This window comes from Jaculus jaculus, chromosome 1, assembly GCF_020740685.1.
Source record: "Jaculus jaculus isolate mJacJac1 chromosome 1, mJacJac1.mat.Y.cur, whole genome shotgun sequence".
Lineage (NCBI taxonomy): Eukaryota > Metazoa > Chordata > Mammalia > Rodentia > Dipodidae > Jaculus > Jaculus jaculus.
Genome location: NC_059102.1, coordinates 182,267,726 through 182,339,814, shown reverse-complemented (window position 1 = coordinate 182,339,814; position 72,089 = coordinate 182,267,726). Strand labels below are relative to the sequence as shown.

General features: G+C 42.9%; 1 protein-coding gene and 1 pseudogene across 1 annotated transcript; both read right to left on the bottom strand.

Annotated features, from left to right (window-relative positions):
• Positions 1-32,903: 32,903 nt before the first annotated feature.
• Positions 32,904-64,979, bottom strand: Pelp1 (proline, glutamate and leucine rich protein 1). Its single transcript, XM_004657174.2, has 17 exons — positions 64,731-64,979; positions 56,402-56,466; positions 55,761-55,866; positions 51,208-51,357; positions 50,788-50,859; positions 37,986-38,045; positions 37,557-37,707; positions 37,237-37,366; positions 37,009-37,096; positions 36,541-36,629; positions 36,346-36,462; positions 36,081-36,228; positions 35,797-35,956; positions 35,153-35,208; positions 34,779-34,988; positions 33,205-34,668; positions 32,904-33,052 (listed from the first exon to the last, which is right to left on the bottom strand). The coding sequence occupies exons 1-17, from the start codon at positions 64,977-64,979 to the stop codon at positions 32,960-32,962; spliced, it is 3,408 nt and encodes a 1,135-aa protein (XP_004657231.1). The 3' UTR covers positions 32,904-32,959.
• Positions 64,980-69,773: 4,794 nt separating this feature from the next.
• On the bottom strand, positions 69,774-71,868 carry LOC101617510 (annotated as a pseudogene).
• Between the last annotated feature and the right edge of the window lie 221 nt (positions 71,869-72,089).

Here is a 72,089-nt window from a genome sequence, read left to right as displayed (position 1 = left end):
TTGGTAAATAGATAAAAACAGAGGCCTGTGTGAGCAACTAGATCTGGAAACTACTGGAGCTCTTCCAAAACTGCAAGGAATGAACAGCACATGTGCATCTCCTGATAACCAGGTAGGAAGGATGTCCACGCAGTTCCCCAGGGCTGCTGCTCAAACTCTATGACCAAGGAGAAAGATGGTCCTGAGATTCTGAGATGGTCAAATGTCCACAAGGAATGTCAGTGTGTGAACACTATGCTGCCCTCCAGGAGATAATCCAGCCCTCACCACACTCATAAGAACATGCTAACATGTGCGTGCACATGTCTGTAATGACCTTGCAAAGCAACACAGCATGACACCCACCATGACAGAATGAGGGTAACCCATAACCCAGACAAAGGAGTATAAAGGAGCATGTCATTTCAAGGGGACAGACAGATTAGAGAAACACAAAACTTACATGAAAGATAAACACTAAAAGCCTTACTGAGGCCACAGGAGAAACGTCACTGGAAACACAGCCTTTTGAGCCCAATGAGCTTCAGACCTCAAACCACAAATCAATCTTCTGAAAAGCCTTCAATCTACAGCCTCACCTGATCTGAGGGTGGAGGAAAGGTGGCATTCTTTAAGAGGGGAGAGTAGGGGACAAGCCTTCCGTAATGCTGAGAAAACGTTGTGATGTGCACCTATAGGCCCAACTCCTTGGGAAGCTGAAATAGGAGGTTTAATGAGTCTGACAGTCTGGACCCAGGGCTGTAGAGATTGCGCATTAGTTGAGGCACTTGACTGCAATGCCTAGTGATCCAGGTTCAACTACCCAGTACCCACATAAAGCCAGACACACAAGTGGCCCATGCATTTGGAGTTTATTTGCAGTGGCTGGAGGCCCTGGTGCACCTATATTTATTCTCTCTCTTTCTCTCTCTCTCTCAGAAATATATTTTTAATTATTTATTTTTATTTGAAACAGAGAGAGAGGAAGAAAGAATGGACACACCAAGGCCTCTAGACATTGCAAACAAACTCCAGACACATGTGCACCTTGTCCATCTTGCTTATATGGGACCTGAAGAACCAAACCTGGGTCCTTAGCCTTTGTAGGCAATTACCTTAACCATTAGGCCATCTCTCCAGCCCAAATTTTAAAAAAAATTTAAAGTTTGGGTCCAGCCTGGGCAACATAGTAAAATCCTGGTTCTTTTTTGTTTGTTTGTTTTTGTTTTTCTATGTAGGGTCTCACTCTAACCCAGGTTGACCTGGAATTCACTCTGTATTCTCAGGGGGGCCTTGAACTCATGGCAATCCTCCTACCTCTGCTTCCTGATTGCTGGGATTAACAGTGTGTGGCACCACACCTGGCTCTAGAACATTTCTTGAAAGAAAGAATGTATCTCATTCCTAGGGGAAAACAAGAACAAGAAAGAACCAATAGACAGGCTGGAGAGATTTCTCAGTGGTTAAGGGACTTGCTTGCAAAGCCTAACGACCTGGGCTTTATTCCTCAGTACCCATGTAAAGCTAGATGCAGAAAGTGGCACATGTACCTGGAGTTTATTTGCAGTGGCTGGAGGCCCTGGTGTGCACATTCTCTCTCCCTTTCTTTCTCTCTCCTTGCAAATAAATCAAAAAAGAAAGTAAAAACAATAAAGAAGGCTAGGGTGATGGCTCATTGATTAAGTGTGCTTCCTGCTCAAGCATGAGGGCCTGAGGGGCCTGAGACCACCAGAGTTCAAATCATCAGATACCATGTATTTCAGTTACCTTCTCCTTCCTGGGACAAACACCCAGTCAGAAACAGTTTATGGGAGGAAGAGGTTTCAGGCTTATAGATTCCAGTGTATGCTTTACCATGGCGGAAGAAGCTGGCTTGCTTCAGCATCTGCCACAGGGAGGGTCAGAAGCCAAGCTCAGCAAGCACAAACAGCCAGAGCTCCAACTGGTCCTCCACACTTCTGGTAGGGCTAGACTCAAGACCCCACTGTACTCCTCAGTAACACACCTCTTCCAGGAGGCTTCTGGAGACATAAGTAAGCTTAATCATCATCAGAAATACCTTAGGCTTTTGGGGACATATATTCAAACCACTATCCCATGTAAAACAACTCCCACAGTAGAGCAAAGACATAGAATCTTCAGAGCCACTCAAGCTCTAAAATCATTAAAAAGAGATTTCAATTCAAAATTAAGACCAGGTGGAGGAGCAAAGGAACAGGACATGGAACAGCTCCTCTCCAGCCCCTGCAGGCAAACAAACCCCATAGGGAGCTGCTAAAGCACACACACTTTCATACATCACACATGATACTATGCTACACACACACAAGCAAAAAATCCTAATAAGGTAATTAATTAAATCCATGCAATTGGAGTTTTTAAATAGATTTGTTTGTTTTGAAACAGGGTTAAGTAGCCCAGAATGGCCTCAAATTGCAATCCTCTGCTTCAGCTTCTAACGTGAGGAAACGAGATGTGTGTGACAGCCAGGCTTGGTGAACATCTTTAATCCCAATACTCAGGAAGCGGCACAGGTTGGAAGATCACTGGAAGTTCAAGGCCAGACTGGGTTAGAGTGAGACCCTGCCTCATAAAAACAAAATAAAACAAGCCAGGCATGGTGGCACATGACTTTAATCCCAGCACTCGGGTGGCAGAGGTAGGAGGATCACCATGAGTTTGAAGCCACCCTGAGACTAGTGAATTCCAGGTCAGCCTGAGCTAGAGTGAGACTCTACCTCGAAAAACAAAAACAACAACAAAAAAAAGCATTTTATTTATTTATTTTTTTATTGGATTTTTCAAGGCAGGGTCTTACGGTAGCTCAGGCTGACCTGGAATTCACTATGTAGTTTCTCAGGGTGACCTCGAACTCGTGACAATCCTACCTCTGCCTCCCGAGTGCTGGGATTAAAGGTGTGCACCACCACGCCTGGCTTTTTAAAAAAGCATTTTAGGGCTGGAGAGATGGCTTAGTGGTTAAGCGCTTGCCTGTGAAGCCAAAGGACCCTTGTTCAAGGCTCGATTCCCCAGGACCCACGTTAGCCAGATGCACAAGGGGGCGCATGCGTATGGAGTTCGTTTGCAGTGGCTGGAAGCCCTGGCGTGCCCATTCTCTCTCTGTCTCTCTGCTTCTTTCTCTCTCTGTCTCTGTCACTCTCAAATAAATATATAAATGAAATGAAAACCAAAAAAAAAAAGCATTTTAAATAGCTGTTGGACACTGATTCCATAACAGGAATCCAGTGGCCTTCTGAGCCACACCCCTCTGTCCTGCACGACAGAGGAAGGTCACAAATGAACACCTCCAGATATTCTCAGGTGACCTGCTGACCCCATGTGATGGATGAAGTCCAAAAGTTTCTCAACACTTTTTCAGTAGAAGTGAAGTCATACTATTTTCTGTTTACTAAGTTTAAGTCATAATGCTCTTGTTTTTTGCTCTGAAGTTCTAACTAAATCCTCAATGTTCACTAAAATAAGACACAAAGAAGCTATTGTATCTTAATGTTAATCACTTCCTTATATGCCTCTTAGTAGAAGCACTGGGCTGGAGCTAAGGGCAATAACATCCTCTCCCAGCCTGACTTTCTGCTCTAAGTCTGATATGTCCTCCATGAACTGGAACAAGTTCTCTTTTTCCAGTACTGTACAAGGTAAAGTGTGCTGCCCGAGACAGTAAGTCTTTTAAAAAAAATTATTTATTTATTTATTACACAGAGAAAGAGGCAGATAGAAAGAGAGAATGGGTGGATCAGGGCCTCTAACCACTGAAAATGAACTCCAGATGCATGTGCCACCTTGTGCAACTGGCTTATGAGGGTACTGGGGAATTGAACCTGGGTACTTTAGGATTTGCAGGCCTTAACCACTAAAGAATCTCTCCAGCCCAGTAAGTCTTTTTGTTTTGTTTTGTTTGTAAAGTGAGTTAGGCAGAGTTTATTATCGGTATACATGACCACAAACTATACTAATTAAATATTCTTTAATAAGTGAATGACAAGAGTACAAAAGCCAGACGGAATGCAGGCTATTAAATAATTCACGAAATTCAAGTGATTTTTTTTCATACATGTTAGGCTATTGTATAGTACATTTCAACAACCTTGCTACTTTCTTAGGTACTTTTTTGTTTTATTTTGTTTTGTTTTTTCTTTTCCAAGTTTTTCTTTTCAGATTTTTTTATGAACAATTTCCATGATTATAAAAAATATCCCATGGTAATACCTTCCCTCCCTGCCCACTTTACCCTTTGAAACTCCATTCTTCCCATCTCAATCAGTCTCTCTTTTACTTTGAAATCATTATCTTTTCCTCCTATTATGATGATCTTATGTATGTAGTGTCAGGCACTGTGAGGTCATGGATATGCAGGCCATTTTGTGTCTAGAGGAGCACGTTGTAAGGAGTCCTACCCTTACTTTGGCTCTTACATTCTTTCCTCCACCCCTTTTACAATAGACCCTGAGCCTTGGAAGGTGTGATAGAGATATTGCAGTACTGAGCATTCTGGTCACTTCTTTCCAGCACCATGATGCCTTCTGAGTCACCCCAAAGTCACTGACATCTGAAAAGAGAAGATTGTCTACCAAAAGTGAACGTAGCATTAATATAAAGGTATGAACATTAAGAGAAGTGCTAACTAGGCAGTTTATAACCATAGTATATACATTTAGCTAGACAGCACCAGATGTTACACTCCTAGGGCTCATGACTACCCCTGTTTTAGGTTTTGAGTATCAAGGATGTATTCCCTCCTATGGAGTGGGCCTCCACTCCAATTAGAGGGCAGTTGGTTTCCACCATGACAGACGTGCCACTATTGCACCCGTTGACTCATTTGGCCTGGCTGGCCAAATATAAGGCTTGTAGTGTCCACTGTTGAGTATCTTCACTGGTGATTTCTCTTTATCCCATTGAACTGCATGTAGAATGGCTTCTTCCAGTTTTCTGTCAGCTGGTCTACATGGAGGAGGTTGTCAGCTCAGTTCCAGCAGGATTTCTCAGTGGCCTTGCAGCCCAAGTATGTGGAGTCTTCAGCAATAGGATCTTACCATCTATTTCTGGTGGGAAACCAAGGGCCTCGGCAATGGCCTATGATGTTTGGGGGGCATCAGGGACCTCCCTGGCCAGCAACTCACTGGAAGGTATCCCATCCCTGGCACTGAATATTTTCTAGCAATGATCTATGGCTCCTGGGTGTTCTATTGTCCAAAAAAGGTTTCATATAGATTTATTTATATCCTTTTAGATTTTGATTGGCCCTCCCTCCACCTTTCCTTTATTCAATCTCTTCCCCTGACCTCACTTGGGCCTTTTCACCCCCAGTAATCTATTCTTCTACTTACATATATACAAGTCTTTTAAAATATCTCTTTATTTGTTTGTTTGTTTGTTTCAAGCAGAGAGAGAGAGAGAGAATCAGTATACCAGAGCCTCTTGCTACTGCAAAGAACTCCAGATGCATGTACCACTTTATGCATCTGGCTTTACATGGGTACTAAAGAATCAAACCTGGGGTCTTGGCCTTTACAAGCAAATGCTTCTCCAGCCCCATATAGTTAAGTCTTTTAATCACTGTAGTTGTGTAGGTTTTTTCATGCTATCTAAAGTACATAATAGGCATGTATGAAAATGTCAAAATGAAACCTATTATTTTGTATAATTAATATGCACTAATAAAAAAGAATCATGAGCTTAGAAGATGGCTGTGCTACACAGCAAATTCAAGGCCAACCTGGGCACTTAGTGAGACCCTTTCTCAAAAAGTAAAGGGTAAGGGGGTATATAAATCAGTGGTAGAGTGCATGCAAAAAGAAAGAAGAAAAAAAAAACCCTCTATTATCAGGTGTGGTGGCACATACCTTTAATCCCAGTACTGGGGAGGCAAAGATAGGAGAACTGCTGTGAGTTCAGGCCCAGCCTGGGACTATATAGTGAATTCCAAGTCAGCCTAAGCTACCGTAAGCCCCTATCTCAAAAAAGAACAGAATAACAACAAAAAATAAGCCAGAGAGCCTCTACCAATGACCAAAATAAACTGTCAACAATATACAGAAATATTCAAAAGAATGTATACCAAATCATCTCTAGAGAGTAGGGAGAGATAAGGAACAAACTCATTTTCTTATACACTTTGAAATTTTTCTAAAATTTTTATTTATTCTCAAAGACAGAGACAGAGTGAGAGATTGAGAGAATGGGCACACCAGGACCTCTTGTTGCTGCAAACAAACTTCAGACTCATGTGCCACTTTGTGCATCTGGCTTTACATGGGTACTGGGGTAATCAAATCCAGGCTGTCAGCCTTTGTAAGCAAGTGCCTTAACCATTTAGCCATCTCTCCAGCCCACTTTGAAAGTTTTTAAATGTTTCTAAGAATCATGGGTTATTAACTTCAAAATCTTAATCTTGGCCTGGCATGGTGGCACACATCTTTAACCCCAGCACTGGGGAGGCAGAGGTAGGAGGATTGCCATGAGTATGAGGCCACCCTGAGACTACATAGTGAATTCCAGGTCAGCCTGGGCTAGAGTGAGACTGTACCTCAAAAACAAAACAAAACAAAAAAATTTAATCTTGGGGCTGGAGAGATGGCTTAGAGGTTAAGGTGCTTGCCTGCAAAGCCAAAAGACCTAGATTCAATTTCCCAGGACCCACGTAAGCCAGATGCACAAGGTGGTGCATGCATCTGGAGTTTGTTTACAGTAGCTGGAGGCCCTGGTGCACCATCCTCTCCCTCTCTCTCTTCATCTCTTCACTCTCTCTCTCAAATAAACATAAGATATTAAATAAAAACTTAACCTTGGACAAAATATAAGGCCATACACACTGTGTCAATCACTAACTATATTCAAGCATGAGCTATAAGGGAAACCTCAAAACTAAAGTTCAACTTTTTTATAAATGAAGTTCAGAAAAATCAAAACATCATATATAAAATTAATGATCTATGGATATGACACTATCCCAATAACTATCTGACAAATTAAATGTGTGACTAAAAATAAATAAATAAAACTCCGTTGCAGAGCTGGGTGTGGTGGCACATGCCTTTAATCCCAGCACTCGGGAGGCAGAGGTCAGGAGGATCACCGTGAGTTCGAGGCCATCCTCAGACTACATAATGAATTCCAGGTCAACCTGTGGTAGAATGAGACCCTACCTCGAAAACCCAAAAAATAAATAAAGAGCAGAGAAGAACAAAATCCTATCTTGAAAAACAAACAAAAAAAGTTGTCAAAAAATTACCATTGTATATATGTACTGCATTCTGGTTATGCATTTATCAGTTGATCAAGGCTGATTCCTTTTACTTTCTATAGTGAATAGAATATCAATAAATATGGATGTGCAAGTTAAAAAACAGAGCCAAGAAGATATCAAAAAGTCATTTACAATGACTTGCAGATAGCCTCAGTGAGATTATTATAATGTAAGTGCCACTTTGAGTAATCAAACCAAGCCATTTCCTCTTTTTTCTTCTTTTTTTTTTCTTTTTCTTTTTTCTATAGTGATTACCACATCTGTTGCATCCTTCAGATGTTGGAGAAAAGGGTGAGGATGACTTCCCTTTACAGGGCTTCAGGAAGAATTTTAGATGTAAAGCTGTAATTACCGAGCTCAAATGGAGAAGCCTTAGATGATGAAACTCTGTACTTCAAGCTGCTGGTGTATGAAATGATTAGAATCTAGGGTGCCTTGGTATGAAGGGGGGATATTTTATACATGAGAGTAACTTGACTCCTTAAGTCATGTACTGGTGGTAATTAGCCTTCAAATTGTCCCCCATCCCTGCTTCATGATAGTGTTATGTATATTATTATAGTGTAATAGTCCTTTCAATGGCCACCTCCCATTGTTTTTCTGATTAGACAAGAAAATATGGCAGAATGCTAGAAGTGACTTCCAAATATAGGTCTTATAAGATAAGGTGGCTCCTTACCGCCTCCCCATCCTCACGCTATTCGAAATGTTTGTTGTTTTATGCCATTGAGGTTTGAGTAATGGTCATGCAGTAATAGATAATATGGTCCACATATTATTTTCTGAATCTCCAACCTCATAAGCATAAGTAAGTCAAAAATATTCACAATAAATCAATCACTTATAAAATTGGTCTTCACTCAGTTATATTTCCCTAACCTTGCCCATACAATTGCCCACCAAGTAATATCTGAGTTTCCAATAGGATAGAGATGACTACTTAGGGCTAGTAAAATGGCTCAATGGTAGAACTGTGCATAGCAGGCGCAAGTCCCTGGGCTCTCTCTGTCTAGCATTGCAAAAGAAAGGGTGGGTGGGGAGACTTCACAGAGTTTATGGAAGTGCTATTAGAAAAAATGATCGGGGACTGGGGAGATGGCTTAGCAGTTAAGGCACTTGCCTGCAAAGCCTAATGAGTCTAGTTCAATTCCCCAGGACCCATGTAAAGTCAGATGCACAAAATGGTGAATACATCTGAAGTTCATTTGCAGCATCAGGAGGCCCTGCTGTGGCCATTCTCTCTCCCTCTCTGTTGCTCTATTTCTCTCCTTGCAAACAAATATTTTAAAAAAGGGTCCAGAGTTATAGGTCAGCCTGAGTGAGACCCTACCTCGAAACACCACCCCACCCCCCAAAAAAGAGGCCAGGTATGGTGGCACACACCTTCAATCTCAGTACTCAGGGGGCAGAGGTAGAAGAATCACTGTGAGTTTGAGGCCAGCCAGATACTACAAAGTGAATCCAGGTCAGCCTGGGCTAGTACAAGACCCTACCTCAAAAAAATAAATAAATAAATAAATAAAAAGAAGATAGTAATAATGATTATGTAATATTATGAGTATAATGAATGACCTGTGTTATGCACTTTAAAAAAAAAAAAGTACTCAAATACTAGTTAATACAAGAGAGCAAAGGTAAAACAGGAAAAACTACAAAAAAAAAAAGGTAAAACTACATACATACCTTTCAATAATATCTCTTAATATCAATGGCATCAATGCCCCAACCAAAAGACATAAGTTTGCAGACTGAGTTAAACAGCAGGACCCTTCAATCTGTTGCCACCAAAAAACTCACCTTTCTACAAAAAATGGACACTATCTTAGGGTGAAAGTTTGGAAAACAGTGTTTCAAACAAATGGGCCTAGAAAACAAGCAGTGGTTGCTATCCTAATATCTGACAAGGTAGACTTCAGTCCAACATTAGTAAGGAAAGATAAGGAAGGTCACTTTATATTGATTAAAGGCACACTCCAACAGGAGGACATTACAATCCTAAACATATATGTGTCTAACATGGGGGCTCCCAACTTCATCAAACAAATGCTATTAGAACTAAGGTCACAGATAACACCAAACACAGTTGTAGTGGGTGACTTCAACACCCCACTCTCATCAACTGACAGGTCATTCTGGCAAAAAAATAAACAGAGAGGCATCTGGATTAAATGAGGTCATAGAACAAATGGACCTAACAGACATATACAGGACATTTCACCCAAAAGCTGCAGAATACACATTCTTTTCAGCAGCACATGGAACATTCTCTAAAATAGACCATATATTAGGACACAAAGCAAATCTTAATACAGGAAAATTGAAATAATTCCTTGCATTCTATCTGACCACAATTCAAATTAAACTAAATTAAATTTAATTGCAAACTGCAAATTAAAAACAAAAAAAGCTGTAGAGCATACAAAAAATCATGGAAACTAAATAATACACTACTAAATGATAACTGGGTCAATGAAGAAATCAAGAAGGAAATCAAAAAATTGATAGAGTCAAATGATAATGAGAACACAACATACCAAAACCTTTGGGACACAATGAAGGCAGTCCTAAAAGGGAAATTTATAGCATTAAGTGCCTACACTAGGAAATTAGAGCAGAGCGTGGTGGCACATGCCTTTAATCCCAGCACTTGGGAGGCAGAGGTAGGAGGATTGCCATGAGTTCGAGGCCACCCTGAGACTACAGAATGATTTCCAGGTCAGGCCTGAGCTAGAGTGAGACCCCCTACCTCAGAAAAGTTAAAAAAAAATGAAAGTTAGGAAGGTCTCAAGTAAGTAGTAATATTCATTTAGAGCAAAGTAGCCTTTCTCCTGGTAGGTAGGTACTTAGGGACTGGCCCATGGAGACATGGCTACCACCTAGCCTGCTCTGGCAAGACTAAAACTTGCATCTTGTCATCCAATATGGCTACAAGCCATGACTCCAGTGTCAGCTTACTGGTTCTTGCAAAACATTTTCAGGGCTTAGCAAGTGTGGGCTGATTCTTACTGAGTCCTCTTGAGTACAACAAGCAATAAGGTCCCTTGCTTACACTCCAGAGTCTAGTGAGAAGGTTCATGCTAACTGAGTTACAGATTCATGTTACTGAACCTGAGCCAAATGTGAGCTCCTGTCTGAGCTCTCCCTGCCCCTTGCCCTACTTGCTTATGTGAAGGGATCTTTGCATTCTCCCCTGCCCCTTCCTATCCCTGCTGGCAAAGGGGAGACTTTCTTTTGCTCTGGGCCTTTTCAGTATTGTTTTCCTCTTAATGCTCCTTAAAATAAAACTTACAACTAATTAAAAAAAAAAAAGGTCTCAAGTAAACAACCTAATGCTTCACCTTAGTGCCTTGGAAAAAGAAGAATAAGACAAACCGAAAATCAGTAGATGGGAAGAAATAATAAATATTAGGGCAGAAATTAATGAAATAGAACCCCCCCAAAAAAATCCAATGAAACAATGAGTTGGTTCTTTGAAAGGATAAACAAGATTGATAAACCCTTAGCAAATCTGACCAAAAGAAAGAGAGGACACAAATTAATAAAATTAGAGATGAAAAAGGCAGCATCACAACAGATACCACAGAAACTCAAAAAACCACAGGAACATACTATAAGAACATATACTCCATGAAGTATGAAAATCTGAAATAAATGGATGATTCCCTTGATTTATATGACCTACCTATATTAAATCAAGATGTGATTAATCATTTAAATAGACCTATAGCAAGTATAGAGATTCAATCAGTTGTCAAAAATCTCCCATCTAAAAAAAGTCCAGGCCCAGATGGATTCACTGCTGAATTTTACCAGACCTTCAGGGAAGAACTAACACCATTGCTTCATAAACTTTTATATAAAATAGAAAAAGAAGGAATCCTACCAAACTCTTTCTACGAAGCTAGCATCACCCTGATACCAAAACCAGGCAAAGATACAAAAAAAAAAAAGAAAGAAAGAAAGAAAAGAAAAAGGAAAAGAAAATTACAGACCAATCTCCCTCATGAACATAGATGCAAAAATTCTCAAAAAAATATTGTCAAACAGAATACAAGAATACATCAGAAAGATCATCCACCCCCAACCAAATAGGCTTTATCCCAGAGATGCAGGGATGGTTCAACATATGCAAATCGAAAAATGTAATACATTATATAAATGGATTGAAGGACAAAAATCAAATGGTCATCTCATTAGAAGCAGAGAAAGCATTTGACAAAATCCAACATTCCTTCAAAACAAAAGTCCCAATTAAAAAATGGGCTATGGAAATAAATAAATAGTTCTCAAAAGAAGTACAGATGGCATATAAGCACCTAAAAAATGTTTTATATTCCTAGTCATCAGGGAAATGCAAATTAAGACTACACTGAGATTTATCTCACTTCTGTTAGATTGGCTACCATCATGAAAACATATAACCATAAATGCTGGTGAGGATGCAGAAAAAGAGGAACCCTTCTACACTGTTGGTGGGAATGAAATCTGATCAAGCCATTGAGGAAATCAGTGTGGAGGTTTTAAGACATCTACAAATAGATCTACCATATGGCTCAGCTATAGCATTCTAGGCATGTATCTTAAGGACTCATCTCATTACCTTAGATATACTTGCTCAACCATGTTTATTGCCATTCAATTCACAATAGCTGAGAAATGGAACCAGCCTAGATGTCCCTCAACTGATGAGTAGATAATGAAGATATGGCACATTGATACAATGGAATTCTACTCAGCAGCAAAGAAAAATGAAGTATGAAATTTGCAGGAAAATGGATGGATTTGGAAAGGATTATACTAAGTGAGGTAACCCAGGCCCAGAAAGCCAAGTGTCAAATGTCCTCTCTCATATGTGGATCCCAGCTACAGATGATTGGACTTCTGTGTAAGAAGAAAACTCAGTAGCAAAGGCCAGTAAGCTAGAAACAAGATATAAAAGGAAGAAAAATGGGGGAGAGGGGACTTAATAGAATGTTATTGCATATAAGTAAGTAGAAGAATAGTTTAATGGGGGTGAAAAGGCCCAAGTTAGCTCAGGGAAAGAGACTGAGTAAAGGAAAGGTGGAGGTAGGGCTAATCAAAATCTAAGAAGATATAAATAAATCATATGGAAACCTACTTTTTTGGACAATGGAACACTCAGGCGCCATAGATTGTTACTAGAAAATTTTCAGTGCCAGGGATGGGATACCTTCCAGTGAGTTGTTGGTCAGGGGATGGCCCCCAAAACATTACAGGCCATTGCCAAGGTCCTTGGTTTCCCACCAGGAATAGATGGTAAGACCCTATTGCTGAAGACTCCACATACTTGGGCTGCAAGGCCACTGAGAACTCCTACTGGAACTGAGCTGATAACCTCGTTGATGCTGAAAACCTACAACAAGGGTAGTCATGAGCCCTAGGGGTATAACATCTGCTGCTGTCTGGCTAAATGTATATACTATGCTCATCAAACTGCCCAGTAAGCACTTCTCTTAATGTTCACACCTATATATTAATGCTATTCTCACTTTTGGTAGAGAACCTTCTCTTTTCAGATGGCAGTGTCCTTGGGATGACTCAGAAGGCATCATTGGGCTGGAAAGAAGTGACAGGAGTGCTCAGCACTGCAATATATCACACCTTCCAAGGCTCAGGGTCCATTGCAGAAGAGGTGGCGGAAAGAATGTAAAGGCCAAAGGAAGGGTAGGACTCCTTACAACATGCTCCTCCAGATACAAAATGGCCTGCATATCCATGACCTCACAGCGCCTGACACTACCTACACAAGACTGTCACAATAGGAGGAAAAGATCATGACATCAAAATAAAAGAGAGACTGATTGAGAGGAGGAGGGGATATGATGGAGAATGGAGTTTCAAAGGGAAAAGTGGGGGGATGGAGGGCATTACCATGGGATATTTTTTACAATTATGGAAGTTGTTAATAAAAAATGATAATAAAAATAAGTAAATAAATACAGCCAAAAAAATAAGTACTTTAAGTGCTTAAAAGTTAAGGTGGTGGCCTGCCAAGCCAAAGGACCCACGTTAGACAGATGCACAAGGGGGAACATGTATCTGGAGTTCCTTTGCAGTGGCTAGAGGCCCTGGCACGCCCATTGTCTCTCTCTCTCTCCCTCCTTCTCTGTCAAATAAATAAATAAATAAATATGTTTTTAAGTACTTTAAGCTGGGCATGGTAGCTGACCCTACGTCTTCCTCTGGTTTCTAACATCTATACTTCTGACCTTAAAGCTGAAAACCAAAGTTCAAGTACAAAAGGTCCAGGTGAAATCACAAGAGTATCAGGATCATGAAACGCAAATATTCACACTGTATTTTACAAACATTCTGTCAGTAAAGGCTCAGGGATTTCATTTAACAGACTGCAGCTATTTTTCCTGACAACCTAGGAGAAGCCATCAGGGTGAGGAGGGTGAAGACCCTGCTCAGTCTTCTGTGTACACCATGCAACTCCTCTAGTAAAAACCTGAACACGCCATGGTTGTTAGGAGCTGCTGGATATTGATTGATTGATTGATTGAGGTAGGGTCTCACTCTAGCTCAGGCTGACCTGGAATTCACTATGTAGTCTCAGGGTGGCCTTGAACTCATGGTGATCCTCCTACCTCTGCCTCCCAAGTGCTAAGATTCAAGGCATTAGCCACCACACCTAGTTTGTTTATTTATTTGTTTTGTTTTTACAAGGTAGTGTCTTGCTTTACTCCAGATTGACCTGGAATTCTCTATGTAGTCTCAGGGTGGCCTTGAACTCATGGCAATTCTCCTACCTCTGCCTCCCAAATGCTGGGATTAAAGGTGTGTGCCACCAGGCTGGAGAGATGGCTTAGCGGTTAAGCGCTTGCCTGTGAAGCTTAAGGACCCCGGTTCGAGGCTCGGTTCCCCAGGTCCCACGTTTGCCAGATGCACAAGGGGGCGCACGTGTCTGGAGTTCGTTTGCAGAGGCTGGAAGCCCTGGCATGCCCTTTCTCTCTCTTCCTCTATCTGTCTTTCTCTCTGTGTCTGTCGCTCTCAAATAAATAAATAAAAATTTTTTTAAAAATCTTAAAAAAATAGAAGATATGGCCCACAAAGGCCAACATATTTAAAAAAAAAAAAAAAAAAAAAGGTGTGTGCCACCATGACTGCCTCAGGATGGGATTTTTTTTTTTAAAGTTAATTGTCACTCTAGGCCAGGCTGTCCTGGAACTCTTATCTGTAGTCCCAGGCTGACCTTGAACATACAATAATTCCCCTACCCCTGCCTCCCAAGTGCTGGGATTAAAGGCGTGTGCCACCATGCCCAGCTAGGATGAGATTTTTAATGAAATAACTGGATTTTATATCTAAGTTTACACAAGGGCCAACCAGGGATGTTGGGACTTGAGCTTAGAGGGAACAGGCATGAAATTTGGAGGAACTATTTGGGTCCATGTGAGTCATGAGAATTTGGAGAATAAGAAAAAAATCTTCCCTGGAGTACCAAAGCTAAAGATGTTCTCAGTTCACCATTATGCTACCTTTTGAGGTCCCATCGAGGATAGTTTGAGCAAAAGTGAGATAATCAACTACATATTGTCCCGAAACAGGAATGTATTCTCCTTACTATTGCTAAGTCTAGGGTGATTGATGCTAAGATATTGATTCTAAACTTATACAGGTATCTATGGTCCCAGGAAATCCTCTTTAAAGACAAACTAGGGCTGGAGAGATGGCTCAGCAGTTAAAGGTGCTTGCTACCAAGCCTGCTATGCTAGGTTTAATTTCCCAGTACCCACATAAAGCCAGGTGAACAAAGTGGCACATGCATCTGGCGAGAGACCCTGGTGTGCCCATTCTCTCTCACTCTTACTAATTGTCTCTCACTCACTCACTCACTCACTCACTCTCTCTCTCTCTTTGCAATAAATAAAAAAAAGTAAATAGAAAGTGAAGCTGTTCAACTAACATTAAAATTAAGCTTGTAGCCATTAGGGACTGAATGAATTCATAATTTGATGTTGGATGGCTCATGATCTAACAAAACATAAGCAATTCATGTGTGTATCAGGAACTTAATGGAGATACTGAGCTTAAGAAATCTCATGATGAAATAACTAGCAGAACAAACTCCAGACACATGCGCCACCTTGCGTGTCCAGCTTACATGGTTCTGGGAAATTGAACCTGGGTCCTTAGGCTTCACAGGCAAGCACCTCAAATGCTAAGCCACCTATGTAGCCCGGGGATCCATTTCTTCAAAAAGTAAAACCCTTCATAGGCTCGGGAGGTGGCACAGTCACAAAAATGCTTGCCATGTAAGCATGTACCTCAGTTTCGATCCCCAGAACCCATCTAAAGCCATACGTTATAGCATGAGCTTCTGCAATCCCAGTGTGGCTACAGTTTGAAGGGAGGCAGAGACAGGAGAATCACCCACAGGCTCCCAGGGCCAGATAACCTGGCAGTGCAGTGATAACCAATGAGACCCTGCTTCAAACACCAACACCCAAGGTTGTCCTCTGACCTTCATTTGTGCACCATGGTATCTGAACATGCACACACAGATGATAGATGATAGACAGATGAGACATAGCAGACAGATGACAGATGGAGAGAGAGAGAGAGAGATGGATGAATAAGGGCCGGAGAAATGGTTTCGACATTAGGGTGCTTGCCTGGAAAGCCAAAGGACCCAGGTTCAATTCCTCAGGACCTACATAAGCCAGATGCACAAGGTGTCACATTCATCTGGAGTTCCTTTGCAAAGGCTGAAGGCCCTGGCATGCCCATTATCTATCTGCCTCTTTCTTTTTCTTTCTCTCTCTCTCTCTGAATAAAATAAAACAAAAAGATTTTTTAAAAATATAGATGAATAAAATAGGATAGAAGAGGAGAGAAGAGTGTAAATAAAATATATACACAGGAAGCCGGGCGTGGTGGCGCACGCCTTTAATTCCAGCACTCAGGAGGCAGAGGTAGGAGGATCGCCGTGAATTCAAGGCCACCCTGAGACTCCATAGTGAATTCCAGGTCAGCCTGGGCCAGAGACCCTACTTCAAAAAACCAAAAAATAAAAATAAATTAAAATTAAAATTAAAAAATTATTTATACACACACACACACACACACATACAGTACTTAAAGTGGTCAAATCTATACATATTGGAATTGTATATTTATTTTTTAATATGTTTTTAAACAATTCAAAAAATATTTACAAACAGCAGAAAGCAGAAGTGGGTATTAAGAAAAAGTAAGACAACATAGATTCATCACTGTGGCTGTTATAGACTGAATGGGAAGAAGTATTGAAGATTAAATGATACTTTGATGATTTCTTAAACCCTTCAATGAAGCTTTCTAATTATATATACACATAAATGTAAGCTACCCATATTTAATTCATCAAGAAACAGTCACTTTTTACTTTAAGATTTATCCTCTGAAAACAGTAATGAGATGATCTGTAACAGTTCTTTGCCTTACAGGAAGGGTAAATCTGCCTATTTTGAAATGTATTTCTAAACTGTGGCTGGATGAATCTGTATAGGTAACTGAGTGTGGCCACCAGTTTGCCCAGGACCATCAAGGATGCTGCATTGTAAAATACTACCTAGACAGGGTGAACTTCCAAGCTTTGTCCTCTCAGTGCCAATTTGGTGTCTGACAATGTCATTTTGGGAAATGTGTGAAAATAAAGCCTAATTTTTTTTTTTTTTTTTTTTGTCTCTGGAAAAAAAAAAAAAAGAATCAAATCAGGCATGGTGGTGCACACCTTTAATCCCAGAACTCGGGAGGCAGAGGAAGGAGGATGGCCGTGAGTTTGAGGCCACCCTGAGAATGTAGTGAATTCCAGGTCAGCCGGGGCTACAGTAAGACCCTACCTCAAAAAAACAAAGACAAAAAGAGGAAAGAAAAATACAATCAGCAAGAGCAACATTATCCTTTATAAAGGAGAGCAAATGGGAAAACTCGGGCCTCAAAGGAGCTGGAAGAGTTTCCTGAAGTCATACAAGGACACCTGGTAGCTCGGGAAATAGGGCAAAGTGACAGGGCCAGTCCTGGAAGAACTTTCAGAAATGACACTGATATTGCTTTGGATCTGTCCTGATGGCAAATCCGGGTCAACAACCAGGATTCTAGAAAAAGGTGAGTGAGTGGGTCCCCTACTTCTGGTTAAGACATGTCAGTGGAGGTTGTTGACATGGAGAAGCTATGTGATTGATTAGGGAAGCACGTTTGGCTTTCTGTGGTTGGTCCTTCATAGAAGTAGAGACAAAAGCTAGGAAACCCGGCAGTGTCCATGCTACAGAAGCTGTGGTTTCGCTTCCTAAACTGGCTTCTGTAGAAGTGGGATTTGACTTCCCCTGCTGCTTGTCATAGTAAAGCTCTGGTTTTAGATGTGAGATATGACTTCACCCACTGCTTGTCACATAGTAAAACTCTGGTTTTAGGTGTGAGATTTGACATCCCCCACTGTTTGTAGGACATAGCTCTGGTTTTAGGTGTGATTCTAGACATGATTCTTTTACATGCTAATGTGTCACTAGTAATGTGTGGTTACAGTTGCTCTGCATCTCTGATAGCACTTGGTATTTCCAGCTTGTGGGAGAGAGTTCATTTGTGGCCCAGAGACAGTGAATATGTGGTGAGCCACTCAAATAAATCTGCAGTGGTATGCCACTGTGGTTTTAAATTTACAGTTTGCATATAACTATGAGTTACTTTCTCATTGCTGTGATGAGAAGTAGCTTGAAGGACAGAGGGAGGGAGGGATGGAGGGAGGGAGGGAGGGAGGGAGGGAGGGAGGGAAGGAAGGAAGGAAGGAAGGAAGGAAGGAAGGAAGGAAGGAAGGAAGGAAGGAAGGAAGGAAGGAAGGAAGGAAGGCTGGCTGGCTCTGGGCAGCTCAGCAGGAGGGGCGGAATTGGAACAACAAACTTCTACAGGACTCGATGTTTGCCCTGTTTCTTTAGGTTTTGTGTGGGTTCAATCTTTCCTTGCAGTGCCATCTTTTGCAGTTTGTACTCTGCCGTTATGTGTTTTTGGTTTTTCAGGCTCACATTTAAGAGACCTTAGACCTTAGGGGGCTGGAGAAATGTCTTAGCGGTTAAGGCACTTGCCGCATACTAGGGAATCAAATCTGGGTCCTTAGGCTTCACAGCCCTTTTCTGTTCTTTTGAGATAGGGTCTCACTGTAATCCAGAGTGACCTGGAATTCACTATGTACTCTCAGGGTGGCCTCAAACTTACAGCGATCCTCCTACCTCTGCCCCCCGAGTGTTGATGTGTGCCATGATGCCTGGCAGCTTGGTAACAGGGCTTTTTCTTTCAGTGTACTCTTTCTTTAGCTTTGGAACTAGGATAAGGCTGGCCTCATAAACGCAATACAGAAGTTTTCTTTTCTAGTCTAAGAGATTGTATAGACTCAGTATTATCCCTTTCCTAAAAATGTTTGGTAGCAAAACCATCTGTACCTGGGTTATCATTATTAGAAAGTTTATAACTATAATTTTCTTTACCAAATATAGAATTACTGAAGTTACATTTTTGAGTCAGTTTTACTAGTCTAACTCTTTCAAGTATTAAATTTGTTTCATCTAAGTTATCAAATACGTAAGCATAGAATTGTTCATAATAGTCCCTTATTAAACTTTTAATGAGTCTATAGTGTGTCTGCTTGTACATTTTACTTATTTGAAAGAAAGAGGCAGAGAGAGGGTGAAGGAAGGAGACACAGAAAATGGGCATGCCAGGGTCTCTAGCCACTGCAAATGTATTCCAGATGCATGTGCTATGTTGTGCATCTGGCTTACGTGGGTCCTGGAGAATTGAACCTGGGTCCTTTGGCTTTGCAGGCAGACACCTTAACTGCTAAGTTATATCTCCAGCCCTGCTTCTACATTTATACTACTGGTAATTTTTCATTTGCATTTTTTTGTTATGACATTATCAATTTTATTATGTTTTCAATGATCTGGCTATGAGTTTTATTCACTTTTTCCAACTTTTTCTGCTTTAAATTCCACAATTTCTTCTCTTTATTATTGCTCTTTCTGCTTGCTTTGGATTTACTTTGTTCTTAATTTTACTTTTCATTTTCTTAAGGTGGTAGATTAGATTTTGAGAATTTTCATGTTTTCTAAAGTAAGCATTTAATGCTATAATTTTCCAACAAGTAGTGGTGTCCTGGCACCACCTTGTGAAAACCAGTTCTCACATTTCTTCCCTTATTTTTTTTTGGGGGGGAGGGTCCTCCGAGGTAGGGTCTCACTCTAGCTCAGGCTGACCTGGTATTCACTATGTAGTCTCAGGTGGCCTCGAACTCATGGTGATCCTCTTACCTCTGTCTCCGAGTGCTGGAATTAAAGGTGTGCACCACCACACCTGGCTCATTTCTTCCCAATTTAATGACAACACATTCACAATTTAAAATCATCTGTGTATGGTACTTACCCCAAAAGATGGAAAACACAACCAATCAAGGCTATGTTTCCTCAGAAAGCTACTTGTTAAAACAATTTCTAGTAATTACTAACAACCACCAATGTTTCCCAAAAATGTTGAGATATATTGTCATTTTCATTCATTTCTCAACATTTTTCTTTGCAAATTAGACTTCTTCCTTGGCCCTTAGAAATATGTCACTTAAATTCCAAATATTTTGTTGGAGATTTCCCAGATGTTTTTCTGGTGCTGATTTCGTTTCATTCCATAATGGTCAGACATGCTTTATATGGTTTAAATTGTTTTGTCAATGATTATTAACGTTAGTGAACTTTCCATATGTACTTGAGAAGTGTACATTCTCCTACTATTTGAGTGGATTTTTTTTTTTTTTTTTCTGAAGTCAGGTCTTGCTCTAGGCCAGGCTGTCCTAGAACTCTCTGTAGTCCCAGGCTGGCCTCAAACTCACAGCGATCTTCCTACCTCTGCCTTCCAAGGGCTGGACACCTGGCCAACAGTGGAGTATTGATAAGCATTAAGGATTCAAATGATGTAATTGTTTGATCCTTTGATATTGTCCATTATTTTAAGTCCCTATTTATGTTTATCATCTTAAAAATTTCCTGACTGGGGCTGGAGGGATGGCTTAGTGGTTAAGGTGTTTGCCTGCAAAGCCAAAGGACCCAGGTTTAATTCCCCAGGACCCATGTTAGCCAGATGCACAAGGGGGCGCAAGCATCTGAAGTTCATTTACAGTGGTTGGAAGCCCTGGTGTACCCATTCTCTTCCTCCCTCCCTCCCTCTCTCTCTCTAATAAATAAATAAAAATTTAAAAATATTTGAAAATTTCCTGACTGTTCATTGACTTTTTCTGCTGTCACCTTCATTCGACTATTGAGTCATCCTAGTGAGATTTTTATTCCAGAAATTGTTTTTTAGTTCCAAAATTTCCACTTAGTTCCATTGTTCTGCTGAGAACATTTTTCATCCATTACTTTTACCTCATGAACATGATTTTATCCACTGTTTTTGTTTTGTCCAATAATTCTGTTATTTATATTTTTCTTGAGAATTGTCATTTTCCTTCCCCCCCCCCCAAGGTAGGTCTCACTCTTCCTACATGCTGGGATTAAAGGCATGCACCACCATGCCCAGCTATGTTCCAGATTTTTTAAATATCAAGTAATTTGGATTATATCTAGAACATTCTGAAAATTATGTTGGGAAGCTCCCAGTCCCATCAAATCCTCTGGAGAATGTTGTTTCTTATTTAGTTTTAGGTTAATGCTACTTAACCATTTCTCCAAATTGAAACTTTCTCTCCTGGAGGGAGGAGAGTGGCTCACAAATCTCAGAAGCCCAACAAAATGACCAAGACTTTGGACAAAGCTCCTCCCCAAAGCAATAAACAATTGCTGCGGAGACTTCAGAGGAGCTAACTGAAAGCTGGGCAGGAAAATCCAGGGATATTTTCGTGATTCATCCTCCATACCAGGGCACACTTTATGGTGATGCAGTAAATCAGGGACAGTGTCTCTTACAGTGAAGTCACTGGGATTCTTTTGTTGCAGACTTTCCAAAAGGGGTGGGGGTGACTGTGCTACCTCAGGGAAATAAGACAGGAGATTTGGGCCATTTTAAGGAAATGACAATTCATTCACAGTTGTGATGATATAAGTTAGACAGCTTTTTCCTAATAGTTAAGGACTGGCCCACAAAACCATGGAAGCCACCTTGCCTTGATCTGGCAGGACTAGAACTCACATCTGATTCATTCTCAGCCAAGATGGCTGCAAGCAACAACCTCCTCCTTCCTCAGGAGCATCAAGAGCTTCCTATTTCTTCCTTAATTTCCTGGGCTTAAGCTTTTGTGGGCTGGCCCTTTCTGCTTTAGCCTGGCACCCATCAGCCAATCAGGTTTTTCCCTAAAAACCTGCGCCTGCTGAGTAGCCTGTTCCTTAGAGAGAATACTTCCCAATGTGAGGGATATTTTCCTTGTTCCCAGTTCCCAGCCAAACTGGGAAGGAGAACTTTTGGTTTGCATACTTTCCCACTTTGCTTACTCTCTTAACTCTCCCTAAAATAAGTCCCACAATTTACCCTTCTCTGAGTCTACATTTTCAATTGTTTGCTAAAATAGACAAGAACCTGAGACTTGAGAGCTACTGGTGTGGAAGTTCTAATTCTAGCATGGCTCATTTCTGAGAACTAGAAACTCAAATGATATAAAATGGCAATCAAGAGTTCAAAAATGTTTCAAAGGGGAAAGTGTCAGGGGGGAGGGAGGGAATTACCATGGGATATTTTTTTTTATAATCATGGAAAATGTTAATAAAAATTTAAAAATTAAAAAAAAAAAAAGAGTTCAAAAATGAGGAAAGGCCTCTGTCAGCTTTTGGCATTGGCCAGCAGAAATCCGCGTGTGAATAAAGGCTCTCTCCCTCTCAAAAAAAAATTTTTTTAAAAAAAGAAGACATTCTGTAACTGACAGCCAGCTCATTTTAAAATAGATTTTATTTTTAATCGAAACACTTCATATTGAATGTGAATATGTGAAGGTGAAATTTTGAAAAATCACTGACACATTTGAAGTTAAGCGTTAGTGTTTATATCTACCACATTAAAATGAATTACGTAGGGATAGATTACTTACCATCCAAGCCTTGAGAACTTGACAACGGATCCCTGACATCCAAACAGAAGCTGGATAATACAGTAGGCACCTGTAATCCCAGGATGCCTATGGCAACAAGAGAGGGAGGGACAGACGGACCTGCTGGAAGCTCACAGGAGTGTTGGGTGGAAGGCAAGGATTGACAGATGACTTTCACACACACACCATGAAATGTGTGCACCTGTGCTCTCACACGCATACACACCAACAAAAAAAAGTAACCTTTTCCCTAGAAATATAGTATAGAGCCAGGTGTGGTGGTATATTCCTTTAATCTCAGTACTTGGGAGGCAAAAGTAAGAGGATCACTGTGAGTTCAAGGACAGCCTGAGACTACATAGTGAATTCCAATTCATCCTGGGCTAGAGCAAGACCCTACTTTGAAAAAAAAATGTGTGTGTGTGTGTGTGTGTGTGTGTGTGTGTACACACACACACACACACAATGTATTTCAAAAAGAACCCATAACTTTAAAAAAAAAAACTATAATTACTTTGTGGTGCTGAGGATCAAATCCAGGAACTTCAGCAGGAACCAAAATGAGTTTAGGCTTGATAGATCCCTGCCTCTATTTCCAGAATGAGTTAGAATAGCAACTAACCAAAAACAGGGAGGTTGTCAAGGAGTTTCTAGGAAGGAGTAACCCACTGAATTATTCGAAGCAGGGAATACATGTGCAACTAGATGAAGGTGGGGGTTGAATTATTAGGGGGAAAGTGCAAGACTGTCTCAAAGAAAAAAAAAAAACAATGGATAAGTCAACTTAACAACATGAAAGCTTCTTTTAGGACTTTGTGAATATTGCTGGAAAACCTTTAAGATAAAATTAAATTTCTTCATCCAGAGTCTGAAAAGGTAGGAAAACATGAAATGGACCTATAGTGTTGGGGCAGAAATGTGTCCAGTTGATATAGAGTTCTCCATTTAAGAAAGAGTGACAATTTGGCATCTGGTTGCCCCTCAGATCTCCTACAGATAGATCTCTTTAATGGGCTTGCAAAATCAAGTCATAAGAAGAAATTTGGGGGGTTCATCACTAGGGCCCTAGCCATTGTGATAGTTTGAATGTATGTCAGTCCCCACCACCACCACCACCACAGACCCAGGTGTTTTATTAAGTCCTGTAACTTGGACTTCCAGCTGCCTGGCTGGAAGAGGTGTCACTAGGGACAGATCCTGGGGTCTAACCCTAAGGTGAGCTTGCAAGTGGATCTGATTTCCAGCCTAAAAGTATCCACAAAATGCTGAGCTCTGCTTAGATCCTTGTTATTTTGCTATTGATGCTGTGCTTGCTTGTGGGACTAGCACTTGGTGGTTTCTCTCTGCCTGGATCTGTCAAGGGGAGTCAGCCTCTTCCATTAAGGAACTTACCTGGGTTTGTAAGCTTAAGATAAATCCTTTCCCTCCATAAACTATGCCAGTTTGGACGTTCATCCCAGTATCACGGAGCTACTACACCACCATTCTAGGCAATCATCATATTCAGCTATGAAGGAAACATGGCAAAAGCTCAGATATCGACAGCTGCAAAGATAATGATGGCTCCAGCCTTGGGGTAATTACATGCTCTCACATGGGGTGAGGGTGGGGCTGATAACATGAATTTCAGAATTCCAGAATTCTTATTAAATCTCAAGCATTTTCTATGGGTTAAGTCTAAGAAATGACCATAAGACAAAAATATCACACACATTCCACAGCTATCAGTGAAACCCTTTAGTAAGAAAAAACCTCAGTAATACACATACATTTTCCAATGAGCATCTCATAGTCTGTCTTCAAATATGAAAGGCAAGTACCACAACATAGCCAAACAAAGTGTGAAATGTAGAAACCAAACAGAAAGGGAAATTGGGAAAAAAGATAAGGAACAGAAGGAAGTATAAAATATCAAGAACATAACAGATAAGAAAGGGCGTTACTGTAGTAAAGAGGATATTGCAGCCCCGAGAAAAGAGGAAACAAGAAAAATACCCAACACCCTAAAACACACACACACACACACACACACACACACACACACACATGGGCACACGGGGGGGGGGGGGTGCTTGAGACAGACAGACAAATCAGCCCTTGGAAATAAGTCTCATAGAAGCCTGAAATTTCAAAAGAAGCCTCAGAGTAAAAGTTAATGAAATCTAGAAAAAGGACAAATAAATAGGAAACAAGAAACTGTAATGGAATAGACCTAAACAAAACATCTGAATAAGTCTTTTCTGAATGAGAAAAGGAGGAAAAGGCGAAGAAAACTTATAAACAAGAAAATTATCTAGAACTGAAACAGTATTAGTTCTCGATCGACTCAACGTCAAATGCCAATGGCATAAAGATAAGACTCGGAAAAAGTCATTCCACTGTAGAATTTCATAATACTGGCACAAAAGCAACAAAATAAATAAATAAATAAGAAATGGTCCACCCACAAAATACATCAAAATAGCATCAAACTTCTCAATGACAACACTAGAAACTGGAAAAAGATTTTTTAAAAAAATCCACAGAATTTTGAGAAATCTGACACCTCTCTGTATCTGCTCACATTGTCAATCAAACATGAAGATCGAATTCTTTTCAGAGCTGGAAGGAGTAAACCACTGTCCTCCCACATGCCCTTTCTCAGGAAGTTACTAGAGAATGTGCTCCACCAAAATCAAGAAAACAAGCCAGAAAGAGGAAGGCATAAGATCCAGGAAACTAGACAAGGGGACTTCCAAGGATCAGAGCAACAGGAAGTTGTGACAGTGAAGAATCTGTCCAGTGTGAAGCAACAGGTTAATTCTCAAAACTGAATGATGGAGGGAATGAATCTTACTTTGGATTAAATACAAATTATTTGAGTGTAAAATAAAGCAATTAATTGTACAGATATTAAAACAAAATATGGTAGTCTCCCCTTAAACCCCATTTTATGATAAACTCGTTTTCTCCTGTACTGCCAATTAATGAAGTGGTGGAGGTAGCAGATAGCTAAGTGGGGAAAGCACTTCCAAGGCAAACATGAGGACCTGAGTTCAGATCTTCAGTATCCATGTATAATGCTGGGTATGCTGGTGTGGTCCTGTAATCCCAGAGTTTAGGACACAAAGACAGGTGGACCCTGGGAGATTGATGGCTAGCTTATCTAGCCAAATTGGTAGACTATGTTCACTGAGACTCATCTATGACAATTATGTGGCCTGATGAAATGCTTGGTGAGAGCCTGACAGTCTATCAATCCTGCCACATACTAAACATTTTTTTTAATTTTTATTAACATTTTCCATGATTATAAAATATATCCCATGGTAATTCCCTCCCTCCCCACCCCCACACTTTCCCATTTGAAATTCCATTCTTCATCATATTAAACATTTTTTTTTTTTAAGGAGGGTGTCTGGAAGTCACTATGCTGTCTCAGGGCTTCAGGGCGGCCTCTAACTCATGGCAATCTGCCTACCTTTGCCTCCCAAGTGCTGGGATTAAAGGTGTGCGGCACCATGCCTGGTTAAACCTTATCTTTGTCTGACATACATAGCATTCTTATTAATAGATCTTTTAGTAGTTATAAATCTGAACCACAGACAGTAGCCTGTAACCCAGCACTTAAGAGGTTGAGGCAGAAGACCTAGAGTAAGATCAACCTGAGGTAAGACCCTGTTTCAAATAGCCCCTCATCATCAACAAAGTTAGAAGATGGAGAGACAATACAAGCACCAGCCATAGAACCCACTGCATTAGCAGCTAGTTAGCAGTAGCAGAGATGAGCATGCTGTAGACATTCAATGCAGATAATCAGTGGGAATCAGGAAGGGATGAGACTCAGGAGTGAGTCTGTTGGGGATGGGACATGGTGATATAGAGCTGAAGTTTACAAACAGCTGCAAAAGATACTAGTAGGACAATTGGAAAAAACTGAGTAACAGCACGTAAAGTAATATTCTCTCAAATTCTTTGGGAATTTGATGTTTTGTCTGTCTTGAAACAGGGTTTTTACGTAACCCAGGCTGACCATATAACTCATTATCTTCCTGTCTTAGCCTTCCAAACACTAGCATTACAAGTGTGTATCACCATTCAATTCTCAATTATTAGGGCTGATTGAAGATTTTATAATAGTATATGATAAAGTTAGCATCCCTGGATATACTATAAAAAAAATTTAGGAGTGTCCAAGAGTTAAAGGCAAAATAAAATGACGTAACTCGCCAGGCGTGGTGGCGCACGCCTTTAACCCCAGCACTCGGGAGGCAGAGGTAGGAGGACTGCTGTGAGTTCGAGGCCACGCTGAGACTGCATAGTGAATTCCAGGTCAGCCTGGGCTAGAGACTCTACCTCAAAAAAAAAAAAAAGTAACTTGTTCTCAAATGGATAAAAAAAAGTACAGAGAATTCAAGTGAGGTAAATTAACATTTAATCTAAGTTGCTATATATGGGTACATTATACTCTCATGGTTGCCTTTCCTATAGACTTTTAAATGTCAGAGAAATGTAAATTGACGTGTATGTAGTATGACATATTCACATATGTACACAGATGTATGCACCCTGTGGACTGTGGGGAGGCCAGAGAACAACTAAGTGTCCTCTGTCACTCTTGCTCTTTATTTCCCTGAGACAGGCTCTCATTGAACTGAAGCTCATTTCCCAGTTATCTGGTTGACTACGGAGCCTCAGTGATTCTACTGTCTAACTTCCTAACACTGGGGTTACAGGCACATATAGTGATGCCTTTTTATGTGGGTGTCAGACACCGAACTCAGGTCATCATGCTTCTCAAGCAAGCACTCTTATTCCAGGGCCATCTCCCCAACCCGCACCCTCCAAGGGGAACAAAACTTTTATTATTTTTAAGTTGACATAGCTTTTCAGTGTGGATATCAAAATACTGCTTCTTGTCTTGTCGTTTAGAACTGAACAGCTTTCTGACCAAAGTATCTGCCCTGATGTTTGTCACTTCCCTATAGTATGCTTTGGAGACCCTCAGATCTTCTACCTATCAGCACTTATCTTATGGACCTATTAACTATCTTGTGGGGTTCCCATTTGTGGTGGCTTGAATATCCTCCATACACTCAGGTGCTTTTTAAAAAACATTTTATTTGCAAGGGAAGAGAGAGCGAATATGAATGAATGAATATGGGTGCCAAACTCCAGGTGCATGCACCACTTTGTGCATCTGTTTTTACATGGGTACTGGGAAATTGAATATGGGCCATAAGGATTTGCAAGCAAATGCCTTTAACCACTGAACCATCTATCTACCCCTCAGGTGGCTTAAAAAATTTAGTTGCAAGCAGACACAGGGGGAGGAGAGAGAGGGAAGGAGAATGGGAGTGCCAGGACACATCTAGCCACTGCAAACAAACTCTGTATACATGTGCCACTCTGGGCATGACTCTACATGGGTACTGGGGATCCGAAAACAGGTCATTAAGTTTTGAAATGCTGTAAGTAGTCAAAAACCGAACTTATTAAAAAATCAGAGAGAAGCAATTCTTATTAGAGGCAAACACAAATTTTCCTAATGTATAGAGCTATGAAATGAAGATTCAAGATACACAGATGTGCCATTAAACATGCCAGTCAAATCACATTGGCAAGGGCTTGAACACACATCATACTCCTGGGCGGGAGCAGTACCTGACACAGTATCCAAGAAAGACTCAGTGACTCTGGAACTTAGCTGACAAGTACGTGAAAGATACATTCACATTTCCTGTGTATATATGTACCATCTCTCTATGGCAGCGAAACAATCAACTTACACAGGTCAGGGACTTTTTAAAAAAGTATTTTACTTGCGACAGAGAGACAGAGGGAGAAATCAGGCACATCAGGACCGCCTGCGGCTGCAAACTCCAGGGGCATGTATCATTTTGTGCCTCTGGCTTCGCATAGGTACTGGAGAATTAAATCTGGTCATCAGGCCTTGCAAGCAAACACCTTAATCGCTGAGCAATCCCTCCAGCCCCCAAATTATTTCCCCTGGGGTAGGGTCTCACACTAGCCCAGGCTGACCTAGAATTCAGTCTGTAGCCCCAGGCTGTCTGTGAACTCACAGCCTTCACACAGGTGATGTAAACTCTCCTAAATGAATCTGTTTCCTACTGAAATCTCTGCTCCACCAAATCCTTGATTGAGAGTATCAGGTGGACCTGGTAAACAAGTGTTAAGTATGTCAATTATCTGCTTGAAATGGCCCAGCAGCTTCACCTCATCCCAGAGATTATACCCTACACCACAGCTCCATCTCATCCCCATGTCCACCCTAGTCTACTTGAGCACATCCCTCCCCCCCCTTTAAAACTTTCTTGGAAGCACCAAGTGTGTTCCCATTTCGGGAATTCTGTACTTGCCATGCCTGTCACCAAGAAAATGTCTCCCCCAGTGGCTCTGAGTCTATTTAACTTCATTTTCTCACAGCCTCCCTGACCACTGTACTTAAAATTATGCACATGGCACGCACAGAAATGTTCTTTATGTTTTCAACTAGCTTGAAAAGTTTCACCAATGCAGGGGGAAAAAAAAGCCCCACCTCCACACAAAGCTGTAGCTCCTTTCCTTACTTTCCCATGGCTCATATTGCCATTTTATACAGACCTTACTCATCTGTCAGTCACCACCTATCATCTGCGAAGCTCAAGAACCATACAATTACAGAAAAAATCATTAAAGATCCTACTCAGAACTTACAATTTTGTGCTGGGTTGCATTCAATTATCTTCAGCTGTTATCTGGCAACATGCAGCCCAAGGGCCACAGACTGGACCTGAGTGACTACGACTGTGAACTCACAGCCTTCACACAGGTGATGTAAACTCTCCTAAATGAATCTGGTCCAAACTCCTATGGATGTAGTTTTTTCAAAAATATGTATAAAATATATAAATGACACACACACACATATGTATCTCAGTCAAGATCTATATCCATCTATCTATATATATATAAAATGGTTGTCTGGCAAATAGTTGTTTCTCAATAAATATTTGTTAAATAAGTCCCCCAAAAGTGAAATCAAGTGATTTATATGAAATTAAAAATCATACTATATTATGAATCATGTAAAAGATTACTATACATATTTGCTTGCAAATGCATAGCACGTTCTCTTGAAGAGTAATGTGAACACAGCACACTCACTATTCAAGGGAGCTGATCTGGTGCCTACACAAGAAGGGCCAGAAGTCTTATTCACAGACCTGAATCTTAACTTCTGAATATATATTATCTAACTCATCTACTCAGTAGCACTCCTGTTCCTAGCCTTTCCCAGGGTCAACATTAAATTTTTCTAACTAGTTTCCAGAAATCAGGTTCTTTCCCTTTTAGAAAAACAAAATTTAGATTTCACCACTCTGCACCTGCCTTGCAGCAGTGATCCTTAAGCCTTACAGATCCTATTCATCTAAAAAAGAACCTCTTGATCAACAGGCAACACATGAGAAAGCCAGCTCTCTTGAGAACAAGGAAGTGTGCTTGTTACCACAAGTACAACAGTGACATCCTTTATCTTATAATGGGATTGCACCCAACCAGCCTGCCATCAACGTGGAAATACACTTGTTACACCTAACCTACTCGACATCACAGCTTAACTTCGACCACTTACACACATTCACACGTCCATGACTGGGCAGTCATCAAACATAAAGCCTTTTATAACAAGTACCCAATATCTCAGGTAATTTAATGAATATTATACTGAAAACCAATACAATCCTATCTCAAACCAGTCACTTCCAGCTTTAAAAAAAAGGCACCATTGTCAAGTGAAAACCTTAAGCAAACTGTCCATTTTATTATTGAACTGTTGCTTTTCTTAGGTTTTATTGCTTGTTGTTGGCTGTTTTTCCACAAGGGTGTGTATTGTGTGGCTGATGTGTGCATGTGCAGGCCAGAGGTCAAAATCAGGTCTTTCTCTCCATTACTCTCCCCCACCTTACTTGAGCCAGGGTCATTCACTGAGCTAAGAACACCACTTTGGCTAGTCCAGGTAGCCAGCATTCTGTCCCTACAGGTGCACTTCAGGCCTGGCATTTAAGTAGGTGTTATCTCAACTCAGGTCGTCTACATTTAAACATCTACCTACTGAGCCATCTCCCCATCCCCTCAACCTTTTTTTTTTTTTTTTTTTGGTGTTTTGAGGAAGGGTCTCACTTTCTAGCCCAGGCTGACCTGGAATTTGCTATGTAGTCTCAGGCTGGCCAAAAGCTCACAGTGATCCTCCAACCTCTGCCTCCCGAGTGCTGTATTAAAGGTATGCGCCACCACGCCCAGCTTCCCTCAACCAATTTTGTTTTAAGACAAGGTCTCATGTACTCCAGGCTGGCCTCAAATGCGCTAGATAGCCAAGGATGAGCCTGAGCTTTTAATCTTTCTGTCCATACCTCCCAAATGCTGGGATTACAGGTGTATACCATCACACCTAGTTTATGCACTCATGGGGATCAACCTTGAACTTCATAAATGCTAAGCACTCTGCCAAGAGACGGTATAGCCCCACCCCATGGTTGTGCTCTTAACCTCAGATAATACAAGTTTGAAGGAGGGTAAGGCCAAGATGTCTACAACTTACTTTCAGAATCCAGCAACCAATATGTATAGACAGCTATTACAGATTACATAAATACACACATATATGTTGATACATATGTACTTAAAATATTATAGGGGGTAGCCAGGCATGGTGGTACATGCCTTTAATCCCAGCACTTGGGAGGCAGAATAACCGTGAGTTCAAGGCCACCCTGACACTGCATAGTAAATTCCAGGTCAGCCTGAGCTAGTAAGAGACCCTACCTTGAAAAAACAAAAAATTTTACAATGGAAAAGCTAACATGGCTAAATACGAACTACTGGCAAAGCTAGGCAAAGGCTATATTTTATATTATTCTTTTAACTTTTCTGAGGGTTTGAAAAATTTCAAATTGATTGAGGAGAATTTTCTTATAACCTTCTGAAGTTTTCAAAATTCAGTTCAAGCATCAACTCCTCAAAAAGGCCTTTCAGGAGCTGGAGAGATGGCTTAGTGGTTAAGGTGCTTGCCTGTAAAGCCTAAGCACCCATGTTCAGCTCTCCAGATCCCATGAAAGCCAGATACACAAGGTGATGCAAGCATGAAAGGTCGCACATGTGCACAAGATGGCACATGCATCTGGAGTTCAACTGGAGTGGCTGGAGTGCCAGTTTTCTCTCCCTGTCTCCCTCATAAAAAAAAAAAAAAAAGTAGCCGGGCGTGGTGGTGCACGCCTTGAATCCCAGCACTCGGGAGGCAGAGGTAGGAGGATCGCCATGAGTTTGAGGCCACCCTGAGACTCCATAGTGAATTCCAGGTCAGCCTGGGCTAGAGTGAGACCTTACGTCGAAAAAAATAAAAAAGTGGTCTCTGTGTCCCTCTGCTTACAAATAAAAATATTCTTTTTTTTTTTTAAAGGCCTTTCATGACACCTGCAGATTAGAAAATAATTAGAAAATGTCTCCACATTTCTATAGCACTTATAGCCACATGCCAACAGTACTGAAGGAACAAAGCTACCTACACCAAGCCACGCCTATAAATCTTGAAACTCTCAGACCCTGCTCTAGGCTCATTTCTCCCTAGTAAGCCCTAGAAACAATTCACTACTCCTTTAAAGTAAGGGTTTCTCCACAGAACAATGAAGACAACAGCCAGATGGGACGAAATATAGCAGGTCTCAAGAGATGGAAGTCGTGAAAAGGATTATTAAACGCAAACCAGAGGTGTTGAACAGATGAAGATGCTGGCATTAGAAGGACCAGACCTATGATAGCACATATCCCCAAATCAACTATCAAGATCCCTTTAGCATGGAGTGTCCAAAGTTCAAATAAGTTCAAAGAATTCAATAACTAAGCTTCTAACAAAAACCCTCAGACTGTTCTTTCGGATTGAGGAACTCTAAGTGTACACTTACACAGGACTATTCACTAGGCCATTTAATCCCTCAAATTCACATATACTTGCCATCCCTGGATTACAGTATCAAAAGCAAGACTGTACCTCTCCTTGCAATACTACCTGCAGGTAGCCCTGCACAAACATAACACCAGAAAAGCAAAGGTAGACAGGAATAGTGGCACACATCTGTAATTCCAGCACTTGGAAAGTTGAGGCAGGAAGACTATGAATTCATGGTCAACCTGGGCTACAAAAGACCCTATCAAAAGGGAGAATGGGAGCTGAGCATGGTGGTGTACACCTTTAATCCCAGCACTTGATAGGCTGAGGTAAGAGGATCGCTGTGAGTTTGAGGCCAGCCTGAGACTACATAGTGAATTCCAGGTCAGCTTAGGCTAGAGCCAAGACCCTACCTTTAAAAAAAAAAAAAAAAAAAAAATGTATGAGTAGACATGGAGAAGGGAGCAGAGGGCAAGAAATCTACAATTCCAACATTCACTTGTTGAGTGACAGGACAATTCACTACTCCTCTAAGTTAAGGGTTTCTCCTCAGAACAGTGACGAAAACAGCCAGCTAAAGAAACACCAAGGACATCTGGAGATAACACCAACACCAGCGTACACCCAGGCTCCTGGCTGGGAACACTGTGTGTTAAGAGCTGGAACCAGCATAAATATCTACAGACATAACTTTATTGGACACAAAGTGTTGGGGTGCAGAGGAGGGCTAGGAGTCAGGCTCTGTGGTAGGCGGTGGCTTCTCATCATCAGGGGGACAATCGATGAAGTCAGCCAGCATGGCAGCTGTGTCATCCTGCTCCTTTTAGACACAAAGACACAAAATTCAATAGTCATACACATGTAGACAGAAGAGTGGGCCAGGCTAGGGCAAACCTCTTCCCTTCTCCAGCATGTGCATCCCTTCCTCAGCCAGCCTCCCCACTCCTGGTCCTTCCCAAGCTGCTCTCTTACCTTCGTTGGGAGAGCTGCAGTTTCGGCTTCTGTTTCCATCTCTTCATCTGCAGGCGTTTCTGGTGGGGGTGGTACCTCGTCACCCCCACCTTCAGTCCCCTCTTCCACCAGGGTTGGGGGAACAGAGGACTCTTCAACAAGCTCCTGAGGAGGTGACCCTGCTGTGGGGCTTCCCCCTTCTTTCTCTACCTCCTCCTGTGAGGGGACTACCTCAGGAGCCAAGTTCGGGGCCATCTCAGCCCCAGATCCCTTCTCTGCCCCTGGCTCCTCCACTTCCAGTAACAGCCCAGGTTCAGGTTCTGGCTCGGGCTGTACTTTAGGAGAGTCTGGTGGAGGCAGAGCTGGAGGCAGGGTTGGGGGCGGAGGTCCACCTTCTTCTATCTCCCCTTCTGCTGAACCAAACTCTACATCTTCTACCTCTTCCAACTCTTCTTCCTCTTCCTCCTCCTCTTCCTCTTCTTCTTCCTCTAACTCACCCTCTTCATCCTCAAATTCTTCCTCAAACTCTTCCTCCTCTTCTTCCTCTTCAAAATACTCTTCTTCATCTTCCTCTTCTTCCTCAAAGTCTTCCTCCTCCTCCTCTTCCTCTTCCTCCTCCTCTTCCTCTTCTTCCTCCTCCTCTTCATCACTACTATTGATATTAATAACTGTTAAATCTTCTTCCAGGGCGGGGGGTCCTCCCCCTGCGGGAGCTCCTTCAGGGACTAGCTGGGGTGGTGGAAGCGTGACAGCACCAGGACCAGGATGAGGAGGGGGCGGAGGAGGAGGTAGAGGCCCTGGGGTTGCAGGCAGTTCTTCAGAGTCCTCCTTAGCTGGCACAGGAGGGGAGGCAGTTGGTGGCGCAGTGGAAGCCACAGGAGGAGGAGGAGGTGTCCCTGAGCCTGAGGGTGGCGGGGGTGGTAGAGGTGGAAGCCCCTCAGGCACGATAACAACACTGTCATCAGAGTCACTTTCCAAGGAGATCTCCACATCAGATACCTCCTCCTTGTCATAATGAACAAAGGCTGGCCTTGGTACTCTTCCCCCAAAAGTTTCATCTGAGGGTACAGTGGGTGGAGGAGTACCACTAGGAGCAAGGACGGGGTCCTCATTGGAACTTGCACGGTGGTTCTCGGGGCCAGGAAGGAGCCGGGTTGGGACCGACACCAGACCTGGGACAGAGAGGCCTAAGTGGTTAGCTGAGGCTGGAGGTCCAGGACGTGAGGGCACAGGACCCGTGGAAGGCATGGGGCTGGCTGAGGGCATGGGGCCTGCTGAGGGCACAGGACCTGAAGAAGCAATGGGACCTATGGAGGGCATAGGGCCTGGGGGATGGAAGGGTGGAGCCCTGAATGAAGATGGGGCCTCAGGAGGAGGAACTGGGGCAGGGGTCGGGCAAGCAGTGCCCATAGTCTGCAGGGGAAGAACTCGGGGGTGTGTCAAAGCAGAACAGGTCACTAGTGCTTCTGAGCAGAAAGAGGAGACCTAGGGGAAGAAAGACCAAGAATGAACACCAGGAACACAGTGTCTCATGAGGTAAGCATCAGAACAAGAGAATCTAAGAACCAAAGAGGTTCAGTCTAGTCAGCAGTTACCTCCAGGCTATCTTCTCGCTGGCCAAGAGAGAAAGCTTGCAGGGCACAGGCAAGAGGAGGTGGGCAGCGAGGGGAAGGAGCCAGCAGTAGAGCCAGCAGCAGGCGGTAGAGCTCACGACGACAACAGGAGCTGTTATAAGGAGAGCTGCCCAGGACCTCACCCTGCTGCTGGATACTCATGACCAGGGGCAGGACCAGATCATGAAGTCGCTGAAAAGAACACAGAATATGTCTAGAAACTACACCAAGACCACCAAACCCTTCTATAGGGTCTCATTCCCAGGTTTCAATGACCCATTTCTGGGGTGCACACTTCCACATGCACAGAGTAGCAGCCCACTCCCCAGGTTCCGTGGGGACCAGGCTCTACTAACCCTGTGAGTCTCCTCCTTGATGAGAGGCCCACACATGAGAACGGTCCGACTGAGGCCTGGGAAGGGAATGGCATAAAAGAGGCAGGTTGAAGCACAAGGGTTCCTGAAACAAGCAGTCCACCAGGAGCACCCAGCTGCCATTGCCAACCCTGGGCAAGGCATTACCTTCTCTCAGTGCTTCCTCCAGTAGAAGATGGGGATAAGATCATGGAGATAATAAATTACAATGTACATTTATAAAGCTTGGGATTATAAATGTGCATCATACAGCTCTGTAAGGTGGTGGGCAATACAAAACATAGGACCCAGAGCATTAACGGTTCAGCATCCACCTTCTAATTTTTGCTCATGTTTTCTTGCACAAGAGGCATAGAAGCCACACCTAGCAGACTGCCCAGCTGGAAACATGAATGGGTAGGATTTCCTCTAAGTGTACCTGACACAGTACATACACAAAGTGCTTGTTGAGTACAAGTGACAACTGAGACTTTGGGGAGGCGGGGAAAACTACTTGATCCTCATAGCAAAACCAAGACCCCACTAATAGCACAGCTGTTTCTACTCCTTCCCAACATCACATGGCACTGTATACACCCTTCATTTTCCTATCTAGTCTTGAGGTACCACTTCAGGCCATCACCCACCTCTCAGCGCAGCTGCACACACATCACAATTGGCATTGATGTCTCCTTTCCGGTGGCTAGGAGGGGCCATAGCTTCCCCCATATCGAGCTTTAGCTTCTTGGGGGCACTGGGCTTTCCGCTTTGTAAACCTCCATCGGAGCTCCCATGGGGGCTGTGTAGCTGGTAGTGGAGGGAAAGACAAATCACAATATATGTACAAACAGAAGAGCACGACAATCAGGAGACAGGCACATGTGGACAATGGGCACAGGAGCACAGGGACAGAACTCAAGGTCTCATTCACCTTAAGGGCATCAGCTGGTGGGGAGATGTCACTGAGCAAGTGGGTGAGCAGAGCCTCTCCAGAGGCTCCTCCCTGAAGCACACCTGCTGAGGCTCCACAAACTTGCACCCACAGCTCTAAGATAGAATACACCTTGGTCCGAATGGTGCTGGAATATGAGCAAGGAAGGCGAGGTATGAACACAGAGCTACCACGTCTAGAGACCCTGAACCAATGGCATGTCCTCATCTACCCATTCCCCTCTATACCCTTCTTGGACGGTCACCTGTATGGCCTCTCCTGGCCTGGAGAGAGGGTGTCCCTCCCAGTGCTCCAGGCATTGAGGACCTGGGGAAGCAGGCGACTGATGAGGGTCCCGAAGCGCAGGAGCCGGCCTCCACACCTGAGAACAGAAATGAATGGAGGCCCTCATTTCCAGCATATTCACCCCCTTATCCACACCCTATCCAATCTCACTCACGCAAGGATGAGTGCAGAGAGCAGGTCCAAGGCTTCAATATGTATAGAGGGCAACAGAAGCAACCTCAGGGGACCATCTCCAAGCAAGCTCTGCAGACACATTCAGAAAAAAAGAGTGAGGAAAGAGTTAGGAAACTCACCCTCTAGCACTAGCTCTCCCAACAAAACCAAACCCCCATCCTTCACCATGCACAGAAAGGAGGGGGAAGATGGCTGAGCTTCCAAACAACAACTTAGCTAATTCTCAAATTTACCCTCCCTCCCCTGGGGCGGGAGGAGCACAGGCCACAAGTGGTCCTGGTCTACACAACATGAACAATGGCATATTTTTCAGGAAAGCATAGGGAGTAATGGTATACGGGTAAAGTAAGGAATTGCCAAGGACAACTTCAGGGATGAGAGTTTAGGTGCTTTCCTTGATGTCCCTGGGTCCTAAACAAGGGTAACATGCAGAGGACAGTCTACTCACAATATTCTTGCCACTGACACTGAGAATCCGACAAATGAGATCCAGAATTTCCTGCACTGGCATGGACACAGGAGCCACAAACTCAGAACTAAAGAGAATCACAGCAAGGAGAACTTCAGAGTAGCCTCTCAAGCATGATTCCATACAACCACCTCAACTCCAGCCACAAGCCCCAACTCCCTTCGAAATACACACACACACACACACACACACACACACACCACCTACCTGAGCATGAGCCCCAGGCAGCGGGCCAGTCCTGAAAACTTCTGCCGAAGCCGGAGCAGGATATGAGTATCACCATCTTCTGAGTGGGAAAGCAATGTCTCCACTCCAGGGCCTTCATTCTGCACAGAAGCTAAGCAGCAATACAACTTCCATATACATTCTGTCTTTCTCCCATTCCTTCTTTCTCATTTGTGGGAGATGACTCATCTATGTTCTCATCCATATTGTCTGGTAACCCACTGTCCTGCCCCTCTGGACCACACTCCCATTCCCTCCTGCCAAGCTCCCCAATCTATCCTATAAATAACCTTTGTCCCTACCTGTTTCTGCTCCCTCGTATAGGGCCCCCAGCAAGGTGTGCAGTGAGGCCAATAGGCTGTGGAGTTCCTGCTCCCAGTTCTCTGTGTGTTTCAGGCCCTGGGAAAAGCCAGCCCCTAAAGAGGGCAACCTAGAGTAACACTCGCAGGCCAGCTACAAAAGGGCAGAAAGTTTGTCAGAAGGGAACTAGCCCAGCCACAGGACTCTTACCCTACTAATGCCCAAGAGACCAGAGATAAGCAGGAGCTCAAGGGGCAGTGAGGCAAAGGGGCCCAGATGGTTACAGAAGTCAGAAGTCAGTAATTGTACAAGTTAATACAAAGGAAATAATAATGGGGTCCAAAGGCTGCAACAGAGAAAGCTAAGAATGAGCTGTAAGAGATGCTCCAGGTTCACAGCCCTGAGTTCTTTGCACCTTTTGTTCCCTTTACCTGCTGGAGCTGAGGGCTCAAGGCATCCACCCGAGACAGGAAAAATGAGGCCAGCTTGCCCTGGATGAGGGGGAAAGAAGGGAAGAGGCTGTGAGGCAGCTCTAGGAGGCAAAGAGGTACATTGATCCAATCCCATCAGCAGACTTTCTTTTCCTATATACACAGGAAGCACAATGCCCAGAAACAACTGTTGCCAGCATTTTTGTGGTCAAAATTTCTGCCATCAGTTCTGGTCCTTACCTTCGTGTCTAGGGGAAAGGACCTAACCCCTCCCACTGACAACTGGGCTCCCTATTGCCAATGCTGCAAAACGGCTATCATCTCTCTCAAGACAGAGTCCTAAAAAAGCAAGGCCCACAAAGCAACTCTATTAGCTTAGACACAGAAATGAGGGTACAAAGTAGAACTGAGTACTATCCAGAGGTATGAAGACTGGACCAGGTCAGAAGAGATGAGCAGTGTGGTTGAGCAGAGCAAAACCCAAAAAACTCAGAGCAGCCACCTGTCAATCACGAGTCTTCTCTGCCTAGGGCTTTCTCTGAGTGTTCCACCTCAGGCCCACAGTTGATTTAGGGTAGAATAAAAGGGGCTCAGGAAAGGAAAAAGCCCATCATTACTTTTAGTAAGTTATAAGTGAAATGTAGTGCTTCTCTCAATTTTAAACATAAAAATCAGCAGTACTTGTGCTGCCACTAATGAACTCACTCATTCTCACTTCACATTAGAATTGTAATATAGTAGACTGGAAGGATGGCTTAGCGGTAAGGTGCTTGCTTGCCTGCAAAGTCAAAGGACCGACGTTTGATTCCCCAGGACCCACATAAGCCAGATGCACAAGGTGACGCATGCATCTGGAGTTTGTTTGAAGTGGCTGGAAGCCCTGGAGCACCCATTCTCTCTCTTTCTCTCTCAAATACATAAATTTTTTTTTTTTTTTGATTTTTCAAGGTAAGGTCTCACTCTAGCCCAGGCTGACCTGGAACTCACTATGCAGTCTCAGGGTGGCCTCGAACTGACGGCGATCCTCCTACCTCTGCCTCCCGAGTGCTGGGATTAAAGGCATGCGCCACCATGCCTGGCTCAAATACATAAATTTTTTTTTTTTTGTTTTTTTTTGTTTTTCGAGGTAGGGTCTCACTCTGGTCCAGGCTGACCTGGAATTAACTCTGTAGTCTCAGGGTGGCCTTGAACTCTCGGCAATCCTCCTACCTCTGCCTCCCGTCAAATACATAAATTTTAAAAAAATGTTTTTAATTGTAATGTATCTCATACCTGCTACATACATCACTAATTTAAAATTACAGCATTATTGATGCCTGGATAAATGTATATACTATGCTTATCAAACTTCCCAGTAAGCACTTCTCTTAATATTTATACTCATATTAAAACTACTCTCACTTTGGGTAGAGAATCTTCTCTTTTCGGATGGCAGTGACCTTGGGACAACTCAGAAGGTACCATGGTACTGGAAAGAAGTGACTAGAGTATCGAGTAATATCTCGAACATACCTTACAAGGCTTAGGGTCTAATGTGGAAGAGGTGGTGGAAAGAACTTAAGAGCCAAAGGAAGGGTAGGACTCCTTACAACGTGCTCCCTCCAGGCATAAAATGGCTTGGATATTCATGACCTCATAGTGCCTGACACTACCTACATAAGACCATCATAAAAGGAGGAAAAGATGATGACATCAAAATAAGAGACTGATTGAGATGGGGAGGAGATATGATGGAGAATGGAATTTCAAAGGGGAAAATGGGGGATATTTTTTATAATCATGGAAAATGTTAATAAAAATTGAGAAAAAAATAAAAATAAAAGAAATTACAGCATTATAAGAACTAGATCTTAGTCTCTAGATCTCTATGATACTGCCACACCCATTGTGAATATAAGCAGGGCTCAGTCACCCGAGTTTCCAGTTCTCCATCTCCTCCTAGCTGTTTGCTGTGAGCAATCCACATGTGTGCCTTACAGCACTTCCCAATGTAGACCAGCTCCCTAGACCTTTCTTGCCTGACTCAGTAATTTCAACATCAACACAGATGATGCAGATATGCAAGTGACAATGTGGAACTCATGACTGCTTGCTTAAAAGCCCCATCCCAGGGGAAACCCATTTGGAGCATACCCTGGAGTCAATGCATGCTGGCCCATGGATCTTGGGTATGTATATATGTGGTCTCAGGTGTTCCATGTACCTAATACAGTCCCTAAAGAACTTGTTACTAATAAAACTTTTAGATCTATATTTCTCCTAACCATTGAAGGAATGCTCTCCAACTTAAAATTTCTATTAAGGGTAGATGGCTTGCCTAACATTCAGGAATCCCTGGGCTCAGTCCCCAGTACCACATTAACAGGGTGTGGCAAAGCATACCTATAACCCTTAGAAAATGGAGGTAGAAGGGTTCAAGGTCACCCTTGGTTACACAGCACGCTCAAGGCCAGTCTAGGGTACTAGATACTTTGTCTAAAAGTTTCTACGTTAAAACAAGATCATATTAACATATTAATAATTTAGTATATACTATTCTGTAGATATTTGTATCTATTTATTAGAGAAAGAGAGAGAATGGGCACACCAGGGCTTCTAGCTGCTACAAACAAACTCCAGATGCATGCACCACTATGTACATCTGGCTTACGTATATTCTAGGAGGTCGAACCTGGGTCTTTAGGTTTTGCAGGCAAGTGCCTTAACCTCTAAGCCAGTCAGCTCTCCAACCCACTCTGTGAATATTTTGATTATATTTCAGTACAGTAGGTTTGCTTACAATTTCACTCATTTTGGTTTATGGAAATAAAAACCATTATTATGGGTTAGAGAGATGGCTCAGCAGTTAAGGTACTTGCCTGCAAAGTTGAACAACCCGGGTTCATTTCCCTAGTACCCAGGTAAAGCCAGATGCACAAAGTGGTGCATGCATCTGGAGTCTGTCTGCAGTGGCTAGAGGTCCTGATGTGCCCACTCTTTCTGTGTCTGTTTGAAAATAAATTAAAAAAAAAAATGTTTAAAACCATTATTATGGGAGAACTAGGGATATAACACAGTGGTACAATGCTTGCCTAGCCTGCACAAGACCCTGGTTTGAGCCCCAAATCCCCACAACAAAAAAGGAAGGGAAGAAGGGAGGGAAAACTACTCTAAGTAGAGGTAAAAGGCAGAACAAAGAGTATACCACTAGGGATTAAGAAGGGAAAACAAAATTTCTACCTTCAAAAATATGCCATCATGCTATGGAGCTAAATAGTTCTCAAAGGAAGAAATACAAATGGCATATAAGCATCTAAAAAAATGTTCTATGTCACGAGTCATCAGGGAAATGCAGATTAAAACTACATTGAGATTCCATCTCACTCCTGTCAGATTGGCCACCATCATGAAAACAAATGATCATAAATGTTGGCGGGGATGTGGAAAAAAAGAAACCCTTCTACACTGCTGGTGGGAATGCAATCTGGTCCAGCCATTGTGGAAATCAGTGTGGAGGTTCCTAAAACAGCTAAAGATTGATCTACCATATGACCCAGCTATAGCACTCCTAGGCATATATCCAAAGGACTCATCTCATTTCCTTAGAAGTACGTGCTCAACCATGTTTATTGCTGCTCAATTTATAATAGCTGGGAAATGGAACCAGCCTAGATGTCCCTCAACTGATGAGTGGATAATGAAGATGTGGCACATTTATAGAATGGAGTTCTACTCAGTGGTAAAGAAAAATGAAGTTATGAAATTTGCAGAAAAATGGATGGACCTGGAAAGGATTATACTAAGTGAGGTAACCCAGCCCCAGAAAGCCAAGCACCACATATTCTTTCTCACATGTGGATCCTAGCTACAGATGATTGGGCTTCTGCGTGAAAATGAAAATACTTAGTAGCAGAGGCCAGTAAGGTAAAAAGGAGACATAAAGGGTAGAGAAAGGAAGGGAGGAGGATACTTAATAGGTTGATATTGTATATATGTAATTACAATGATTGTAATGGGGAGGTAATATGATGGAGAATGGAATTTCAAATGGGAAAGTGTGGGGGTGGGGAGGGAGGGAATTACCATGGGATATATTTTATAATCATGGAAAATGTTAATAAAAATTAATAAATAAATAAAAAAAATATGCCATCATTAAGAAGTCAAAAAAATTATATGGAAAGCAATGCCAACATGGGCACTATACAAAAACAGATAGAGTAAGTTGGCGCTGATATGGGTGAGACCAAGCTAGGCCTAAAAGAAGGGCTAGATCCACAGCATGAGGCCAGAGTGGGAGAAAGCATGAAGGAAAGCTTCAGAGGACGCCAAAGGAAACACAGACTGACACCCTAACTCCCAGGCCTCGAAGTTACGTTTACCCGAGGCATGCAACGCGACAAGCGCAAAGGCAGACTCCTGAAAACGTCTTAGCCAGGGGTAACAGCTACAAGGCAACGCACACAGGGAAGCAACCAGACAGAAGCTTCTGGAAACATGTGGGTTAGACCTCTCCCCCAAGGACACCTCCTGCTTTCTGATGATGGAGTTATAGTTAGTTTCTTACATTACACTGCAAGACCTTTAATAATCGCAAGACAAGCAGTTTGCTGTGGACAGTCTCAAGCAGTAGAAGTAGCCACTTCTATTGGAGCCTTAAGAGGGTCTTTGCCTGTCTGATGTGGTACAGTTCTAAAATAGTGCAAAACTAGAGTTACTATCCCAGGTCTCCGGATTCACCAGCTTCTGGACCCAGCGAAGATAGTTCTTAGATAGCAAAGTCTGAACTCAGTGGCACTTGGTCTTTTAGCCAAGTTACTGCTCAGACTTTCCCTAAGACTTTGGCTCAAAGAGCTGGGCCAAGGCCACCAGAAGTCTGCTGTGTGCCTGCAAGAGAGCCAAGTACATGAAAGCAACAAGGCTCTACCACACTCTGCCATGGCTGATCCACCAAACAAGCTAGTCATGAGCTGGAGGAATGGCTTAGCAGTTAAGGCGTTTGCCTGCAAAGCTAAAGGACTGAGGTTCGATTCCCCAGGACCCACATTAGCCAAATGTACAAGGTGGTGCATGTGTCTGGAGTTCATTTGCAGTGGCTGGAGACCTTGGCATGCCCATTCTCCCTCTCTCCTTCTGCCAAATAAATAAATAAAAATAAAAACATTAAAAAAAATAAGCCAGTCATATCTTGCTTGGAACATTTCACTCCAAACATGTGTGCACGTGTGCGTGCGTGCGTGTGTGTGCACGCACACGCAGCATATCCTGTGTGGCTAGTCACTCATTCTCATTACAAGGAACTACTAGTCAATTGGAGGAGAAGGCTGGAGGCCAAGTCTCACAGAGTGTAACTCCAGGGGTCAGGGTGCTTAAAATTACGTGGAGGGAGAAAAACCCAAGATAGGAGATAGCAATTGCACTCTATCCCCACACACCACCCTGTCACCTCCTTTCCCTAGCAAGTGGGTATGAGAAAGGTAAGTACTTAGAAATGGCAATGCTCACTTTCCTCAATACTGGTCAGCAAGATTTCACAAATAAAGACTGCCCCCAAGAGCCCTTAACCGGGGCCTCTACATAAAACAGACTCTCTCAAATGTTGGCAAGACACAAAGCCAAAATCCTCAAGACAATTTTCCAAACAACACTTAATTCTAAAAAATTTTATTTTCAAATATTTTATTTTTATTCATTTATTTGACAGAGAAAGACAGAGAGAGACAGAAAGAAAGGGTACACCAGAGGCTCTACCCACTGCAAACAAACTCCAGATGTGTGCACCCCCTTGTACATCTGGCTAATGTGGGTCCTGGGGAACCAAACCAGGGTACTTTGGCTTTGCAGGCAAACACCTCAACCGTGAAGCCATCCCTCCAGCCCCAGACAACACTTACTTCTTACAAGGGTGGGGTGAACACACCTTGCAAACTTTATTGTTTGGTTTGGAATGAGTATTTAAAATGTAGGCCATTAACTCCAAAAACTCACCATCTGACAAAAGCTGAATTATAGATGAATTCTCCTGGCTATTCATCCTGAAAACTAAGAAAACACTGAAGAATACCTGGCATTTTGCCTTCAAATTTCCATCCCACAGGTTAACAATTTCCATTCCACTTCCACTCAAAGATACAGGTACTCACAAACACCAAACTGCGCTGAATCAAATAGACAACTATGGGAAAACTTCACAAACTTTCCGACTGTGACAACTGCTTGATGCCTTGCATAACTTGAAAAATTAACTCACTGAACATAGGCATTTTTACTAAACTTGGTATAATAGTATGTGTGTGGAGTGGAGGGACTTTACTAAGTAATCATTCATAAAACCCATGAATTAATCCAAATATCTGAACAAGCTCTTTCCTGGCCTGGGATTTTGGCTCAGTGGGGGAAAAAAAAAATCTAGTCTGCTCACTGAGAAACAGCATCTCCTTGGGGACTTGACACCATAGATAGCCGGGTACAATGGTTTTCCCTTATCCACAAGGAGTATGTTTCAAGACTCCCTCCTCCAGTAGGTGCCTTAAGCCACAGAAAATCCCAAAACCTATATAATGTTGCTTTTTGTTTTTATTTATTTATGGTTATTTGAGACAAGATCTGACACTACATAGCTCAGGCTGGTCCCAAACTCATGATCTTATTTCCTCAGTCTCTTGAGTGCACCAGGCCTATCTGTTTTTCTTATACTTGTATCTATGATAAGTTTGACTTGTAAATCTAGCACAGCAAGAGCCTAACACCTAGCAATAATAATCTAACAATTATACTAGTCTATAGCAATGAAAGTTACAGTAGTATACAATCTCTAGCTCTCAATATCTTAGTAGACATCTGTTATCAGATAGTATTTGTGATCAAGTAACCCTTATTTTGCCTTATCATTATCTCAAAGCACGTGATTGATGCTGTCTATTCTGGTAAGCCAAAGAGAAGCCAGAAGGTCTTCCTTCAAAAGAAAAGGTGAAAGTCCTTAACTTAATAGGGAAAGAAAAATATTATGTTAAGATTTCTACACTGTTGATGTGACAGGAATCTGGTCTAGCCACTGTGGACATCAGTGTGGAAGTTCCTAAGACATCTACAAATAGATCTACTATATGACCCAGGTATAGCAGTCCTAGGTATATATCCTAAGGACTCATCTCACTACCTTAGATATACTTGCTCAACCATATTTATTGCCACTGTATTCACAATAGCAAGGAAATGGAACCAGCCTAGATGTCCCTGATGGGGGATAATGAATATGTGGTATGTTTACACAATGGAGTTCTACTCAGTAGTAAAGAAAATGAAATTGTGAAATATGCAGGAAAATGTATGGATCTGGAAAGGATTGTAATTAGTACAGTATCCCAGGCCCAGAAAGCCAAATGTCACATGTTCTCTCTCATATGGGATACTAGCTACAAATGATTGGAATTCTATGAGAGTTAGAATAAAACTCAGTAGCAAAGGCCAGTAAATTAGATAGGGGATATAAAGTGAACAGAAAGGGTGGGAGGAGGGGACTTAAGAGGATAGTATAACAAATATGTAAGTAGAAGAACAGATTAATGGGGGGGGGGGGAATGGCCTGAGTGAGGTCAGGGGAAGAGATTGAGTAAAGGAAAGATGGAGGGAGGGCTAATCAAAATCTAAGAGGATATAAATAAGTCATATGTAAACCTACTTTTTTGGACAATGGAACACCCAGAAGTCACTGATTGTTACTAGAAAATTTTCAGTGTCAAGGATAGTGAGGAGGTTCAGATGGGCTAAGCATGAGAATCAATTCTCAGAATGTCCTTGGAGCAGGGGGAACTGAGGTCATGGGACTTCAGCAAGCTGAAGTCAACAAGAAGAATACTTCTTGGCCACAAGACTGAATGTTTTGCCTATGCTCAGGCCTCTTGAGAATGTGGTTTCTGCTTAGATAAAGGTGTTTTACATGCCTGAGTTACTATGAAGTTTAATTGGGGACATAAACCATCACTGCTTTGTTCAATGTTATTAAGAAAGAAGTTATACTATCTGTCAATTATTGTGTGCACTAGAAAAACTGTTTTAACAAACACCTGGTGTATATGAAGTGAGTTTTGGACTGAGAGATTTAAGATTTTTAAGCTATTACTGTCACTTTTGGTAGAGAATCTTCTCTTTTCAGATGGCAGTGACCTTGGAATGACTCAGAAGGCATCATGGTGCTGGAAAGAAGTGACAGGAGTACTCAGTACTGCAATACCTCTATCATACCCTCCAAGGCTCAGGGTCTATTGTGGAAGAGGTGGTGGAAAGAATGAGCCAAAGGAAGGGTAGGACTCCTTACAATGTGCTCCCCCCAGACACAAAATGGCCTGGATATCCATGACCTCACAGTGCCTGACACTATATAGACAAGACCATCAAAATAGGAGGAAAAGATCATGACATCAAAATAAAAGAGACTGATTGAAAGGGGGAAGGGATATGATGGAGAATGCAGTTTCAAAGGGCAAAGAGGGAGGAGAGAGGGCATTACCATGGGATATTTTTTTTTTTAATCATGGAAGTTGTTAATAAAAGATTTTTAAGCTGAAAAACCTCAAGCAAGTTAAAATTACAGGCACTGAGACTGGTCTTAGGTAACTGAACCTGCTACTATCAAAACATTAGCAATCTTAAGGAAGATGGCCCAACTGCTTTACATTAAAACAATAAAGATGGCCAGGCATGGTGGCGCACACCTTTAATCCCAGCACTTGGGAGGCAGAGGTAGGGGGATCGCTGTGAGTTTGAGGCCCTCCAGGACTCCATAGTGAATTCCAGGTCAGCCTGGGCTAGAGTGAGACCCTACCTCAAAAAACCAAAACAAATAAATAAATAAAAATAAAAATAAATAAAATAAAATGACAGGCAGGGGTAAAACCCTCAAGACCTTTAAAAAAAAAATAATAAAGATGCCAGAGGAAAGATGATCATAAAAACGCAAACTCCTTTGGAAAGAATTGACTAGAGAAGGAACCTGTTTTTCAAGGTTATGATTTATTTTGACCCTGAAGTAAAAATATAGCTGTGTCCTGCACACCTGGTATTTGTTTCAGAAGCATAAAAAAATCACAAGAAGTGGTCATGAATTATACACAGTTCCAGGAGCCGCTGCCGAGAAGCAGCATGAGGCAGTGCCTGATGCCCTGATAGGCTGAAAGAGCCTTTGGAAGATGGACCATGGTTTGCATGAAGACCTGAAGATGTTTTGGATATACCAGGACTGTGCAAGGGCTACCTTTGGCCTAGGATGTAAGTGGTCGCTGGGTATTCTGCCCAGCTGGAGGGGTGGAATTAGAAAATGTGGAGACTGTCAGTCTCTGGTTATATTGAACTTGAACTACAAAAGTCTGATGTTTGTTTGATGGTGGTTGAGTTTACACTGTTTTAGTCTCTCCTTACTACACATTATACCAGTTGAAAATGTTCATTATGTGCTTTTAAATGGTAAAAGTATTTAACTTGTTTGATTTTACAGGACTTACCATCTTAAATTGGTCAAGACTGTGGGGACCTTTGAAACTGAACTGAGTACAATTTATAATGTGTGATGATTATGACTCTATTGGGGGTCAGGAGCAGAATGTGGTAGTTTGAATATATAGTCCCCAAAATATTCAATGTTTTATTAGTTTGTAGTTTACATCTACAGCCACCTTGCTGGAGACAGTGTCACTGGGAGGGTCTCAAGGTGTGGTGGTAGGTTTGAGATTTCAATCTAAAGATATGCAAAGTGTGCCTAGCTGGAGTTCCTGAAGTGTGCTGTGCTGTGTGGCCTTTAGGCTGGTGCTCCTCTCTCTGTCTGGTCCTGTGAAAAGCCAGCTTCTTCTGCCATTATAGAACTTCCCCTGGATCTGTAAGCTTCAGTAAATATCCCTTCATCTAAAAGTTCATCTCAGCAAACCTGAAAGCTGTCTGCTACCGTTAAACACCACTAAAGAGATCATAGCACATTTACCCATGGAGCTCCACACATGACTCACAACCCTTTTCAAGGGAGTGATCGACACAGCCAAAACATCACAGCTAGCACTATACTTAAAGCCATGGTTGATTTACTGGCCATGCAAGATATACCCACCAGCGCAATAGTGGTACACAGGTTATGGGGGTAATCAACTGCTCTCTGACTGGATATGAGGCTCCATCAGTAGGAGGGAATTCATGCATGCCTGATATTGTGAGCCAAATCAGAAGACTATGGCTGGGAAGGTCACAGACCCAAAAGGAAGCTTCCACTGTTCTTTGGCTAAATGGAGAGGTTATGCTACTCAAAGTCTTCTAAATGTCTATGTGTATTCCCTTCAATCCATGCTGCTCTCAACTCTTGGCTAGAGATCCTGCTTCTTACAGATGCTAGCAAATACTGGGGAGGCCCAAGACCATCAAACAGATGAAAGAAAGCCCAGTGCCGAGAACTGGGCTAGTCATCTCTATCACACAGTCAGGGGCCAGAAAATACAGAGTGGGAGAAGGATTAAATGTAAGTGCTGCTCTCGCTGCTCACCAGAAAACCTTCTCCAGGGAGAGGCTGGTACACACCAGAGAGACTCAAACTCATCTAAGCAAAAGGAAAGAGATTGCTGAGAGCTCACCACTAAAGGAGACTTCTAATAAGCCCTCTGTGGCTCAGGGAAGACAGGAAAAAGGGGCTAGAAAGAATTTAAGAGCCACAGGATGGGAAAGCATACTATGAGGCACTGTTTTACACCATAGGAACCCACTGATACATTCACAACCCCACTGAGGAGGACCCTCAAGGGAACTGGGATAGAGGAAAGGGGACAAAAGAGGATAATCTGATGGAAATATAACCAAATTATACCTTTTATAAATTTCCAATAAAAATTTCAAAAAAATCCTATGTGTCCTGGTTTTACAACTAACAGATATTATACACTTAAATCCCAGGCTGGTTTTTCCCTTTGGGAAAACAAACTGACACCAATCACACAACAGAATTACAATAAGAAAACAAGAATATGAGCCAGACACAGTGGTGCACACCTTTAATCCCAGCACTCGGGAGGCGGAGGTAGGAGGATCACTGTGAGTTCAAGGCCACCCTGAGACTACATAGTGAATTCCAGGTCAGCCTGAGCTAGCGTGAGACTTTACCTCGAAAAAACAAAACAAACAAACATAAAGCAAACAAAGAAAGAAAACAAGACTATGGATCTTTGATATTCATTGAGGCCTGGCCCCTTCCCTTCAAGTGTTTACTTTCTTTTTTTGTTCCAGGTAAGGTCTCACTCAAGCCTAGGCTAACCTCACTCTGGAACTCATTCTGTAGTGACAGGCTGACCTCAAACTCAAGGCCATGCCCCTACCTCTGCCTCCTGAATGCTGCAATTAAAGGCGTGTTCCACGATGCCCAGCTATATCTTATTTCTTCTTTTTATACTTATTTTTATTTATTTATTTGAGAGAGAGAAAGAGGCAGATAGAGAATGGGCATAACAGGGCCTCCAGCCACTTCAAATGAACTCCAGACCCATGTGCCACCTTGTATATCTGGCTTTATGTAGGTGCTAGGGAATCATACCTGGGTCCTTTGGCTTTGTAGGCAAGTGCCTTAACCTCTAAGCCATCTCTCCAGTCCCTTTAAAAATATTTTTATTTATTTATTTGTAAGCAGAAAGAGACAGAGAAAGAGTGTACCAGGGCCTCTAGTCACTGCAAATGAACTCCAGATGCATGCACCACTTTGTGCAACTAGCTTTGTGTGGGTACCAGGGAACCAAACTCGGGTCATTAGGTTATGATGGAAAGCACCTTAACCACTGAGCCACCTCTCCAGCCCTGGCCCTACTTTCTTAATTAAGTTATAGCACATTATCTTAGCTCTAGTTAATATGAATGATGCACTCTCTCTTAAATGATAACTTAGTGTCAATTATCATTAACCTCATTCATTAAGAAAAAAATTAATTTGGTGCGATTCTAAGTATAGGCTGGTGCTTCCTCTAAGTCACAGAGTGCCCAATAGTTTGTTAAAAGAGTGGCAAATGTAAAGAAAGACAGAACATTTGACCTATATAGCTAGCATCCGCTAGAGACAAGGCAAGTGCTCTTCCTCTGGGCTCTATCACTAACCTCCCAGTGACCCCTTCTTTTTTTTTTTTTTTTTTTTTGCCCTACATTCTTTGAATCTCTAGAATGCCAATTATACAGCAAATAACAAGGTACCAACTACAAATGACTATCACTATTACTGTACTGGGAGAGTTGCAAGCAATTCCTATTTATTACCAAAGCACATGTAACTGTCATTCTTTTACCAGCCTCCTCCACATGCCCCTTGTATGCCTTACCTGTTTTTAAAACCCACTAGAGTCAGTCACCTTGCATAGGTCATGAAAACAAGTTACTGGGAGGCTAAGGAGGGGGGCTGTCCTAGGGACATAGTGGCCAGAAAGGCTTCCTGGAGGAAATTATAAGAGCTTGAGGAACAAAGATGGAAGGGTAGTAAAATTAGGAAGGGCATCTTAGAGATTCAAAGACAGGCCCTTCGGGCCTGGGGATATAGCTCACTGGTAGAGTATTGATTGGCCTTGCTTACATAGGCCTAGGGTGGGAGGGAGAGGAAAATGGGAAGACAGGGCAAGAGGAAGAAAGAGAGGGAGGGAGGAGAGCAAGCAAGCAAGTAATAGCTTTAAAAAAGAGAGAGAATAAAGAAAAAGAGAGAAGAGTTCATGGGTTAACCCGGGATCTTAGCACCAGACATAGATCCCATCCCTGCTGATTATAAGCAGCTGATTTAATTCCAACTTCTTTGCCATCACAGGTTCCATTTATAAGTACTTACTTTTAGCGAACCACAAGCCCGAGGAAAATAGGTCACACAAGCCTTCATGCCCTCCAAAGCTGACTGATCACACTATGGGGAGGGGGGGGAGCAAAACAGAAAGTCAGGGAAAGGCAGTGGTCAAGAGCCCAAGGGCCCCATATACCTCTCATCCCACAATAAGGTCCCTTCTCCACACAATCACTTTTTCTTGGCCTCATACTCTTCCCACTTCTTCAATCCTATTCCCCAGTTTTCATCACATTCATTAACTCAGTGTAAATGGAGACAAGAATGCAAGAGGCTGGGGAGGGGTAGCTCAGTGGCAGATCACTTGCCTAGTTAGTATGTACGAGGCCCTGGGTTCAATCCCCAGCATCACTAAAAACAACCAAACAAAAAAGAGTGCAAGGGGTCAAGAGGACTGAAGAAAGGTCTCACCTCTGGTCTAAGGCCCAGCAGAGAAGTAAGAAGCCCAGGGAGGTGGTTGGTGGAGATGTCTCGGAACAGTGTAGGAAGCTGAGACGCATATCGGAGCAGGTCTCTCAAGATAGCCACAGCCAATTCCATGGTGGGTGGTGGGTCCTGGGACTAAAAGCAATTAACACCCATGCTGTCAACCTCACTTTTGCTGTCATCGAAGAGGGGCAGAGGTACAACACAGGGCTTTTAGGAGATATCAACAAACCCACCATTTCCAGAGAACAAAAATAAGAAAGAATAGGGCAGATACCAGAGGAACATATTTGTCTATAGAAAAGAAATGTGCAGTTATCTAGAAGACTGGCTAGAGCTCCGTGGGAGAGTACCTTTCTAGCAAGCAGGAGGTACTAGGTTCCATCCCCAGGAAAATAAAAGAGGTATCTAGGGATCCTGGAATTTGTTTGGAGAAGAAAAAAGCAACCAAGGACACACCTATCTACTCTCTAGATTTTCTTTTTTTTTTTTTGTTTCGGTCCCTTTATTTGGGGCTGGAGGTGTAGCTATATGGAACAGCACTTGCCTGGCATATGCAAGTCCCTAGGTCTGAACAGGAATATCTAACAACAGCAATCCAGAAGGCTAAGAAATGAAGATGGCTTGAGCCCAGGACTTTGTGGCCAGCCTGAGCAACATAATGAGATCCTGTATCAAGAAGTCATTTTCAGAGCTGGGGAGATGGCTCAGCAGTTTAGGCGCTTGCCTGTAAACCTAATGACCCTGGTTCCATTCCCCAATACCCACATAAAGCCAGATGCACAAAGTGGCCCATGCATCGCAAGTTTTTTTTGCAATGGTGAGACGCCCTGGCCCACCCATTCTCTCTCTGTGTCTACCTGGTCTCTCTCCTTGCAAACAAATAAAATATTTTTTAAAAAGTTGAGCTGGAGAGATGGCTTAGCGGTTAAGGCACATGCCTGCGAAGCCCAAGGACCCAGGTTCGATTCTCCAGGTCCCATGTAAGTCAGATGTACATGGTGGCACATGCATCTGGAGTTCATTTTCAGTAGCTAGAGGCCCTGGTGTGCCCATTCTCTCTCTCCCTTCTCTATCTCCAATAAATAAATAAAAATAAAATCAAGTCATTTTCTTGGGGCTGGAGAGATGGCTTAGCAGTTAAGGTGCTTGCCAGCAAAGCCAAAGGACCCAGATTCAATTCCCTAGGGCTCACGTAAAGCCAGATAGATGCATAATGTGGTGCCATGAGTCTAGAGTTCATTTGCCGTAGCTAGAGGCTCTGGGATGCCTATTCTCACCCTCAGATTTTAAAAAATAATTATCTTAATTTTAGAAAGGAAGAATAGCTGGGCCTGCCAACTATAACCAGGCTTCAATATCACCCAGCAGTCCCATTGGCTAACCTTCTCCACCACTGAAACACCTCTACCCCCAGTGCCATCTCTCTATCACCTGGTCTACAACTTGGGAGAGAAGATTGAAGCCTTAAGATGAGAACCACCTTAACTTCCCACTCCAAAGCCAAAAATCTAATTATCTTTATTGACCTCTTCCCTCCCTCCCACTAGATTTCCACTATCATCTTTTTTTTACACATTAGCCAGCTCTCTTCAGTCTCTCAACTCAAATGGAGTCTTCTTAGTGATATCTGCACAAGTTCCAATTGTTCCCACATTAAACTTTCTCTCCTGGGCAAGGTGGCACACTCCTTTAATCCCAGCACTTGGGAGGCAGAGGTAGGAGGATCGCCATGAGCTTGAGGCCACCCTGAGACTACATAGTGAATTCCAGGTCAGCCTGTGCTAGAGTGAGACCCTACCTTGAAAAAACAAACAACAACAAGAAATTCTCTCCTTGAGCCCAAACAATACTCCACTGACAAATCTCAGTAACTGCCCCATTTTGCTCCCTTGGTCCACAGAGCCAAATCTTGAAAAGATAATGTATCTTATCTATTTATATTCCTTCTTCCAGCTGCTTCCAACCCAATTCACTCAGGTTTCAATGCCCAACAGCTCTGCCAAAACCACTTTAACCCATCTTACAACTGAGTTACTAACATAATAAATGACTCTATGTCTCCCTGTTCCACCTTGAGGAAGACAGATTTAAGTGACTCCTCCTTTCCTCACATCTTCCTCCCCTACAATTCATCTCACCCACAATCCTGGTGCCCTTGGATTCCACTCAACCCACAATCCTAGTAATGTCTTCTCTGCTATCTTAAGTATGCTCCTTCTCTCATACCTGACCACCAAACTCTTCCCTTGTGAAATACAGAAGTGGCCAGATATTCTTTGTTAGGGGCAGTTATTGAGTTTCGAGGCCACCCTGAGACTACAGAGTGAATTCCTGGTCAGCCTGGACTAGAGTGAGAACCTACCTCAAAAAAGGGGGGCGGGGGGAGTGCTGGAGAGATGGCTTAGTGGTTCAGGCATTTGCCTGCAAAGCCATAGGACCCAGGTTTGATCCCCAGTACCCATGTAAAGCCAGATGCACAAGGTAGCACATGCATCTTAGTTTGCTTGCAATGCCTAGAGACTTTGACTCATTCATTCTCTCTATCTGCCTCTTTCTCTCTCTCAAATAATTTTTTTTTTTTTTTTTTTTGAGGTAGGGTCTCATTTCAGCCCAGGCTGACCTGGATTCACTATGTAATCGCAGGGTAACCTCGAACTCAATGAGATCCACCTACCTCTGCCTCCCAACTGCTGGGATTAAAGGCATGCACCACGACGCCCGGCTTTACAAATAATTTTTTTAAATATTTTTTTGTCATTTTTATTTCTTTATTTGAAAGTGACAGAGAGAGAGGGAGAGAAAGAGACACAGAGAGAGAGAATGGGCGCGCCAGGGCTTCCAGCCACTGCAAACGAACTCCAGATGCATGCAGTCCCTTGTTCATCTGGCTAACGTGGGTCCTGGGGAATTGAGCCTTGAACTGGGGTCCTCAGGCTTCACAGGCAAGCGCTTAACCAGTAAGCCATCTCTCCAGCCCTCAAACAATTTTTTTAAAGCAAGTATGCACACATATGTGCACTTGCAAACCACTCCATAAGCACCCCCACAAGATGCTGTCATGAGATGCAGCCTCTTGAGCTAGCACTTTCCAGCTTCCAGACCCATAATCTACATAAATCTCTGATTTCTATAAATCCCTCAGCCAGTGGCATTCTGTTATGAGAATAAAAGGCGTACTTAGAACCTCCAATGCATCACTACTGCTCAGAAATTAAAAAAACAATATCTTTAGCATGGCTGGCAAGGCTACCCAAAGGCTTGATTTCCATCTTCCTTTCTCCTCAGCTGTATCTTCTCAACTCCATCACAACATGTTTACCATTCTTTAAATGGCCAGACTCCCTTCTCAGGGCTTTTCTACTTTTAGAACACTTTGCAGTCTAATTAACTGCCTCTGATCAGACCAGAAGAAAGTTCCCTAAACTTCTGACCCTGATCCCCAGCAGCCCAGGAAGGGCCAGATCTCTTATTCTAAGGTCTCAGAGAAGTAGTCTTAATCTCGTAATAGTCATTTCACATTCATTCACATTCAGTTCAAGTGACTTTCATTAGAATAGGAATCAGCAAACTACAGTTCTTCTACATGGCCTATACACTAAGAATGGTTTACATTTTTAAAGGAAAATGGAAAATAAATAGTATGCAACAGGAACCATGTGGTTCACAAGCCTAAATCCCTGCCTGTAATTCCTTCATAGAAAAAATGCCCCAATCCCCACACTAGACCCCAAGCCTCATGGAAGAAAGGTCTAGGTATACTTTACCACTGTTTACCTCAAGCCTGCCAGATGTGCTCAGAAAATGCTTGTGAAATAACTAAGTGTAGGAGGCATTAAAAATGTTTATGTCAGGAGCCTGGTGTGATGGTGCACACCTTTAATCCCAGCACTCGGGAGGCAGAGGTAGGAGGATTGTCGTGACTTTGAGGCCAGCCTGAGACTACATAGTGAATCCCAGGTCAGACTGGGCCGGAGTGAGACCTTACCTCAAAAATAAAAAAAAAATTAAAACAATTTTATGTCAGGGCTTAGCAGTTAAGGGGCTTGCCTAAGAAGCATAAGGACCCAAGGTCAATTCTCCGGTACCCACATAAGCAAGATGCACATGGCGGCACATGCATCTGGAGTGTAATGGCTAGAAGCTCTGGAACACCTACACTTTCTCTATCTTTCTGCTTATAAATAAATAAAATATTTTTCTAAAAAAAGTGTATGTCAGGGTAAGAGATTAAAACCTTAAAAGAGGACCAAAGGAACAGACTAAAACACAAAGACCCCCAAACACCCAAAAACAAATCTGTGAAGATGTCACTCATCAGAAAAGATACCAAGGAAGTGAAGATATCGCAGGTTACAGTACGTGAAAGGTCAGATGAGTTAAAATAAGCCAAGATAGAAATTTCAAAAAATTTAAAGGGATGCCTCTATTTGAAGCTTAAGCTATCCACTACCAAGAAATTGCTTCCAATCATTCTCCCCCCAGAGCTAAAAGTCCAGGCCACAAAGACCCAGGATGGAAGTGTGGTGAATCCTTACCTGCAACACCTGCTGAATGCTCCGAAGCCAAGAGACACAGTGCTGCTGGAACAACTCCGTGGGACTCTCCCCTACCAGCAGGGACAGCAGACACAGGCCTTCAAACCTTACGTGCAAGAAGAGAGTGACAACACAGAGAGAGGCTGGACTTCACAGAAATCTACTGACCGTTCTTTTCTTCTCCCTAGGCTCTAGCAGGACCCAGACTGACTACTTTTCACCTCCAGAAATGCCTGAAGACTTTGGTAAGGTGGGGACATCCAGGAGAGAACAGAGGAGGGCTGGAGAGATGGCTTAGTGGTTAAGGTATTTGCCTGTGAAGCCTAAGGAGTCCGGGTTTGACTCTCCAGTACCCATGTAAGCCAGATACACAGGTGACACATGCATCTGGGCATCTAGAGTTTGTTTGCAGTGGCTAGAGGCCCTGAGGTGCCCAGTCTCCCTCTCTCCCAACCAAATAAATAAATAAAATAAAATAGTGAGCTTAACTCTTAAATGAGCCCACAAAAAATATATGTCAAACTCGCCTTCTAGGAATGGTGAAGTCTCTTCAATCCACGGGGTAGGGACAATGGATGGACAGACACATATGTAACCTGCTTCCTAAAGGAACGTCACACTAGAGGGGGAAAAAGACTTACCGAGTTTTGACAGAACCAAGACGTGCATTACTGAGACTCACCAATGCCCCAAGAGCTGAAAGATTCTAGAAGAAAAACAGAAAAAAAAAAAAAAAAAAAAAAAACAGGTGTAAATCAGGCACAGGTCATTAAAGATGTAGGAGAAATTCTCCAATCTGCAATGTCTCCATACCCTTCTCTTAGTTCAAAAGGCCATCCCAGGGCTGGAGAGATGGCTTAGCGGTTAAGCGCTTGCCTGTGAAGCCTAAGGACCCCGGTTCGAGGCTCGGTTCCCCAGGTCCCACGTTAGCCAGATGCACAAGGGGGCGCACGCGTCTGGAGTTCGTTTGCAGAGGCTGGAAGCCCTGGCGCGCCCATTCTCTCTCTCTCCCTCTATCTGTCTTTCTCTCTGTGTCTGTCGCTCTCAAATAAATAAATAAAAAATTTAAAAAAAAAAAAAAAGCCATCTCACTAGAAGCCACTAGCCTGTTTTGCATCAGTCTGTCCCTTAGTCTTTCCTCAAGTTCCACCTTGCCTGAAAACTTCTGCCATGCCCCACTAAACAAGAGCTAACAGAGAATAGCCCAACTCACCCCACTACTAGGTTTCAACAGTGGGTCTGTCTTACCTCAGTACACCACCACCACCCCTGGACAGCACATAGCACAGACATCCAGAAATACTAACTGGACACCAAACCCACCCCCTAAACTTCCTTAACTCTCTAAACAATTCCTCATATGTATAATAATCTCAATTCCTTGACAGTGTGGTAGCATACACCTTTAACCTCAGCATCTGGGAGGCAGCAGAAATCGGACTGCAGTGAGTTTGAGGCCAGCCTGGGACTACACAGTGAATTCAGGTATATCTGAGCTAGAGTGAGACCCTACCTGGGGGGGGAGGGGAGGGATGCCAATTCTTTAATTCCTTCCTGTCCCTCATGCAGGAAAGACATTTCTTCATCAACTCTCCCACAAGTAACCTCTCCATTACTCCATCACCAGAAGGGCCAGACTCCCTTCAGAGCACCTGGATCTTCTTGTTTGTAATCTCCCAGTATGCAAGGGGTCAGGTGGTAAAGGAAGCCACAGCAGAATACTGCTGCAGTTGTTGCTGGGGTCCAGGAGCAGCTACAGGGGATGCACCCATGCTGCTTGCTTACCACATTTAGTTTTTTACTATATTAATGGCATGCCATTTTTTGTTATGTAAAGCACTTACATGTGCACAAGAAAATGATTATTTTCGGAGCAAGGCATGATAGCATACACTTATAAACCATACTTGGGAGCTGAAGGCAGGAGGATCCTAAGTTTGAGGCCAGTGTGGGCTACATGAGACCCTGTCTCAAAAACATAAGAAACAACACCTTCCCAACCAAAAACAAAACAGAAAATGACTGCCCATCGGCAGCACTGCCAAGAATGATGGTGATGCCAAACAACCACACCGTATCCACAGGAATGCCAGGGATGGTAACAGTTTAGACTACATGTAAAACATAATGGAACATAAAAAAATGAAAGAAAAAAAAGAGAATTTCATCTTGGAGAGATCGCTTAGTGGTTAAAATGCTTGCCTGCAAAGCCAAATGATACAGGTTTGATTCCCCAGGACCCACTTAAAGCTACATGCACAAGGTAGTATGTGCACCTGGAATTCATTTGCAGTGCCTGGAGGCCCTGGTGCACCCATTCTCATCTCTCTCTCCATCCATCCATCCACATATATATCCATCCCTCACTCTCTTAGATAAATTTAAATTTTCAAAAATACCTTAAAAAAGAATTTCACATTTTGTTTCTTTTCCTTCTTTCTTTTTTTTTTTTTTTTTTTTGAGGCAAACCCAACAGAGTACTCTTTTTTTTTTTTTTAATGAGTGAGAGCAAGAGAGAGAGAACTGGCACACCAGAGCCTCCAGCCACTGTACTCAAATTTCAGACATGTGCACCACCTTGTGCACATGTGTGACCTTGCACATGCATCACCTCATGCGTCTAGCTTACATAGACAGGATCTGGGAAATTGAACATGGGTCCTTATGCTTCACAAGCAAGCGCCTTAACCACTAAGCCATCTCTCCACCCTGAATTTCACATTTTGAGTTTGATCTCATTTCCAAAACATCTCATTACTTGCAAACAACCCAAAACCTTTTTTCAAAACAAATCCAAAAAAACCTAAAAACACTTGTCCCAGCCATTTTTAGTAAGAGTTATTCAACTTGTATGTAATATGCTAGATGTACCAAGGGCTATACAGAATAAAGCAGAGCGAGGAATAAAAGATGCCCAGAATAAGGAAGATAGTATTTATGTAGAAGAGGGGACAAAAGTCCTCTCTTAGGAGGTTACTTAGCAAGACATAACCATGCACAGTTGCTCAAAATATAAACTGGCCTTCTGCCTCAGCCACCATAGACCAGCAGTAGCCATGGCTCTGTGCTCCCCCATGGCCATGGGTCTCAACAAGGGTCACAAGATGACGAGGAACGTGAGCAAACCGAGGCACAGCCAGCAAGGGCCTTACAAGCAGTGCACCAAGGAGCTGCTCAAGGTGTCCAAGGACAAGCGTGCTCAAGTTCATCAAGAAGTGGTCGGGACGCATACGCGCACCAAGAGGAGAGAAGCTGAGAGGCGTGCTGGCCACCATGTGGACATCATTAACTGAGCTCCCTGTTCCCCCAATACCCTTGTTTGTCTCCCCCACCCCAAAGGGAAAATTGTAAAATGGGGCATCCACTTTGAAAAATAGTCTAGCTGCTCCTCCAAAGATTACAAAGTAACTTTTATCATGAAGAAATTCCACTAACTACATGCCCAAAGTGAAAGCATGTCCCCAGAGTATACACGCTCATAGCAGCCTTACTCAACATAATCCAACACTAGTAAAAACTCAAACTCAATTGATGGAATCCACACAATGAAATATTACTGGGCGATAAAAAGGATAAAATTCTGATGAATGGACAAACACTGAAAACAATGGAAAGTAAAAGAAACAAGAACCAAAGGCCACATGCTGTAAGATCCACTTCTACAAAATAGTTCCAACAGACAAGTCTGTACAGACAAAAAATCAGTGGTTGCCCCGCACCAGACTACCAAATAGCTACAGCATAATGTTCCTTTATGGAGTGATGAAAATGCTCAAAACTCAGTGATGGTTGCACAACTCTATAAAAATAATGAAAGTCATTTAAAGCTAGTGTGATGGCACTTGCTTTAATCTCAACATTCTATTTTTTTTTTTTTTTTTTTTTTTGGTTTTTCGAGGTAGGGTCTCACTGTGGTCCAGGCTGACCTGGAATTAACTCTGTCATCTCAGGGTGGCCTTGAACTCATGGCAATCCTCCTACCACTGCCTCCCGAGGGCTGGGATTAAAGGCATGCGCCACCACGCCCAACTAATAACATGCTTCTTACATGTACCATGAGTAAACACAGTACACACAGACATTCCTTATACAATAGTCCTGTGACACATAACTATGTTTGGCCATATGTTTGGCTAATCTCAACATTCTAAAGGCAAGAGTGCTGTGAGGTCAAGGCCACCCTGAGACTACATAATGAATGTCCGGTCAGCCTGGGCTGGAGACCCTACCTTGAAAAAACAAACAAAAAAATTCATTCAGAGCCGGGCGTGGTGGCGCACGCCTTTAATCCCAGCACTCGGGAGGCAGAGGTAGGAGGATCGCCATGAGTTCAAGGCCACCCTGAGATGACAGAGTTAATTCCAGGTCAGCCTGGACCAGAGTGAGACCCTACCTCGAAAAACCAAAAAAAAAAAAAAAAAATTCATTCAGTTTACGTAGTACTTTGTGTGTGTGTGTGTGTGTGTGTGTGTGCATGTGCACAGTGTACACACAGAAACAGGTGTCCTCTTTTTTTCACTCTTCTATCTTTTTTGTAGTCTCTTATTCACTCTGGAGTCACTTGTTTTTCAATTAGAAATCCCCAATAGTCTCTGGTCTCTGCCTCCCTCCCCACACACAAATGGCATGGCCACACTCAGCTTTTTATATGGGTGCTGGGTGATCTCAGACCCTCATGCCTACATGAAAAGCACTTTTTTTAAACATACTTGAGAGAGAGAATGGGTACACTACAAACAACTCCAGATGGGTGCACTACCTTGTGCATCTGGTCTACATGGGCCCTGGGGAACTGAACCTGGGTCCTTTGGCTTTGACGGGAAGTGCCTTAACTGCTAAGCCATTATCTCCAGCCCAATGATGAGGATTCTTAACTGCTCAATCGTACATGTTAAGTGACAGAATCTCAATGCACTGTATTTCCTAAAAGGAGAACAGAAGGTTGGGGGATGTGGCTTAGTGAAAAACACAAAGTATTCACCCCTAGTACCAGCAGAAGAAAAGTCTGGATATATTCTGAAGGACTTAATATCAAATTGAAATGCAAGAAAAACAGACATGTCAAAGATAGCAAAGTTTTTCACTTGAGCAACTAGAAAGATGGAGTTGAGCCAGGTGTGGTGGCACACGCCTTTAATCCCAGCACTCAAGAGGCAGAGGTAGAAGGATTGCTGTGAGTCTGAGGCCACCCTGAGACTACAGAGTGAATGGGATTCAAGGCGTGCACCACCACACCTGGCTAAATTAATATTTTTTAGAAGACAGTGAAATTTATAGATCTATGAAAAAAAAAAGACAGTGAAGCCAAGTGCAGTGGTACACGCCTACAATCTCAGCAGTGGTGAAGTTAGATGGTAGTTAAGCTTGAAGTCAGTCTGGGCTGCACGGTATGGGTCTCTAAAAGGTGGCGGGGGGATTAGGTAAGGTTCCTCTGAAACAGTTGGGACTTCGTTGAAAGCTCACTTTCCCATGAAGAATGAAGAAATTCACCAGCAATGGCCTCAGCATGCTCTAGAAATGAGGTAAGCCTCATGAGTGGCAGGAGAACAGTTAGAATAACTAGGGCATCCTATGAGATCAGAGGTTAACAAGGGACAAGCTATGAACACTCTCCCCCAAAGAAAGTTACTGCAGTTTCAAGCACAATGTTGTAAACTTACTAATATGTAGCTTCTTGCTGAGGAACAAGATAATAATAAGGCCTGGTCACACAAGGCAGGGCAAGAGAGACTGTCACTATCCTTCAGAGGGTATATAGTTATGGGAAATACATTCAGATTTGCTTTAAAATCTCCCAAGGGGAAAAAAAAGCAGTTAAGGAGGAGTAAGACTGATATTGTTGAGGGACTAAGGAAGTAGCTCAGCACTTGATTGCAAGACTGCCAACCCAAATCCAATCTTCCCCAGCAACTACACAAAGCAGGATGCCTGTTATCCCAACAAGCCTATGGCAATGGAAGGCAGAGCCAGGAGAATCCAGAAGTCCCAAGCAGGAGAGGCATAAGAGGCCCTGTCTCTAAAGGAGGTGAAAGCCAGGCATGATGGGGCATGCCTTTGACCCCAGCACTAGGAAGGCAGAGGCAGGAGGATTAAAGTTTGAGGCCACCCTGAGACTACATAGTGAATTCCAGATCAGCCTGAGCTAGAATGAGACTCTACCTCGAACAACCAAAATATATATATAATAATAAGGATAAAATAAATAAAAAAATAAAAAAGGAGGCATGCCTTTAAATCCAGCACTTGGGAGGCAGAAATAGGAGGACCTCTGTTAGTTTGAGGTCACCTTAAAACTATGTAGCAAATTCCAGGTCAGCCTGGGTAGAATGAGACCCTACCTCAAAAAAAAAACAAACAAAAAAAAAAAAAATACATATATATAATCATAAAAAATAAAAAAGGAGGTGAAAGAAGAGACAAACCCCAAGGTCTTCCTGAGCTCCATATTCACACTGTAGCATGCATATGCGACCCACCTCATACATATACACACAGGTAATAAAAAGTAGAAAAATAATTTCGTTGTTGGGGCTGGGAACATGCTGTCAGTTGAATGCTTGCCTCAAAATCATAAGGTCCTGGGGCTGGAGAGATGATAGCTTAGCGATTAAGCACTTGCCTGTGAAGCCTAAGGATCCTAGTTTGAGGTTCGATTCCCCAGTACCCACGTAAGACAAACACACAAGGTGGTGAGTGCCATCTGGAGTTCGTTTGCAGTGGCTGAAGGCCATGATACACCCATTCTCATTCTCTCTCTCTCTCTCTCAAACAAACAAATAAATAAAAATAAATAAAATAAATAAATAAAAACCAAAAAAAGCGCGAGGTCCTGAGTTCAATTCTCAGTCCTTACATAAATGCAAGGCATGCCTCTAACCCAGACACAGGGAGGCAGAGACTCGTGGATCCATGGAGTTCGGTGGCCAACCAATCTAGCCTAATCAGTGAGAATGAGTCTCAAAAAGTGGTGGACAGTACTTGAGGTTAAGACCTAAGGTCTCTACCCACACATACATTCATGTGCACCCACACACATGAGCAGGCATGCATGATGACATGCATACCACACATACACTTAAAAGCTAACTAATCCCAGCACTCAGACAGAGGCAGAAGGATCGACATGAGTTCAAGGCCACTCTGAGACTACAGTGAAGCCTGGGCTACAGTGAGACCCTATCTCAAAAAAAAAAAAAAAAACAAACAAAAAATTCATGTTGAATTTGAGTAATAAGGACAACATACAGAGGGACTGTTTAAGTCTGAAATTTCCCAGTAAGTTTGTCAATTACATACAAAAAACAAAACAAATCTAAGCTTAATTACATGTTCTATGCATGTGAGCACGGGTAGTAAAGGGGAGTTATCACAGGTGGTCAAGAAAGCTTTCCTGCAGGGTGGGGTGGTGCACCTTTGATCCCAGCACTCAGGAGGCAGAGGCAGGAGGATGACTAAGACTGGCCACCAAGACAACACAGTGAATTCCAGGTCAGTCTGGGCCAAAGCGAGACCCTATCTTGATACCTTGAAAAACTAAAAATAGAAAAGAAAGAAGGCTTTCCTAAAGGCACCGACATCTAAGCAGAGAATTAAGAAGACTGCTGAAGAGGCAGCTGTGGAAGAGATTCCAACAAGCAAAAAGGCCCGAGCCAAAAAAAAAAAAAAAAAAAGCCTAGATAATGAAGGTTTTTTCTTTTTTTTTTTTAATTTTTATTTCTTTGCAAGGAGAATGAATGAATATGGGTGCACCAGGGCCTCTAGCTCCTGCAAACGCACGCCAGACAAGAGTGCCACTTTGTGCATCTCACTTTATGTGGGTACCAGGGAACTGAACTTGAGCCATAAGGCTTTGTAAATGAGCATCTGTAACTGGTGAGCCATTTCTCCAGCCACTGAAGGTTTTGTAAAGGCAGCCAACAGGTTTAGAATTTTGCTTTAGACAGCTCACTCCACTTAGGAAGAAAAGACTAGAGGCAAGACCAGTTAGATGACTACTGCTATAATCCAAGCCAGAAATTGTGGACTCTGCTGGGGTAGTCTTATATTAGAATGGTGGAGTCTGTGGTACAAGTGGGAAAGCCGAGTTGGTGGTTAAACCTAGTAGGTTTCTCCTCTCCAGCTCCATTCATTTACTTACCTTCATTTCTAATCCCGTCATTACCAGAAATTCTTGAGGACCGTTTTATGTACTTAGAGGTGACAAAGGTATCTGACATATAACACCTAGTGTTTGTGGAATGGAAATCCTTGAGAAAGCGGGAGAACTTCAGAGCACTCAGGGTGACACGTGGGTTAGTAACCCTGAATGGATGTGAGCTCTCAGTCCACAGGATCTAACCTGGCCTACCACACTCACTGTCCACTGCCTGCTAACCTCATCTCCACCCACTCTTCCACATCAGAACCCCCGCAATGCCCCTTCAGTTTCTTCCACACCACTGATCCCTTCCACGCAAACGTTCTGCTGACGTTATAATAGCCCCTTCCATTTTCTTTCTCTACCCAACCCATACTCGTCATTAGGGTCTCATCTTCAACTCCAGTTCCTTTGGTGGGGGTGGGGGGAACCTGTAAATTTTCTACCTTAGATTACAAGCCACATGTTGGGATTGGAGTTTGTGTTTCAGAATTTTGCTCATTGCCATCAAGTTCCGTCTGTAAACAAAGCGTCGGTGGCGTACTCGGCCCTCGGCTAAACAATCACGAAAACCAGGGGCTCTCTAAAACAAAGAGGCTGAAGGGCTTTGACCCGGGGAGGGATCGGGCCTGAACTGGATCCCTGCGTGCCCGAGAGCCTACCAACCAGAGAAACGGGGCCTGACTTCGCCCTCGGAGAGACGGGGTAGGAGTGAACGCGAGGCCCCAGTCCGCGGCGGCAGCGGGCGCCGCATTGCCCTCCGCCGGCCTCCCCGGGGCCGCCCGGGCGCCTCTCCATCCTTCCCGGGGCGGCGGCACGCGCCCCGCACTTACCTGGGCCCCGCCCACGGAGCCGTGCAGCCGCAGCAGGCACACGAGCCCGGGCAGATGTGGGGCCCAGCGAAGCGGCGGGTGCACGGGGGCCACGGGAGAGCCGGTCCGCGGCTGCAGCAACCCGGAGACGCTCTCCAGCAGCAGCAGGCGCAGGCGCTGACCCGATCCCGCCGCCGAGAGACCCCCGGCCCCGCCGGGGACCCCGGCCGGGGAGCCCGCGGAGGGCCCGCTTAGAACGGCTGCAGCCATCTTCCCGGGGCTCGCGCAGCGGCGTGCGTGGTGACGCAAGCACAGCGCGACGGCCGCTCCAGCAGAGGGGGCCGCCGAAGGGGGCGGGCCCGGGCGCCGGAGAGCAGGGGGGCTCGCGAGGCCCGGCGGAAGGAGCATGCGCAGGGCGGAGCGGAAGCCCTCCGGCTGTGGAGGCGGGCCCCGCGCTGAGCACCACGTGGGCTGCGGAAAAGGCGCGGAGTCCGAGAGATTACGATTAGTCCGGGGACTCAGGATACTCCAGGGTTCTGTAATGCCGACCCCCTTGTCTGAAATCACGAGCATGTTCTTTTACTTCTTTTCCATGCTTTTAAACTGTTTTATTTGAAGTAGGATCTCACTGTAGCCCAGGCTGACCTGGAATTAGTGCTCTCAGGATGGCCTCGAACCCACAGCAATCCTCCTACCTCTGCCTCTCGAGGGCTGGGATTAAAAGCATGCGCCACCAAACCCAGCAGCATTTTCTTTTTTCTTCATGTATTTACTTGAGGGAGAGAATTGGGTGTACCGGGGCCTCAAGCCACTGCAAACGAACTCCAGAAGTGTGCACCACCTTGTGCATCGTGCTTGACATGAGTACTGGGGAATCGAACCTGGGTCTTTAGGCTTTGCAGCAAATTCCTTAACTGCTGAGACATCTCTCCAGCCCATTGTCTTAACTCTTGGCAGCTTTCATACATATAGACAATATGCTATGATTATAGTCCCCATCAATGACTCCCTTTTCCCTCTTCAAAAGTCCCTCCTCCACTAAATCCTTCCTTCCCAACTCTTCGTATGCATGTCTTGTGTAGGTAGCATCAGCCACCGTGAAGTCATGAATATCAAAGCTGCTTTGCGTCTGGAAGACAATACAGTGCTGTAAACTGTAAAAGTGCTCTGACACACTTTCCTTGGTCCTGAGCCTTGGAGAGTGAAATCATGAACATTTTAAACTATATTTCCAGCAACATAAACATTATATGTGCCTTTGAAAAATAAGTTTGAAGCAGTTTAGGGTGACTGGACCCTGAAAGTAAAAAGCAGGAATATCCTTAAGCCTGCCCTTGCAACCTCCACTTTGCTAGAGGTCAGAGAAGGATCAGGCCTCTCCTTATCTCTTGCCTAAAGGAGTTCCCCAGATCTGTTTTTCCATAAACAACCAGAGCTTCTTCCTAGGAAGGAGTTCCCCTTTCCTAGAAGTAAGGTTTAAATCTGATGCTGGCATTGTGATTGGTTAAGCTCAGTCCTAAAATTTGGTGTCATGGCTGGTTAGCTCAGTCCCCATTCAGAATCTGAAAATAAATTTGGAGCTGGAGCTGGAGCTGGGCGTGATGGCACACTCCTTTAATCCCAGCACTCAGGAGGCAAAGGTAGGAGGGCTGCCCTGATTTTGAGGCTACCCTGAGATTGCATAGTGAATTTCGGGTCAGCCTGAACTAGAGTGAGAACCTACCTTGAAAAGAGAAAAAAATGAGGCTGAGCCAGGCATGGTGGGGTTCTGAACTGTAGAATCAATGAAATAGACATGCCACAATTTAATAGTTCCATTGCTGAATGCTCACTGCAGCTCCAAGTTTTCATTAACAACTGTCCTTAAGTGGTTGTTAGATTCACATTCAATGGTCATCTCTTTTTGTTCTCATGGGCATTTACCCAATTCTCAAGTCCTGGCATTCTACCTCCAAAATGATTAAATACATTAACTGTGTGTATAGCTTTGTGGCACAACATTTACCTAACATGCTGGATTCAATCCTCAGTAACAAAACAATCACATGAAACACACACACACACACACACAGAGTAGATGAAATTGGTATAGGTAAGTGCATGTCTGCGACCCCAGGGGCTATATGCTGAAGTTTCCAAGTATTTGTGTTTTTTTTAATTGATTGGTTGATTGATTTACTTTTTTTTTTTTTTTTTTTTTTTTTTACAAGAAGGAGAAAGCGAGAGGAATGAATGAGAGATGAAAGAATGAGCACATCAGGGCCTACTGCCACTGCAAACAAACGCTAGACCCTGTGACACTTTGTGCATCTGGCTTTATGTAGGTACTGGGAAATCAAACTAGGGCCATCATGCTTTGTAAGCAAGTGCCTTTAAGTGTTGAAACCATCTCTCTAGCCTGGGTTCTTGAATTTCTTTACAATAAATTGTGCCAGAGACATATGGTAAACTATGATAGTTTGAATATATGTACCCCAATAGGTTCAGATTTTTTTTAAAAACCTGCCTCCAGCTACCTGCTGGAGGAGGTGTCACATAAGCCAAACTCAAAAGATGATGCAAGGGTCTGGTGTTTTTTCACAGAGGCAAGAGGCCCTCCATCTGGAGTTTGTATGCAGCAGCTGGAGGTCCTAGCACAATCATTCTCTCTGTCTCTTTTCTCTCTGCTTGCAAATAAAGGAAGAATATATTTTTTATTTTTATTTATTTATTTATTAGAGACAGAGAGAGGTGTGAGAGGGAGGGAGGGAGGAGAGAGAGAGAGGGAGGGAGAGAGGGAGGAAGAGAACAGGCGTGCCAAGGCCTCTGGCCACTGCAAACGAACTCCAGACGCATGTGCCACCATGTGCATCTGGCTTATATGGGATCTGGAGAATTGAACCTGGGTCCTTAGGCTTCACATCAAGCACTTTAACTGCTCAGCCATTTCTCCAGCCCAAGAAAATATTTTTAAAAAATTACTATTAGCAGAGTGCATCTAGATATTTCTATCATTAGATATAATCTGTTACATTTTGGACATAGTAGATTATGGATTTTATTTTACAAGCAGATTTTATGAAAATCATCCTTTAGCTTCTATGTAGCAGACAGCTTCAGGTCACTGAGATAAAACTCCAGACCAGACACAGTTTATGGAAGGAAGAAGGGACTTAATTGAAGCTTACAGATCTAAGGGAAATTCCATAATAGCAGAAGTTGCCTGCTTGCACTGGCCTGAGCAGAGAGAAACCAACCCCATCACCAGTACAAGAAAGTACACTTCAGGACTCAAGGCTGAGCTCAAGCACTCTGCACATCTTTAGACTAGAATTCCAGGTCATTCCCTACACCTTAGGACTGGACCCTAGGATCCACCCACAGTGACATGTCCTCCAGCCCGGTGGCTGCAGATCTAAATCAAAAACTGTAATAAAATCCTGAATATAGGCTGGGTGTGGTGGCGCACACCTTTAGTCCCAGTGCTTGGGAGGCAGAAGTAGGAGGATCACTGTGAGTTCAAGGCCAGCCTGAGACTACATAGTGAATTCCAGGTCAGCATGGCCTAGAGTGAGATCCTACCTCAAAAAAAAAAAAAAAAAAAAATCAGGGACCATCCATTCAAACTACCACAATAAATTATATTTTTTATTTTCTGGACAGATTTTATGAAAAACCATCCCTTAGCGCCAAGATGTTTCTGGACCTCTCACTATGTATGAGTAACATGGGCCACAGTAAAGCTGAGAAAACTTTCAATAGACATAATTTCTATTATTAAAACACTGCTGTAAAAAATAAACTGCTATTTCCACACTCAAAGGTAATTAACAGGATGCTTTTTAAAAATTGTATTATATTATTATTTGGTTTTTCAAGGTAGGGTCTTGCTCTAGCCCAGACTGAACTAGAATTCACTATCTAGTCTCAGAATGGCCTCACACTCACAACAACCCTCCTACTTATGCTTCTAGAGTGCTTGTATTAAAGGCATGTGCTGGCAGAAATGGGGAGCAGGTGTCAGGGCCTCCAGCTGCTGCAAATGAACTCCAGACGCATGTGCCACCTTATGCATCTGGCATTATGTAGGTACTGGAGTATTGAACTCTGGTCATTAGGCTCTGCTAGCAAGCGTCTTAACCACTGAGCCATCTCTAAAGCCCTAAATGTAATTTTAACTACAGAATTGAATTCTTGTTTAGATTGGATATAAGCTAATCTTTTCTGTGAAAGAATCTCCCTTAGCCGAGCATGGTGCCCCACGTCTTTAATCCCAGCACTCAGGAGGCAGAGGTAGGAGGATCACCATGAGTTCAAGGCCAACCTGAAACTACATAGAGAATTCCGGGTCAGTCTGGGCTAGAATGAAACACTACTTTGGGGGAAAAAAAAAAAAAAAAAAGAATCTCCTGTAAATGGTACATATGTGTCGCAGTACCCAACAGAAAACTAAGAAACATATGTCTACTTTCTTTCACTTTTCTACAAGTAAGATGATGTTTGATGTCTGGCTTGTTTATCTATAACTAAATGTTTACAACTTCCTTTATATCATTACCTGACATTAAGGAACTGTCAGTTTTTTTTAATTTATTGATTGATTTACTGATTTTTTTTTTTTATTTACAAGAAGGAGCAAGAGAGAAATGAATGAGAGATGAATCTATGAATGGGAGCCAGCTTCTTTCACCATTGATTGAACTTCCCTTGGATATGTAAGATGAAAGAAATCCCATTTCTCCCATAAACTCTGTTTGGTTGGATGTTTGTCCCAGCATTGTGGAACTTTCTGTTACACTCACATATTCTTTGTTTTTCTGTTTTTTTTTAAAAAAAGTAAAAAAATGTACCAGAATCGGGCCAGAGAGATGACTTAGAAGTTAAGGTGAGTGCCTGCTAAGCCTAAGGACCTGGGTTTGATTCCCCAGTACCCATGGAAACCAGATGCACAGGGTAGTGCATGCATCTGGAGCTCGTTTGCAGTGGCTGGAAGCCCTGATGCACCCATTGTCTATCTGCCTCTTTTACTCTCCCTTGAATAAATAAATAAAATATTTGAAAAAAAGAAGTATACCAGGACCACATTCATGCACACGCCTTCTTCTTCCTGCCACTGTTCGTACAACAGAGCTACACCCCACCGGCTATGGAGCCAGACTCGGTGGACTGCCTCTGTGCTTCCAGCAGGGACTTTGACTGATGGTGCAAACTTGGGTGAATTCTAGACCATCAGTTCTGAGTCCAAGTGTAAAGCAATTGATAAATGCCCAGCATTATGCTGTTCTGCAGGATGCCAGTCTGCCACAAAGAACCATATGTCTTCTCCTTGCAGCTGATTCACTTGCAAGATCTCTGACCCTGAGACAGCCAAAGAGCCCGACTCAGATCTACATCATCATCCTTAATCCCCAACAAAGAGTTGCCAAAGACATAGTGATTAGCCATCCTAAAAGATGCTGAATTTTACTGCAATGATACTGAGCTATAAGAAGGTCTTCTATATGTTCTAGATTCACCTGGATGGAGTATTTTCTGACAAGTGGATAACATCTTTGCTGTCAGACTCTTGTGCTAAAATAACTTCTTTTGCAGTAGCAAAGATAATTAACATTAAGAAATAAATAAAAAGCAGGTGTGGTAATGCACGCCTTTAATCCCAGCACTCAGGAGGCAGAGGTAGGAGGATCACCGAGAGTTCAAGGTCAGAGGCCACCCTGAGATTACATAGTGAATTCCAGGTCAGCCAGGACTAGAGTGAAACACTACCTTGGAAAAAAAAAAAAAAGAGAGAGAGAGAGAGAGAGAGAGAGAGAGAGAGAAAGAAAAAATGAACACATCACACATTGCCTGAGTGACTTCAATGGAACAGTAAAGGCTTCCCAGACCCATTTTATTGCCCAATTGAGTGAATATGAGTCTGGAGCAATTTTCTTTGTATGAAGAAAAGAACACATCTCAGGTTCATGGTCTTGAGTGAGTAACTGGAAAAGATGTCTCCCTTTCAGGAACAGTCCATGGGAATTTACTTGTTCACAATAGCACAAAGACAGTTGTACAAACTGCTGAATGACTGAAGATGCACCAGGGGTTTCAGTAGATGTATCTAGCTAAGGGATGTACCATATGTAATGTTGCATGATTTACAATAAAAAGTAATGACAGGCCAGGCATGGTGGCACACACCTTTAATCCCAGCACTCGGGAGGCAAAGGTAGGAGGATTGCCATGAGTTTGAGGCCACCCTGAGACTACATAGTGAATTCCAGGTCAGCCTGGGCTAGCATAAAACCCTATCTTGAAAAACCAAAAAGAAAAAAGAATAATAATAAAGTCAATATCCAGAAGTAATTATGCTGCCTTCACCTCCGGCACTGGAAGCAGGTCTAGAAATCAAGTATCATAAACTTTAAGCAGTCTTCATGAACAATGTCCTGTTCTGGTAGGTCTAAAATGCCATCCCTTGATGCCAAACTATTGCCTTTTCCCTGTAATATTCAGAGATTTTTTTTTGTTTTGTCTGTTTTGGAAACTGAACTTAGGGACCTTCTAGAATTCAAATTTTGGCAAATTATCTTCCAAATTTAGGCCCTCAAGTCAGTAGGTGAGGTTCTCCTTTGAGTGGTATTTCTCAGTTTCAAGGTCACAGCCTCCTGCTCCAGAGCTTCTTAACTCCTTTTCCCAGCTGTTGCTGCTCAATGTTGCCAGTGGCAGGACTGTTTCTCACATAGTCCTTTCATTCTTTAGCATTAGGAATCATGGCTATGAGACCTAAAAGGTTTATAAAACCTTGGTCATTTATAATAAAGCAGTAAGTTCGTAAGTTGTATTTTTTCTTTTTTTATATATACTCTATTTTTATTTATTTATTTATTTACAGAGAAAGAGGGAGAGAGAGAGAGAGAATAGGCACACCAGGGCCTCTAACCACTGCAAACAAACTCCACACACAAGCGCCCCCTTGTGCATCTGGCTAATATGAGTCCTGGGGAATTGAACATGGATCCTTTGGCTTTGCAGGCAAGTGTCTTAACCACTAAGCCATCCCTGCAGCCCGTAAATTGAATTTTTTTTGCTCATCTACAGTCCACTCACAGCTGGCATCAGCTAATATTTATTTTGTTTTTATTGTATTGTCATCTTGAGAAGAGCCTATGAAGTAGGAGTTATTAAACAATGTCATGATGTATTTCAGAAATTTTAATACATAATTCTGTCAGGAAAATATTTATAAACAAGTAATGCCAGAAAGTACAAACATTATCTCCAGTGATTTAACACATTTCTGGAAAAGAATTACATTATTTGGGCTGGAGAGATAGCTTAGAGGTTAAGGCACTTGCCTGCAAAGTCAAAGGACCTATATTCAAATCCCCCAATCTACCTAAAGCCAGATGCACAAGA

Coding starts and splice junctions, on each gene's coding strand:
- Pelp1 (XM_004657174.2), bottom strand. CDS start 64,979: ATGGCTGCAGCCGTTCTAAGCGGGCCCTCCGCGGGCTCCCCGGCCGGG. Junction 37,708..37,985: donor TGAGCCCTCAGCTCCAGCAG/GTAAAGGGAACA, acceptor GCCCTTTTGTAG/CTGGCCTGCGAGTGTTACTC. Junction 35,957..36,080: donor CACCAGCTGATGCCCTTAAG/GTGAATGAGACC, acceptor CTCCACTACCAG/CTACACAGCCCCCATGGGAG.